This window comes from Pituophis catenifer, unplaced genomic scaffold, assembly GCF_029215685.1.
Source record: "Pituophis catenifer annectens isolate HBS135680 unplaced genomic scaffold, rPitCat1.0.hap2 SCAF_7, whole genome shotgun sequence".
Taxonomy (NCBI): domain Eukaryota; kingdom Metazoa; phylum Chordata; class Lepidosauria; order Squamata; family Colubridae; genus Pituophis; species Pituophis catenifer.
Window position 1 is genome coordinate 19,821,746 of NW_027256887.1, and position 72,089 is coordinate 19,893,834.

A 72,089-nucleotide genomic window follows, 5' to 3' on the forward strand; every position below is an offset into this window, starting at 1 on the left:
GTCTCTTTCACAGGATTGTGATAGACTAAGACCTACAGATGTTATGTTAACCTGCTTAGAACAAAAGGCAGACTATAAAGGGAAAACTCAATTCATTTGCATCAATTCATTTGCTAATTGACATTAATACTTAAACACAGTAATAAACATATCTTACTTCTGCTTGTGTGTGTTTAAAAAAGCTTATTTCCAATTGGATGCACAGTCTAATGTGAATATGTTTGCACAGGTAATTTCAATAGATTTATTTCCAAGCAAGTACAGAAAATTGGAGTTGCAATTAGAAGCCAGCCTCATTGATCAATGACATTTACACCTATATTATTACAAGTTAATAAGTGGAGATTCAATACTAAGCACCATAATTTTGAAAAGAATTCCATTAAATCTGTTAACCCCTATGCAGAATAAATTAGTTGCTTCTAAGGCTCATTAAAATCAACAGGACTATTTCATTAGAACTTTCTTTAATCCTATTCATTTCTATGAAATTTAAACAAAACTGCCATTTTTTGGATCAATCATGATGGCTTCAGGGTTAATAGGTTAGGACACAGATTTTACTCTGTGACAATAGCGATGGTTTTCTTTTTCACTTTCAAATACTAATTAACCTTTCACATTTTACTTTGAAATGACCATATTTTAATCTTGTATGGCCATTGAAGCATAAATTGTAGGCAGATTTTTTTTATTATTCTCATCAATCATTGTAGTGAATATAGAAGATGGCCTTGGGGGGATAGAAGGAAGATTCATTGCCAAGGCAATGATCAGATAGATGTGACTTGAGCCCAGGTCAAGAGAGTTTATGAAAACATCTCATACAGCATGCCCCCCCCCCCCATTCACATAAAGATAAGATGAGGAAAGTTGAAACATTCAAATTCAGATTTGCAGGATTCTGTTACTAGATAACTCTTCTAATAAAAAGAACTTTAGGTTTGCACTAGGACTGCCAAATTCGCAGGCTGCGGGCTGGATGCGTTACGAGCTGGCCATGCCCATGCCCGGTTTAGCAAAGGGGGGAAATATCACAATACGTCACATGACACCTCGAGTTTGACACCCCTGGTCTACACTGTCTGTTTCTTAGTCTGGTCTCCCTTATAGAGCTCAGTCATTTGCCTTATGTAAAACCAGAAGAACTTAATACTGCTTATCAATCTACCTGCAGATCTGTCAGCCCAACAAGGAAGACCAGACTAAGAAACCAAAGACATATATTTTATGATGTTTGTGTATCTATATTTTTCTTGACTGTACACCGCCTTGAGTCCTATGGGAGAAAGGCGGTATAGAAATAAAATAAAATAAATAAATAAATAAATAAATAAATAAATAAATAAATAAATAAATAAAGGTCAGAACTATTTTTATTAAAAGTAAAGGTAAAGGTTCCCCCTCCCACATATGTGCTAGTCATTCCCAAATCTAGGAGGCGGTGCTCATCTCCGTTTCAAAGCTGAAGAGCCAGCACTCTCCAAAGATGTCTCCGTGGTCATGTGGCTGGCATGACTAAACGCCAAAGGCACACGAAAAACTGTTACCTTCCCACCAAAGGTGGTCCCTATTTTTCTACTTGCATTTTTTACGTGCTTTCGAACTGCTAGGTTGGCAGAAGCTGGGACAAGTAACAGGAGCTCACCCCATTATGCGGCACTAGGGATTCGAACCGCTGAACTGCCACCCTTTCAATCGACAAGCTCAGCATCTTAGCCACTGAGCCACCGCATCCCCTATTTTTATTACAATAGCTATATTAACAGAGTCTAGTAAGTCCGAGTGTCCTTTCCCATCCATTTTATCTTCATGTAAAATATAGAGGGGTTTCGCCTACCCTATCCTCAAAATGACGCTATAGAGCACTGCACACCAGAACTAGACACAAGAACAGTTTTTTCCCGAACGCCATCACTCTGCTAAACAAATAATTCCCTCAACACTGTCAAACTATTTACTAAGTCTGCACTATTAATCATCTCATCATTCCTATCACCCATCTCCTCCCACTTATCAGTGTATGACTGTAACCTTTTTGCTTGTATCTTTACGATTTATTTTGACTGTTTCCTAATATGATTTGATTGCCTATGACTATCATTAAGTGTTGTACCTTATGATTCTTGATGAACGTATCTTTTCTTTTATGTACACTGAGAGCATATGCACCAAGACAAATTCCTTGTGTGTCCAATCACACTTGACCAATAAAAAATTCTATTCTATTCTATTCTATTCTATTCTATTCTATTCTATTCTATTCTATTCTATTCCATTCCATTCCATTCCATTCCATTCCATTCCATTCCATTCCCTGATACATTTTCTCAATTTAGTTTTTTGACCCATGGTTCAAGCCCCTTGTCTTGTCTTATAGCAGCTCTTCCTCCTCCTCTTCCAGGCCATTCCCTATGTCCTCTATAAGATAAGTCTAAAAGTTCCTGGGTGAGCCCAACTTTAGGCAGAGTAAGACACTTTAGGCAGAAGATAGTGGGTATCCTAAAAAAACAAATTAAGTGTTTGGGGAACAATTTAACGCATGCTTTATGACTTACTTGCTCCTTAATCCTGATAACCTAGCACTGCAAACAGCTTTCCTTGATTCCTAAAAAAAGTAAACATGTGCCATAGTTTATTATGCATCAAGGGGACTAGAGTTTTGATGAGATGTGATGCCTTCTTAAGTTTTTATTTGCAACAACCATTAAAAATGATCAGTCTAAACGCTTTTGGCACGTTTTCCCTCAATGTTTGGGTGTATAGCTATGTAAATTAATTGTAGAAATTTACCCTGCGTATTCCTAGAAAATAATTTTAACATCTCAAGTAAGATGGGTAAACCCCTCCCTACTCCAGAAGGGGAGCTCTTACCTTATGTAAAATTGGGAATCCACTAACAGAGTAGAGCTGAATTTAGATTTATTTATGAGTCTAGATGTACAGCTTAACATAGCATAGCTTTAGGGCGTATTTAGAAAGAGGACAAATTGTGCCCTTAGCAATATTCTGCTGAAAATAGGGACTTGGAATCCTATACACAGGTGTCCCCTCTTTCGTTGGTCAGATAAGGAAAAGGGTTTCCAGCACAAAAAGGTTTCTGGCACTGCTGCTCTCCTCCTCCTCTATGATGCTGTTGGTTTTGCTGTCCTGAGCTAGTTAGCATTGCTGACCAACACCTGCACTGGTCAATAATCCTGCATGTATTACCTTTTGGCATTTCTTCTTGAGTTCCAAGGGAGTTAGCTTCCTTTTGGTTAAATCTTTCTCCCTATCATGTCTCCTTAAATCTCCTCTTCCCTGTGGGACTCCAGGCAATCTCTAGCAGAGATGTTGCTTTGCCTCCCCCCCACCCAATAATTACAGCTGGGATTTGTGAAGAGACACTTAGCCAGGTAAGGAAGATAGACAGGAGAAGCCAAAGGATGGCTTATTGCACAGAATGCAATGATCAGGATGGCAGCATCAAGCGCTTAGACTGACTTGGATTTCAGGAAAGCTCTTCATTAATCTCATCTTCATTATTACTATTAGGGTATTACTAGGGTAAACAGAATCCTGAAATCCTGCCAAAGTAATTCTCCTGAACAACTTAAACCTAGTGCAATTAAGGTGGAGTTCGTATGTTTTTCATGCTGCTTCTTCCCCTAGACCCAAGAAATCTCTTCTGTAAGAGTCCATGTCCTATCTGAACAATCCTGGTGCCTCTTTTGGCTGGGTAGATTCTCCAATAGTGCAATACACAGATTGGGGATGAATTGTTTTCAGCCTTTTAGACACAGACAGGCAATTGTATGAGGCAACGGTAATCTTAAAAGAGAGGAAGGTCTACCAGAATATTTTAATGCCATGAAATTACTCCCCCAAGTTATTAATAAATTTAAATGTTACAATGATTTTAATGTTCTAGATTTTTTTAAAAAATGTAAAGCTTAATGCAAAATATAAAAAAGACCAGTGTTAGTGGCTGTTAAATGCTTAACAAAGTATTACTATTCTATGACTAATATTTGACAATTTATTTTTACCTATAATTTTATTCAAGAGTAGGTTTTATCATTGTTCTGTTTACATCAAAGCAACAGTTGCCTACATTATACTTACTACTTTAAGCTTGCAAAACAAAACATTGGGATGGGGAGATAGGAATTATTTATTGCTATTCCCTTTTCCTATAAGTGTCTTTAGGATAATCAGTGCATTCTTTTCATAAAAAACCTGGAGTTCAATTTTTCCTGTAGTCTGTTCAATAGGGATCTCCAGGAAGCTATCCTTAGCCATCAGATATTTCTAGTCTTATTTTCACAGATAAAGCAAGAGAGCTGAGGAAGGATCTGCAGATCTTAACATCCAGGTATTCCCCCAAGAAGTCCCAATAAATCTTATAAGAGGAGGGTGAATGGAGGAAGCAAATTAAAGATTCCTTTGGACCCCACTTCACAAGGGAGACATTTTCTTTTGAACCATTTTTTTTAAAATGGCCATAGTCCTGCAATTTCGATGTAACCATATTTTGCTAGCTAGTATCATGTGCTTGACTGCCCACTTGTATACTCAACATATTTTGATGAACAGTTATTTCTCCAGAAACTGTCTTTTCTTTCAGTCCATTCATAGTATTCCATATTCACTAGATTAAAATGCAACTTCCAAACAAAAGCTATAGGAATTTAGAAAAGGAAACAGTTTATTGACAAGAAGATGGAAAGAGAGGCACTGCAAAATTACAGGAAAAATTGTGTTAGCAGAGAGTTATCTTCCAAAGAGCTCAAGCATGTAAGATAAACTCTATTCCTCCAGACCTCATGCTGTGGATCTCTGTACTATAGTGCAAAATTCCCAATAAAACTTGTGTCCTGCACTTTTCTACAACTACAGGAGAAACAATGACAAACTTTAATACTATCAGGAAACAATAAATTTGACTGATTTGTAATTGTTGCTCACTCATGTTCTTGAAACTGCTAAAGGTAAAACTACAAGTATATTTTACTGTATGTCTAATTTACAACACTGGCTCCTTTTCCTAATGGCACTAACTATAAATTAAAAAGAAGAAAAACAATGCTTAAAAATAAGAAATTGTTTCTATGGATTTCTATTTGTCTCCACATACATTCATGCGTTAACTATACAATTTGAGAAAATAATCTCTTTTTTAAAAAAAAAGCCACAATTTTTGGCATTACACTGGGAACATGCAGAGAAGACAAAATTTAAAAAGACAAACTTCAGTGCATCATTTTTCAGAATGAAGCAGTACTTAATGTTCTGCAGTTATTACATTCGTAGTACAAGACAATTCCCTTCCCAATGTATGTTTCTTCAGACTGATTTGCTTGCATTGTTGTAGCTTTTCCAAGATCTTTGGATTGTAAAATCTATGCTTGTCATATAGGAAATTGAATTGCAGTGCTAGATCTTTTATAGTCTTCAGAGTAAAGCATAGCAAAAAGAGGAGTCTGGATTTATTGTTCAATTTCAAGGCTATCCATCTTCAAGTCAGGTGGTTTAAAGCTGATCACTTCTTCATATGTTAGTTCTTTAAAACAAAGAGCAAAGGTAAGAGAAAATGTGAAATATTTTAATATGATATATTTGCAGTTAAAAAGCTATAGGATGTGAAAACTATGAACAAAATCCACAAACTTGAAAAGATTACAGGTATATGAGAAATGCTAACTTCTTGCTATAGTACAAACATTTTGTTTGGCTTAATTTACTTAGTATAACAGCTTCAAATTTGTTATTTTCTATACAGATTCTTATTGTCTGTTCATAAACTTATACTGTCATAAATATAAGTTCATAAACTTATACTGTCATATAAGTTTATGAACACACTGTTGCTTTCACATAAAATTACTTCAAGGAATAGAAATACATGAAAACTGCAGGAAGTATGTTGGAAAGCTAATTGGAAGGATGTTAGGTTGGTGTCTGGCCTCCCCTTCATGTAATTGTCCATCCAAGAATGTCTTGGTGATGGTGCTTATGAGCCCAAAATACTGCTTTGGAATAGCTAGAAAAACTTCTATTATTGAGGATTTAATTCTACATGAAATTCTGATCTGGAATTAATCTCTCCAAGCCAGGTTTGTTTGGACACACTATGATGCAGCTAGGTCTGAAGGATATGTAATAATTAGTGAACCTTTTAAATAAGATTTCTACCTTGCTTTTCAAAAGCATTATTTGATAGTCTGCTGATTATGAGGGCTACTGCAAATGGGAGGCTGGGTTAATGTAGGGCAAGGGTATCAAACTCGATTTCATTGGGGGCCACGTCAGGGTTGTGTTTGAACTATGGGGGCTAGAGTGGGCATGGTCAGGGTGGGCATGGCCAGCTTGACATCACTCATGTCAGGGGCGCCTACTGTATGGTGGCCTGAGTGCCCTGTCAGCAAAAATGGGCTCCCGAGCTCAGTTTTTGGCTGGGATGGCCTCCTGCAACCCTCTGCCAGTGAAAACGGAGCTCAGGAGAGCCGCACATGGCCCCCATGAGCTCCGTTTTCACTGGCAGAGGCACTGCAGGCCGGTCCTTTGCTGTTTCCAGGGCAGCCCTGTGGGCCAGATCTAAGCACCCCGCAGGCCGGATCCAGCCCCTGGGCCTTGAGTTTGACACCCCTGATGTAGGAAAACTATCCAAGTATCATCCATTCCTCTACATGAGTTTGTTTTCCAGGGTATTAGTCACTAGTCAGGGTAACTCTGGAATAGCACTCAATTTACCATAGAAATCTTGACTTGGGATTAAATATACATATTGAAACTGCCTAGTCATGGGTGACTTGGAGTCTCACACCTGCCATGACAACCACAAACCTGGTACAACTACACATGTCTAGAAAGACGTATACTGGATCCCACCACCGGAACTTCAAATATCAACAAAACCAATGACCTTAAGGCAGGGATGAAATGCTCCCGGTTCGGACCAGATCGCCCGATCCGGTAGCGATGGAGGCAGGTGGTTGGGAGAACTGGTAGCAAAAATCCCTGCCCCCCCCATGCCCATCTGAGCCGCACAATCATCAGAGGCTTTTTTTTACTTTTAAAAGCATTTTTTCTACAACCTCTTTGGCCAAAAAATGCTTTTAAAAGTAAAAACAAAAAAGCTTCTGATGATCGCGTGGCTCAGCTGGGATCATCAAAGACTTTTAAAAGAAAAAAAACCCTGTTTTTCTTTTAAATGCCTCTGACGATCCCAGCCGAGTTGCCCGATCGACAGAGGCTTTTTAAAAAAGCCTCTGCCGATCAGGCAACTCGGCTGGGATCGTCAGAGCCTTTTGAAGGCAATTTTTTACAACCTCTTCGCTGAAGAGGTTGTAGAAAAAATGCTTTTAAAAGTAAAAAAAAAAACTGGCCACACCCACCCAGTCACATTACCCCCCACACCAAGCCACGCCCACAGAACCGGTAGTAACAAATTTTAGATTTCACCACTGCCTTAAGGAGATTTCACTGTTTCTTTGTCTAGGGCTTTAGTTCAAATAAGTAAAATGGAATCATAGAGGCTTTTAAAAAATAGTAATAATCCCTTACTTTTTTAAAGTCTGGCTTCTTAGAAGTTGACAAAGAAATACCCCTTAAAATTATTGAAAGAAAAGTTCCACGTGAGACTTCATGGACACTCATTTTTTTATAGCATTTAGAACCATGAAAGCATATGTATTTAATGATGCACTCAATAAATGTGCTTAAGATTAATGAAAAAATTGAACAGCCTAGTATCCTTTGGTTACCTATATTCACCAATTCTTAAAACAAGAATTTTTCACATAGTTCTAGCATTTTCCTGCATTTTTAAAGGAAGGAAAACATTACTGGAAAGTATTTCCTGAAGCTTGATAAAAGACACACCAGAAGTTATGAAACAAAGTACTGTAATTTCCTTAATCTATTTATATGCTCTTGCAACAGTTTTGATGAAAATTCAGTGGGGAATTACTGGAGACATAGTGTGCACTAGTAGTTGCCAGTACTAAACCATGGCTAAATGACACATGCTGATTTTGATTCTATGCTTTTGTTTATACAAACAAGGATTGTATTAGCTTTTTTTGGGCCGCCACTGCACACTGCTGGCTCATATTTAAGTGATCGTCCACTAGGATTCCAAGGTCCCTCTCACAGTTACTGTTTTTGAGCCAGGTTTCGCCTAATCTGTATTTGCACCTTTGGTTTTTTCCAATCCTGATGTAATTCTCTGGTGTTCCAGGATTTTTATAAGATATCAGATAACATCTGTCATCTCCTTTAGAATGCTGGGATGGAGTCCATCAGGTCCCAGTGATTTATATTCGTCAAGATCAGATAGGTGTTCTCTAAACATTTTCTTGCTTATTTTAATTGTTATTTCTAGTCTGTCTTTTACAGTTATGTTTTAGGTAGATTGAGTTACAGTTTCTTTTTTAGCGAAGACTGATGCAAAGACTGAGTTAAGCAGTTCTGCTTTATCTCTGCTGCCTGTTAATTCCTTGCCATCTTCTCTCTTTAGTGGACTGAACGTTTCCTTGACTTTTTGCTTGTTTATATATTGAAAGAAACTTTTTAAAAAATTATCTTTGACTTTTGTTGCAAGTCTTAGTTCATTCGGAGCCTTTGCTTTCCTCTTTGCAGTTTCAGGCTATCTGCTGATACTCTGCCTTAGTTATGTGTCCCTCTTTCCATTTTTTGTCCATTTTTTATCCACATGAATACTAGATGGCACCAAAGACATACATAGAACTATCAGATATTAGATATTCTAGGCTGTCATCAAGTTCTTGTCTTGAGTTTTGCACTCCAGATATGATAGTCCTAGCTGAAACCGTATTTGCACCCTGGCACTGAAAATTTCTTTTAACCTCAAATACGTTAACATCCAAATTATATTATAAAATTATATATATGAAAGATAGTCTGGTAAAGTGGTTCATGCGTTGACCTGGAACTCAGAGGACTCATGTTCTAGCCCACCCACATTCATGGAAGTTCATTTGGTAATTTTTGAGCTGGTTAGTCCAACCTATGGATTCTTATGGGGGAAACCAGAAGGATGGAGAACTATGTACATTTTCCTGACTTTCTGCACAAATATTTGCATCGATATTTGACTCTGCTACTTAGGCTGTATTCCTCACTTTCTGTAAATTTATCTTTGTGATACTTAATAATGCTTGATATGTTTTAAGCCTTCATAACATTCACGCCCCAAAGAAAATACTCTCTTACCTTTCCATTCATCTATAACCCTTTCTTTATTTTCTATTGATTCATCATACATCTCTGCTTCTGGTTCATCCTCAGGATCATGATACTGAGCAAAATAAGAATGTGCAAGTGCTTCCGAGGCTGTTATTCTTTTGTCACTGTCCAGGATGAGCATCTTCTCAAGAAGATCCACAGCTAGAGATCAAAAATTGAACTAATATAAAGCAGCTGATCAATTTTAAATTAACTAATGAGACCGTCTAGATATTTTCACTTCCACTGCCAAAATTTCCAACCTAATCTCAGGGCAGTAATGCTTGAGATACAAATTATGTATTTAACAATTTATTTCCAGTACAAAAGAATATATGTGGCTTAGGGATGAGACGTGGATCTTTGGCACTTTCTGCCTGCTGTTTGCTTCCTTTGCTTATTTGCTTACAGATATTTCATTATCTATGTAACCCAGTATTTATATTGTGAATGGACAACCCTTGCGGAGTACCTGTTTTGTGATATAGTCACAATATGCTCTCAAAATTCCAAAAGTACCTACATTTTAAAATATTTGTGAACCTTGACATAAATGATTCATTAACTATTTACATAATAATACTTGGCAAATTACTACCTATTTTTTTACTCCTATGCCTTCCTCTCTCTATATATATATTATTTCTTTTTTCTCAAAGATATCCCAGGCACCCTGCTCCACATCACAGAATATTTATATTAAAAGTAATCAATATAATGAAAAAGAAATAATGCTTAGTTTATTAAAAAAAATGGTCTGAAGGAGTAATTCATTTGGAGTTCGTCTGTACCCAATGCAATTTTTATAACCACTCTCAGTATTAAACGGAAGATATTTGGAGTTTTGCAGTAATGATTTGTTTTCCATTCAAAGTGACTATTCCTCCTAGAATAGTAGTGAATATTAAGTATTTACCTAATGGATTTGCTCCACGAAATACTACTTTCAGATCCTGTTGAGGCATGTATGGTAGAGATTCTATATATTTTCTGGCCTGCAAAACGTGAAATTGCATAAACAAGCATAAATTCAAAGTTTGAGATTAAATGGTTCATCCTTGAAAATATGTGACTGCACTCAATTATAATCAAATATCCCCAAATATTTATAAAATGTACAAATTATGTAGTCGAATGAGAAACAGAAGATGAAAATATTTTTCATCATTCTTTTCATTTATCTTGCTGCTCAATGTAGATTTTAATTAGACAGAATAAAATTCCTGAGCTTCATAATCTCCTTAATTATATGCACATCTGTAAAAAAAGAGCAAGGACAGATATGATTAGAGAAAAGATGCCATAATTTTCTACTCCAATAAGATCCACACGAGCTGCTCATTGTAATTATCATTTAATTGGACCACCAGTATAAAGGTCAAAGGAAATTTTGCAGGACTAGAAAGATCAAAATGCCATTCTTTCTAAAATGCAAAAAAATATAGAGGAGACTTTTGGGGGAGCATTTGTTAGGAAATGTTTGGCAGAATTCTGATGGAAAGAGATGTGGTAATAAGCAAATTACAAGTCCAGTGTAGCCTTATATTAGGCAAGTGGTCTGCTCTTCAACAGATATCTTCCAGCAAATTAGAAGCAAATAGATTAGATTTCTATGCAAATGAAACAATGGATGTAAATACTCTGTTTCCCCAAAAATAAGACATCTCCTGATAATAAGCCCAATCGGACTTTTGAGCACATGCGCTAAAATAAGCCCTCCCTGAAAATAAGCCTTCCCCATAAATATTTAACCACATGCGCAGCTGGTCCCCACCATTTCCTCGTTAGGGTTAGGGAGACAGAGCTGGAAATCAGGCAAGACAGCAAGAGGAGCCCCATCTTGCTCCACATACTCCAAAATAATAAGACCTCCCCAAAAATAAGGCCAAGTGCTTATTTTGGGGTTCAAAAAATATAAGACAGGGTCTTATTTTCGGGGAAACATGGTAGTGAGGCACTTTGGTCTGCCAAGAGACATTATTTCCAACCTTGAAATCACCATATTTTGCTACAAATTACATTAAAGGGAGATGACCACAAGAAATATAGGAAGTAACCTTTGCCAACAAAATGTCTCACTATTTAGATCCATTGTTTCACTTGATAGAAATCTAATATATTTGCTTATATGTTGTCTTTAAATATGTTTCAAATTTATATATTTCAAGTAAACAGAGATTCATATAATAAACAAAAACAAGATCCATATAATATGATGAAAATTAAAAAAAAAAAACAATAGAGACTTCCTGTAGAAATTACATCTTTCTGAAGATGTAAGGGTGCTAAGGGTGCTTCTCTGGAAATATTTGCTTCAACAATTGGTTAATTATGCTAACTAGAAATCAAATGTTTTTATTGGTTGTTTGATACTCAGAAACCCACAATGTGGTCATATTAAAAACACCAATTATTTGGAGGTGTATAAAATATATAAGATCACTCATATTTGAAAATCAACTTGATAAAAACATGCAACTGAAAAGAACTTTGTCAGGAAATCAGTGTCAGTCACATAACAGATGAAATGAAAAAATTAATGATAGTGCTATTAATAAATCATACTTACATGTTCTGATGATATTTTCTTGAGAAGTTCAGAACTAGGTGTACCAACTACTTCCATTATTCGTTTCAGCTGGTCAATATCTGTAACAGTTTAAGAAAACTACAAGAAAGATAGGAAAGATAGCAAAGGAGTTATATGCATATATAAACTGCCAAACACACACGTAATTCTTTGTTCTTCTATCTAAAATAGAAAGGAGAATAAAAGATGATGTACAGAGATGGACACTTCTATCAACATTGGCCAGGCTTTTGAATCAGCATTATCACCAGTCTCCAAATTCCTGTAGCCTAGAAATTAGGGTGGGAAGTGTGAAAATCACCAGGTCTTGTTATTTAAAAACTATTACATCATATTCCAAACAATTTGCCCAGTTCCTTAATTTGCTTCCTATAAGAGCCACCATTAGCCACCGGCTTTCAGGCTTGCCAAACAAATTATGAATTTCTCAGCAGCTTTGGCCTTCAACATCAACTTACAAAGTACTGGCTGTTTAAGCTGTGCTTGTTTGCTGGTCATTAGTTAAATGAGACACATAAGAATAAAATTTAGTCGGCCTACTGCAGCTTAAGGACACATTATGTTCTGAGCCTTAATGACTATTACCAGCTGTGAAAAACAGTCACTTTAGCTATTTGCTATGTGTTTGCTATAGCAATTTTGCTTAATGTCTAATAATGGCATAAAAGCTTTAAGTACAAAGCAAGATCTGCAGTCTGTTACCATGTGTGTGTATGTGTGGGTTGGGTCAAAGAGTGGGGTGGGGTTGCAAGAAGAAGGATACAGTCATTTCCTGGAAAAAGAGCCTTCCCTTTCAGCAGCTCTGCCATGATGCATCCAACTGACCAAATATCAACTGCCAAGACATAAATACACAAGTCAAGAGACTCTGTACAATCGAAGACCTACCTACCCCCCTCTCTTTCTCTTTCTCTGTGTGTATATATATATATATATGTATGTATACACACACACACACACCCCATAGTACGGGGGTGTAAAACTCGATTTCATTGAGGGCTGCATCAGGATTGTGTTTGACCTCGGGGGGGCGTGGCCAACTTGACGTCACTCGGGGGGGACAACTGTGGTTGCCTGAGTGCTCTTCCAGCGAAAATGGGCTCCCAAGCTCCGTTTTTGGCCGGGACACCTCCTGCACTCCTCTGCTAGCAAAAACAGAGCTCGGGGGGGTGGGGGTGGGGGTGTCGTGTGGCCCTCCCGGGCTCTATTTTCACTGGCAGAGGCCCCATGAGCCAGTCCTTCACTGTTTCCAGGGTGGTCCCGTGGGCCAGATCTAAGCAATTTGACACTCCTGCCACTGTACATATTAATAAGAAAGAATATTTACTTTACCTGTCTGGTTATAATGCATCCAGTTTAACATGATTTCTGGGGCTCTGTACCATCGGGTTGCCACATAGCCTGTCATTTCATCGTCAGTTTGCCGGGCTAAGCCAAAGTCTAAAATCTACAGAATAATGAATAAAGTTTCCTGTCATTTTAGTTATGTTAAATGTTCCCACTGCTTTTTATTCTGATTATCAGAACTCATTAAAAACTACATTGACAAGACACAGACATTGGAAGACAGGACAGCGCCTGGCACAGAGGGGTTAGTAGGCCAGAGGGGTTAGTAGGTTAGTTATGGGTAGGTGGGATCCACCCACTATTAGGGCCAAACCAACCAAAGTGGAGGTATTGGATTAGAAACCAGGAGACCATGAGTTCCAGTCCTCCCATAAGTATGAAGGCCAACTGGGTGACTCTTTTCCAGTCACTCCTCCTCAGCCCAACCCACAAATTTATAGGTTTGATGTTGGGGAAACTAGTAGTTACTTTTGTACACTCCTTGAATTATACAAAACAAAGAGAGGATATAATTATAATCTTCATCATCTCATGATTCAAATCCAGGGAAATTGTAAAAAAACAAACAGTAGTAGTTCCAACTAACAAAGCCCTTCTGCCTTTAAATTACATGACAGGTTATACCTCAATTTTCTGGTCTGCACAGTCCCTTGAGATAGAGCAGAACAAATTGAGGGGTGGTTTGAAGAAAAATAGCATGTAATTCTGTTGAACCATAACACAATGGGTTATCTCAGCTTATTCCAATCATCTCCTCACCATCTTTTCTTAAAGCCAGCACAGGCCCGAATATAAAACTGGCAGAAAAGCTGAATTTTGACAGAGGCTCCTGGTAAAGGGCACAAAGTGGAGGATAATATTTTTGAGATTGATTTCAGTGGAATGGTACTATTATCTTAAATATCTGGCTAAAACACCAGCATTTTAATTCACTGTACATTTCAAATCATAGAGAGGCTAGATTTTTAAGATAGTACCTTGATGCTAAAATCTAAATACTTGGCTGATTTATATCCCTGAAGAAAGACCTTTATGCCCACCAATACCAGGCTGCATGGCTTAGCACAGGGTTGAGGAACCTGTGGGTCTTGGGTATTGTTCAACTCAGTAGGTCTAGTTCAGCATGTCAACAGGCAGGAATGATAAAAGTGATAGTCCACCATTTCAGCCCTCATCTGAAGATCCCAACATAATTGTTTATAAGTCAATTCAATGGATCTGATATCAGGTTGTTATAGGGTCTGAGGCACTCTTGACACACTGCCTATTAATCACATAGGTGAACTTACACATACAATAGGGGTTCCAATTTCCAGAAATGGGAAAGTAATATAAATAGGGCATCAAGTCATCTGACCATGGGATGGGAGAATTATGTTCTACTACAAAAGAACATGTCAAGTTTGAGTGGAAGGGATAACTGTAATATAAAGATTTATGGACTTTATTCCAGATAATCAAATTAGGAATTAACAGAATATTTAATCGTGCAAATGGCATGAAACGTTATACTGAGTCAGCATGCTTTCAACTTCACCATATTCAAATATATAATTTACATTTATAAGACAGGACAATAACTTTTAAATGAAATAAGACCCAAAGATAAAATAGACTGCGATTATATGCATTTTAGGAATATATCCTTTCTTTCATAATCTATGACTGCTGCAAAGTTCTGTAGCAATGATGAACAAATGACAGCTAACTAGGGCCAGCCAGCATGATGACTGGGGAATTCTGGGAGTTGAAGTTCACTCATCTTAAAGTTGACACGGTTGAGAATCACTCAACCATGTAGTAGTTGTTGTTAACTGTTCTAGTGATGCCAAGGGTTTTTTCTCTCTCTTTCACCAAATCCATAATAATGTTATTTGAAGTTATTTGGCTTTTTATATATTCTCCTTCACTTATTTATTTATTTATTGGTTCGATTTATATGCCGCCCTTTTCTGGAGACTCAGGGCGGCTTACAATGCATTAAGCAATAGCCTTCATACTTTTGTATATACCTGCTTAGTAGAGCTTTCGGGGGCCCCCAAGCAGTGTTCTTTTTTATACAAAGTCAGCTTATTGCCCCCACAAACCGGGTCCTCATTTTACCTACCTCTAAAAGATGGAAGGCTAAGTCAACCATGAGCCTGATGAGATTTGAACTTGCAGTAATTGCAGGCAGCTGGTGTTACTTAACAGTGCTTTAGTCTGCTGCGCCACCAAGGCTCTTAATTATCAGGATCATTTTCTCTTGGACAGGGATTTTTTTTTTTAAATGTTACTGGTAAGTAGGAGGGGGATTATTTTATGATATTTTCTGGAGCACAGATCCATTCTGGGTCAAATGTAAATGGCACTTGTTCAGATTGTGTCTTTTGCCAGGGTTTCACATTTCATGAAACAGTATGCAAGTGATGAATAATTTTTAACTGATCTATATAATTGTATAATCACTTATATTATTACCAATGCCCATATTTATCTTGGAGAAAACATTATTGTGCATTAGTACCTAAATTGGGGTACAAACATTATTAAGTGAAACGTCCTAAAACAGAATTTCATATCTTGGTATAAAGATTCAGAAAAAAATCAATAGTAATTTTGTCATCTGTTCAGGAGGTTCCTATTTGTTGCTAATATATATAAATTAATCTTCTTTTCCAAATGTTAGGCTTTAATTCCAGCAATGTAGATACCGTATGTATCTATTCTTTCATTTATACTTGCAAGGTCTAGTATGCAATTATGAGCAGTTACTTTAGATGCAATTACCGTCATGAATGAAGATCCTAAACTTCCACAGCAGCCTATTTAATAATCAAGATGATTCCTATTACTTTTAAAATAATAATTCTATGAATATCACACTTTTTGTAAATGTTGTTTAGTTTAGGTAATAATGGACAATGATTTGCTTGCACATCTTGTTCCTTTCCCTCTCCATCTCTTACCATAATTTAAAATTTTATTATTACTCTGTGTGTGTGTGTGTGTGTGTGTGTGTGTGTGTGTGTGTGTGTTTGTATAGTTTTATTGCTTTTAACAGAGTTGTTTCATGGTGAGATTGGCAGCAAATTTAGATAGATGAGATGGGGAGGGAGGGAGGGAGGGAGGGGGAGAAAGAGACAGAGAGAGAGAGAGAGAGAGAGAGAGAGAGAGAGAGAGAGAGAGAGAGAGAGAGAGAGAGAGAGAGAATATCAAAATAGCATGAATCCTACCCTTAATTCACAGTCTTCATTTACAGCTAAATTACTGGGCTTCAGGTCCTGAATCAGAATGAAAAGACTATTAAAACAGGACTAAATTTAAGAAGATGAAACTAGTCAGTGCAGAAGTATACAAAGCATCCTATCAGTGATAGAAACTTACCCGGTGAATGATTCCAGCAGAATGAATATACTGCAACATGAAGAGAAAACGGGTAAGGTCAAAATCAGAAATCAGATACAGTTGAATGAATATGATTATCAGAAACCATTTTGCTTTGACTCATATTTTTCTACAAAGTAAAGTTTTAGTTAGGCTGCATTTATTTCCACACTACAAACTCACAATGATGAATCATACATGGACTTTGATTACATTTTAAATGGCATTTTAAAGTGCAAACTCCACCACTCTTTGCAATCCAATCTAGGAGCCTTGAGAATAAAGATTGCCAGTTAGAAATCCTTTCTTGGAAAAGAGTAATCAGAGAAAGAAAAAGAGAGTACAGTACCACAAAAGATCCTAAATTCTTGGCTGATAGGCTTGTTTTAATTCCTACTCCAAAATGCATGGAACTTCAAAGTCTCAAAAACTCTGCTACATATGAACCTGCATATTCTGTGTCTTGTAAAAAAAAATATTTTTTTCTGGAAAGCAAGAATATCACCATAGCATCACCATGGGAATGGATATTATTTATGTGGATATTTGTGGATATACATATAGAGGATTATATATGGATTTCCCAGGCATTTCAGAAAAGCAAAATCATATTTTGTTCTCAATTTGTTGGGGTCCTGCAAAAACATCCTCTTTGTTCACATATTACAAATTGCTTATTGCAGGGACTGGATTAGATTATACTTTGGGTCCTTTTCAAATACTGAGTTCTATGATTCTTAGTTCTACTGGAGAGCCATAACTAACCTCCAACTATCAGATTCAAAAAGATTTGATGTCTAAACATCAGAGTATTAATAATATTTAGTCAATACTATGCAACATAAATGCCATTGTACCAAAATAATATAATGTATGAGGTATGTTTAACAACAATATAATAAAGAAAGGGAAAATCAATTGATTTCCAAGTCAAAATATGACTCAATACATAACCACATACAATAGTACCTTCTCCGTCATGATACTTGCCTTATGAAGCAACTTTCCGTGATTCAAAATACAGAATTTTAATGCTGGTAAGAACACAGGGAAATCTCCAATCACAATCTCTCTGTCTCCATCATATCTCTCTCCCTCCTTTCCTCCCTCCTTCCCTCTCTTCTTTCTATAACTTATTTAGAAACTGCACAGAGTTGCTCTGTGAGGGAGACAGGAAATATGGAAGGCCCTGACCCTGTGGGCCTCCAGGAATGCAATGAAGTCTTGGCTTTTCTCAAGGCACCGGGGCCAGGACATTGATGGAGCTGGCATAGTGGTTGATAGATCAATGTGAGTTTTATTATATTAAATGGTCTTTTTATTTTTAGAGTATTGTATTTTCAGTCTGTTTGCTCCCCAGAATTTCTTCTGGTAGATGGACAGTTATGCAAGGTTGTTTAATTAATTAATTGATAAAGTAGTGTTGAAATGGCAGGCTTCACATTCAATATCTTTCCAAATCGGATCATTAACCCTGAAATCTGCAAGGAGAAGCACTTTAGTGTAATTAATTTTATGTTGTAAATCAAATAAGCAGCATCCCTTGAAATAAAAAGCATACAATATTTGATTCAACAGTTCTTGCTAGAAAGAGGATCTCAAGTAAACAAATGTGACTATTTATTCATTGGGTGTCAGCTTACACACTGGAGTTAAAATTTACCAACTGAAAGGATGTATTCTCAATTCCTTTAATATATATATATATATATATATATATATATATATATATATATATATATATATATATAAAAAACCTCGACTTATGATAATTGGGCTCCAAATTTCTCATGCTAAGTAAGGCAGTTGTTAAGTGAGTTTTGTCCCATTTTACGACGTTTCTTGCCAGAGTTTTATTACTGAAGTTGTTAAGTTAGTAACATAGTTGTTCAGTACATCTGGCTTCCCCATTGACTTCTACTTGTTAGAAAGTCACAAAAGATGACCCCAGGATATGGCAACCATCAGAAATACATGCCAGTTGCCAAGTGCAGAAATTTTGATCATATGACCATGAGGATGCTGCATAATTGTGAAAAATAGCCATGAGTCATTTTTTTCATTACCATAACTTCAGTCACTAAATGAATGGTTATAAGACTAGTGCTATTTGTAGCTGTAAACAAAAAGGACAGCACAATGAAAAAGAAGAAGAAAAAAGTTCCAGCATTATTGAGACAGTTACTTTTACTTCAGCTTTATGAAATATTCTCCCACCAGAGGTGCAGATGGCTCCTATTCTACAGGCATCTTCAAAAATCAGTCAGCAAGTATTTGGTCTTCAATTTAGTTTCTCTAAAAGGTACCTAAAATGTGTAAGATTTCAATTGCAGGATCCAATTTGGGTCAATCACCGGTACCAGAGGTTTTGTTTTCTGCAGTTTCAGCTCATTTTGGAGTCCATCTTGTTGGATTCCATGATGGAGTCCATAATGTTGGAGTCCCTCTTGGAGTCCCAGTGACCGAACCAGATTGGATCCTGCAGCATTATCATGGGACACGTATATTCGTCTTCATTCGTAGGATTTCAATTGATGATTGTTACTATTTGCACATGAACTTTATTGTCTTACTTTTGCTTTGAATGTATGGTGTGGTGGACTGCCTAAAATCATACTGGATTGTGATGGATGATAAATACTTTAAAATAAATAATTAAATGAAATGTCCCCGTGGCTTTTACCTTTAGTCCTCGAAGTAACTGATATATAAGAAACTGTATATGGTCATCTGTCAATTTTTGACACTTCACTATATTATTCAAGTCAGCACCCATTAAATTGGTGACAAGATACCTGCAAATCAAAACCAAGATTATGAAGACATTTACAGTGCAATTTCTTGTCAACTTGAAAGTAATCCTCAGTGAGTTCACAGTCTTAATAGGGTATTTTTTTAAATTACAGTCCTAATGGTTTTATAGATTCAATCATTTTTCAACCGTAATTGCTTTTAACGTTGCTTTGAAAACTTTATTATAACTGTATATATTTCACTAGCACAATTTAAATTTCCAGGCTGTGAATCTTGCGAGCATTTGATACAACTAGGGGCTGATTAATGGCCAAATCTGAAATCTTAATTGACAGAAGGAAATTAGGGATAATTAAACACAACCATGAAATCAGATTCAATGGTTCACTTCTGATGAAAAGATTTTCCCCTGTGAGAAGGAAACTTGTGGCTGCGGTGCACAGATTTTGGTGGAGTTTTAAGCCAATAGTATACAAGAAAAGGACAAAGACAAGGGATAAGGTAACCTCTCTCACCCACTAAGGAACTGCTTCAGAGGGGAACGGTTATCTCAAAGCAAAGGTTCCAATTCCAATTCCTCTCTAACCTAGTATTCAAAATAGTCATCAGATATTATGGGAATTAGATTCCAGAAATATGTATCTGAATAACCATACATTTCCCACTGCTCATACAGGGAAATATTGGAAAAGAAATGTTAGGTCATCTAAGATGGGGGTCCCCAATACCCAGGCCACAGACCAGTACTGGTCTATGGCCGGTTAGGGACAGCTGAAGGTGAGCAGCGGTCCAGCGAGCAAAACCAAAACCACCGTCCTGCCAATCTGTGGAAAAATTGTCCTCCTTGAACCCATCCCTGGTGCCAAAACGATTGTGGACCGCTGATCTAGGAGAATAAAATGTCAAGAATATTATTTATTTATTAATCCAGATAAGAGACTACTTATCAAAACTCTAGTTGTATAAAGTACCAGACTATGGATTTCCAATGATCCTTTCAAAACATATCCCAACCTTGGCTCAGAAAAGAAAATCATTATAGTATATATTACTGGAAGTAATTTACTGCTTGCATTAAGTATGTCCCACCAATGGAGATTCTGCTCTGAGACTCAAATGAACAGACTATTGATATTTCCATAGGTAAAGGTAAAGGTAAAGGTTCCCCTCACACATTATGTGCTAGTCGTTCCTGACTCTAGGGGTCAGGACTCTAGGTGCTCATCTCCGTTTCAAAGCCGAAGAGCCAGCGCTGTCTGAAGACATCTCCATGGTCATGTGGCCGGCATGACTAAATGCCAAAGGCACACAGAATGCTGTTACCTTCCCACCAAAGGTGGTCCCTATTTTTCTACTTGCATTTTTTATGTGCTTTCGAACTGCTAGGTTGGCAGAAGCTGGGACAAGTAACGGGAGCTCACCCCGTTACGTGGCACTAGGGATTTGAACTGCTGAATTGCCAACCTTTCGATCGACAAGCTCAGCATCTTAGCCACTGAGCCACCGTGTCCCTATATTTATGTATATTTATATAGTCTCCATATTTCCATGGAACTTCTCAATTCATACTTACGGGTCTTCCACAAATGGCAACTGCATGGATCCAACTTATCATCACACAAGTGTGTTAGGACAAAGTGTCCTCAAGCTGCCATCTGTATGTTGTACCAGCTCAGCTACAGCACCTCTTAAAAGTATATATTTTACAATTTGGAGTCTGTACTGCTGTAAGTCTACAGGTTTAGAATACGAACGTTTTCTCACTTATAGGAATTCTTGCCTTCCCCTATTCAACATTGGAGGTTAATAGTAGAGTTCACAAGGCACTCTTACGGGCAAGTCCCACCTTTTAGTCAATTTCACAATTCCAATACTGTGAAATAAATTGCCTAGGTTATTTGTTTCCTGCTTATGTAACTAGCATGCAGCAAACTCTTGCCTCAGACGACCCTAGCTTCTGGGTCAAACAAGCTGTTACTCTTTCTCCACTTCTAATGCAGTGGCTCTTCAATTCAATATACACCCATGGCTACCACTGCTGGGAAAATCTAGCAGTAAAACCATGGTATCATGCTCTAACTGTTGCTTAAGAGTGACAATTTGCTAGTCAGACAGCTTTTATTTCATACTAATGGCTCAGACATTTTCAAAATGGGCAAATGCATACTTTTTTTACTGAAAGCACTGAAGGTACAAGGATATTTCTTGGCAGCAACAATTCTTCTTCTTCTTCTTCTTCTTCTTCTTCTTCTTCTTCTTCTTCTTCTTCTTCTTCTTCTTCTTCTTCTTCTTCTTCTTCTTTCTTCTTCTTCTTCACACAGTCAGCCAGATGTTCACACTGGGTTTGGCAGTTTTGTTTACCTATTGAGTTCTTACCAAGGACCTGGGATAGGCAAAACTGGATGTTTGACGGTGTTACAGATATCATTGCAGGATGGAAGCTGTTCCAAGTAAAGCTGCCTTCTGCAATTGACTGATGGTAAATTTGTCAATGCCTATGGTGTTCAAATGGTGCTCCAGCTGTTTTGTGATTGCACCTAAGGCGCCTATTATTATTGGTACTATCCTTGCTTGCCTTTGCCATAGTCATTCTATTTCTACTTGTAGGTCTTTGTATTTTGTTGTTTTTTCCAATTTTTTCTCTTCTATTCTACTGTCTCCAGACACTGCCACATCCACTATCTTGACTTTTTTGTCTTTCTTATCAACAACTGTTAAATCCGGGGTGTTATGTGGCAGGTGCCTGTCCGTCTGAATTCTGAAGTTCCAAAGCATCATCATCATCATGATCTCTTTTATTCATTAAACATGAAATTCAGTCAACTGAACATTTAAAAACGTATCACAAATATAATTGACTGGCACTAATGGTTGATACGGATTGCTGCCAGGATCCTAGATATCAACCAAGTATCTTCTTAAGATGTATGATGTTCTGAATAGCACAGTTTTTTGCAGTTCCGCTGGTGTTATTGCAGGAAGCTGCAATTTCTTGATGTATTTTATAAAATTCTTGGACATGGTACCAAGTGCCCCGATGACAATGAATATCACTGTTACATGTTTCATCCATAATCGCGTAGTTTTGATGGCCAGGTCGCAATATTTTGTGATTTTTTCCAGTTCTTTTTCTTTGACTCTGGCGTCTCCTGGTACAGCGATATCAATAAATTGTACACTTCAGTTTTTGACAACTGTGATATCTGGCGTGTTGTGTTCCAAATGACAATCTGTCTGTATTTGAAAGTCCCATAAGATCACCACCTTCTCATTTTCTATTTTTTCCACTTTATGTTCCCATGACTTTTTGGATACAGATAAGTCATATTTTTTACATAATGACCAGTGGATGGATTAATTTAGTAACTCGATCATGCCTAGCTTTGTAACCAATTTGCGCAATTTTGCTGCACTCACATATTAAATGTGAAACTGTTTTAACTTTGTCATTGCAAAGTCAGCAGTTTGGATTGTCAGTGGTGTTTTGTATCTTCACTTTCATGGTATTAGTTTGTAGTGCTTGTTCTTAAGCAGCAAGTATTAAACCTTCTGTTTCTTTCTTGATGGTTCCCATCTTAAGCCATGCCCACGTCAAGTTGTTATCACATTTTCCTTCAATGTTTTTCAAGTGCTGTCCATGCAAAGCTTTGGTTTTCCATCGATTTAATCTGTTATCCAGCTGTTTTTCCTTATATTCTGCCTTTTATTTTTAACAAAAGTTTGTGTGTTTTCCGATCCATGTTTTCCAGTTCAGCCAAAGTCCAGATGATGATTCCAGCTGGGTAGCGTATTACTGGAAATGTCCATGTATTAATGGCTTTAATTATGTTTCCAGCATTCAGCTTTGATTTTAATATTTTGCGGACCCTCCTGAGGTATTCCTTTTGTGTTAACTCTTTGACTTTTCCATTCAAGATGTTATCTGCTTCCAATATGTCTAGATATCTGTAACCGTCATCCTTTGCTAATGCTTTTACTATGCTTACATTTCCCAGTTCTACTCCTCTTATTTTTTTCCATTTTTCCTCACTGCATGGATAATATAGCACATTTTTCAAGTCCAAAGTTCATTTTGATGTCGCTGCTGAACAGTTGAACTGTGTTGAGTATTGATTTAAGTTCAGGAGCTTTTCGCATACATTTTTAAGTCATCCATGTATAGTAGATGATTTATCTTGCCATGTTGGCTTGAGATTTGGTATCCCAGTTTTGTGTTTTGTAGAATTTTTGTCAGTGGAATTTATGTGATGTTGAACAGTAGTGGCAAAAGTAAGTCCCCTTGGAAGTTTTATGATGATGATGATGATGATGATGATGATGATGATGTTTGTTGTTGTTGTTGTTGATTTAATCTTCAATTCAATTCACAGTTCAAGTTTTAACCAAGGGCTTTTTGTTTTTGTTATTATTAAACTCTAAAGCTAAAAATTATCATTCCAAGGCCAGCAGGAATGAAGTCAATTGCAGAGCCAGCTTCAAAATGCTTTACGGGAATAGAGGAATACAAACAATACTACACAAACATGCCTTTTCCTTTTAGTTTACTATAGCATGTAAAATTTCTCAGAGGGATAACCAGGTTGGTTTTCTGGGGCAAAAACAAGAAATACCAAGTCCTGTAGCATGCCAAAAGCTAATCAACTTAACAAAAGATTTTGTGATAAGAAAGTGGTTAGTTACTAAAATGCTCTAAGTGAGTTGTTTTCTTAAGCATCTTAATCCATTTAACATTCCTTTAAAAACATTTTAAATTACTGCCCTTACAAAACAAAATTAAACAAAAAGATGATTCATCTTACAACATCCTACTTCAAGTAGTAAGCCAAAATCCCTTTTAACTTTCTTCATATCAGAAAACTGTATTCTGATAGGTGTACTTCATCACAATTAAATATTTTGAGATTTGACAGATGCAACAGAAAAAGTTAATCACATATTTCATTATATCACTGAAATTAATTCTACTTATAAACATTTGATTTTGGCTATTTAATGCCAGTGCTACACATCCCAGTAAGTTGCCAATTATCAATTTTATTTTAAACTTTACTTACACTTCGTTAAAATTTTCTATTGATGCTGCAGGTGTAAAAACATCTAGTAATCCTATAACCTGAAACAAAAAAAAAATCTATTTTACCTAATGAAATGCATAAGATACTACAGGATTTTACACTCTGTATTTGCAGGTCGCTAGACAAAGACAACCGGAGATAGAAACGGAGGTTTGGTATACTTCAGTCAACAATATCAGTTGTATATAACTGCTGAATTCTAATTGCTAAGAGTGCAATTGTACTTAATTAGGACTGATTTTTTTTCCTTCTTCTCATAGCTCAGATTCAGATTGCTCCCAACTCAGGAACAGGTTTTTAAGAAGTATCTGCCTGCTCATTACTATGTCTACCTACCTCCTATCATGCTTCAAATAAGTCACCATCTTTCATTTACCTTTTTTTAAAAAAAAAACATTTAACAATAGAGTAAAACATGAAAATATCGACTTATAGGGCAGGATAAAGATACTGATATTGTCACTGGTTTCTACACAACCAGCATTGTGGATACTTTTACTGTAAACATATATACTCCTGGTTTGGAGAAGATTCAACCTAGGGGAAAAAATGGCACTCTGTTCTACATCACAATCTATTCAGAAGTGGGATTCACTTACCTTCCCAAAGGAAGGCAAATGTGAGCGTGCACACACTTTGCTCGCACACGCCTCCCTGCGCATGCTCACGGCTTTCCACACATGCTCTTTGCTTGTGCATTACGCCCAGGCGGGTGGGAGGAGCCTCCCACAGTCGCAACTACCGGTTCACCCAAACTGGACAAACTGTCTGAATCCCACCACTGAATCTATGCCCAAATTAAGACTTATTCTGGTTTGTCATTCTAATTTGCAGTAAAACTATAATATGTATCACCATCCTGGCTTTTCAAGATTGGATGGACAGACAAATTTAATCTGGCCATCTGAAAAAATAGATGTGAAATGACCAAAAGAAAGAAGGGAATATATGAGACCCATCCTTTTTGAAATTATTAGGGCTATTATAACTGAACTAGTTCTGCACTCTTTAATTATTGCAATGCAAACTCAGCACTTTCTTAAGCAAGAAAAAAAACTTAATGAAATAAAACCTTTCAAGTGAATCCCTGTATATCAATTAGGCTATTTGATCTTATATTATAACTGCACTGATTTTTTTTGTGTGTGGTACAATTTGAATGGTTAGCAGTTGATGTTAATCATATATAAAAAAGTTCTACACTGCTGGTAAATGCATTTTTTCTGCATTTGTATCTCAAAATTCAGCCTTCACCAAAACACTAAAATAAATGCATTTTTACTGCATTTATTTTGCAGGAATAACTTTACAATATCTTTAATGCTATGACTGTGAACTGCCCAAAATAATTAAAGCTACAGTTCTGGGGGAAAGGGGGAGGGGGGAGAGATTGAAAACAAAATGTAGTACATCTTTATGCTTTGTTACTCTTCATTTACCAATATTCCAGTCCTCTTATAATGAACACTTAAAAGGTTACCTGAATCAAACTGCTCAGACCTGCTAAAGCCTGATTCTATTAGAAACACAAACCTGATCTTCACTTGAATGTAAGGTTAACTGAGGATACACAACAATATAACAAAGTGTTCAAGTGCTTCTGTTAAATTATCCTTCTATATGAATGTAGGATTTTCTGATTACTGCTTCAATAAAACCGAACAAAAGACAAATTGGCATTTCTATTGGAGGGTTTACATAACACAATCTTTCCACTCACATTTTCATGTTTCATGTGCTTGAGTAATCTAAGCTCCCGGTAAGTCCTTCTAGCATGAATAAGGGATTGGAAAGGTCTTGAAAGTTTTTTGACTGCCACCTTCTGCCTTGTTTTGGTATCATATGCTGAACTGAAACAAAATCAAAATATATTTTAAAATTCATCTCAAATGTTTCACTTTATTTTCAAACTCAATTTATTTATTATCAGCAATTTATTTTAGTTCTATTTTCAAACTGTTATGACTCTTCATTTCATGAAAAAAATGCAATTTTATTAGAACTTAACTTCATTTTGCACATCATTATCATTAAACATCCATATATAACTATGCTATTTAACTAACAACAAAGCTGCAATTCTACAATATGCCTTTCTATCAATCTGTCTCAAACACATGGAAAGGGAATTTCCCAAAATTCCTCTGGATCCCTTTCTAGCTTCTAGTCCTATGGAACAGCAATTAATTTGAGTAAGGTATTACACATTTTTATAAAGAGATCAGTGATTTCAGTTTAAAAGCAGATGTCATCAGAAACTGATGATTGGTTACAGTGCATTTGGTTGAGATATCATGAAATAGCTTGCCTTGTTACCTCAATTTCCTTTGTTTCTCTTTCCTCCATGAGAACAGAAAGAAATACCTATTATTCTGTATCCTCTGCAGTAAAGATAGAGACAAAGAACTCATTGAGGTTCCCTGCAATCTTCATAACCTCCTCAAACATCCATTTCACTTCTTTGTCCTCCAACAGCCCAGCTGTTCTGTTGCTCATTTTGTGTTTCAAATATATGTAGAGAAATTATTGTTTCCGTTAATAGTTTTTGCCATATGTTCTTCAAATATTATTTCTGCGTCGCTTAAATTTGGAGGGAAGGGTGTTGTTCAGAATTTGAGCTCCTTTTTTCCTTATAATTTTTCGTTATCTGGAAGGATGACTTCTTAACTGTTATAGCTTCCCAGATGCTACTAGGGAAGCCATGTTGGCCCTTTTCCTCCATTTGGTTAATCTGTTCTTCTAATGCAGAATACGGTCTAGCAGAGAATTAGTTAGTATGGTTTTAATTAACCTTCAGGCACTATGAAGTGATACAAGAGGATTTGGCAGACTTGGGGGTGGACTGGCAACAAAAAATAGTGGAGTTGGAAATAATGGCTGGGTTGAATATGAAAGATGTAGATACTGTAAGTATCCAAGGGAGGAGTATGGGAGGCGAGTTAAAAAGAGAAGAAGTGAAACTTCTAAAAGAGTGACAGACAATGGATAGAAAGGATCCCTTTTTTAAAAAAAAAAAAAAAACCAAGATTGGCTGTACTAAGAATTAGAGTAGACTAAGATATTAGGAATAGGGGGAATATTGTTATACATATTTTTGCATAACACATTCAAAATGAAAGGTAGAGGTTAAGATCAGATTTTGAAAAAGGGGGGTATCAGGTATGCTCAAGAATAATGCTATTAGAAGGGTGTAGCAAATATTGAATAATTGAAGAATGAAGGATATGTGCTGACATAAATATATATAATAACATTAGAACTGCGTAAGTTTGATTAATGTAGTAATTCTTATTTGTATCAATATTATTTGTGTATCAAAATAAATGAAACTCAGACGCCACACTGTTCTTGTAATAATGTTGATGTATATTTAAAAATAAAAAAAAACTTTATGCAAAAAAAGAAGTGATACGAGTCAATTCACTTTTCCTTTTTTTTCCACGAGTTCTCTCATTTCTGAAATGCTTCTCCTGCTGAGTCATCAGTGACAGTGTTGGACCTTACTAGCAGTTTTTCACTTGTGTGGTTGCTATATGTAAGAGCATTAGAGTCACTGTTTCTGTTAAGGATATTGTTGTGTTACCAATCAGCAGAGTAAGTGCACAGAGAAACAGTATTGAGAGCAATGAATACAATACATGCAAACTGGTTTAACAAAGCTTTTACTTTGTAGTGAAAAACAATTGCATAGTCTTTTAGTCAATCCAAGTCTTTAGCCATTCAAATCAGTCCGAAGTTACAGATATCTTCTTACCATACAAACAGCAGTTGATAATAAACAGCAATTCAACGCTGGTAACAAATCATGATGGTAGCAGATCCATCCACTTCTTCACACACGACAGTAACAGTTCCAACCGACAAGTCAAGGAATAAGTCAAGCAAGAAGTCAAGCAGCAATGACTATAGCTCGGCTCCCTCTTATATACAGTTTACACTAGTAATTATCCACTTAAGATAAGTGGAGTCAGCAGTGCAATGACTCAACAGTACAATTAGGATAATTGCAGTCAGCAGTCAGTCAGCAGTCAGTTACAATGACCAGGGTGGATTTGATTTAAATCGAGTTGATTTAAATCACAATTTAAATCATGATTTAAATCACTAGTAAAAAGGCTTGATTTAAATCAACTCGATTTAAATCATAATTTTTAAAGAGCAACTGTCATCCTTTGACCCACTTGTTGACTCACCGATAGTCCCAGTGTTGCAGAATATACAGCCTCATGCTACATAACTAAGCTCCATTTCATGCTGAATAAACTAAATTATTTATGTATCTTAAATAGAAAACTATCTTACGATAGATTTTTACCCCAAATAAATTAAAATATTATTAAAATAATTCAATAAAAATCAAAAAAATCCAATTTAAATTAAAAAAATCTGATTTTTTTGATTTAAAAAAAAGAATCATTGATTTTTATCCACCCTGACAATGACTCATCAGTACAATTACTCAGCATTACATCTTAAAGTTACAGAATACATTTAAAGTGATAGAACACATATATTGCCTGAACAATCTGTTAGGCTTACACCATATCCTAACAGGTTCTACTGCAGCTGCATCTCACAGCAGATCCTGGACATCACGTAGAATTAAGTGTAGAGTTGTTTCCCCTCTAACTGCTTCCAAGACTATTCTAAAGCACAATCACTTACAATTATTTAACAGTCTGGTTTCTTTGTCATGGTCCATGCTTGAATGCCCCCAATCTATGCACAGATAACTGAAGCCTCCCATTGTTACATAATTTCTCCTCTGCATGCATTCCTAATTTCTTGCATTCTCTCAGGATCAACTGTAATATTTTATCATAGGAATCTCATCTTCCAATGCTTTCTTAAGCAACATCTCTCCCATCTCACCCTTTCCTGTTTTGCATTTAGGACAAATCTGAATTCAGGAATGACTGCCTCTCCCTATTTCACTGGGTTTTGTATTATTGTTCACAACCATTATTACTGCTGCTGCTGCTGCTGATTTTATTCATTAAACATGAAACTCAGTCAACTGAACATTTAAAAATGTGTTACAAATACGAGTGACTGATGCTAATGGTTGATAAGGGTTGCTGCTAGCGTCCTAGGTATCAACCAAGTATCTTAAAATATGATGATGATGATGATGATGATGATGATGATGATGATGATGATGATGATGATGGTATGGACACCAGCTCCATCACTGACAAAATTATTGGCCAGCACCCACTGGATTTCTCCTACAGATCAATTTTAAAATTGCCCTTTCATGTTTTCCATTTTAGGACCAGCATCCTGGTTTCATCACAGTTCAAGGAGAACCCATCTCTGTTCTGCAGGTTCAACTTCTCCCAAAACATTCCCCGGTGTCTTGTGAATTTAAATCTCTCTGTAGCATTCCTTAAAAGTGTTATCTTATCAGTTCTATACTATGATCTGCTACTTAACTATCGAGATCAGGGCTGTCAATCTCGCATTGTCAAAGTGTTGTCATGTGATATATTGGGACTTTTTTCTTTTTCATTAAACCGGGCGGGGCCATGGTCAGTGCATGAGGCATCTCGCCCACAGGCCATGAGTTTGACAGTCATGATCTAGATCAGGGGTGGGCAACTGTGGCCCTTTTACACCCTGTGGACTTCAACTCCCAGAATTCCTGAGACAGCCAAGCTGGCCGGCTTGGCTGTCTCAGGAATTCTGGGAGTTGAAGTCCACAGGTTGTAAAAGGGCCACAGTTGCCCACCCCTGATCTAGACAGATAGACTGATAAGTAGATATTTATTTTTGTCAGTGATTAGACAAAACAAAACATATACAAACTAAAATCAAGTTATATTTTTCTGTTCTCAGGAAGGGAATGGACCACAAGCACTATCTCTTCCCCAGGACTATTTAAAGTTGATCAAGATAGCACAGAATACCTGCAAACTTTGTAAAAGGTAGACAAATCACCATATCACCTATCCTTCTGTCATGAACACTCATCATCTTTATGTAACTTGCCACTATGAGAAACTTATATAACATATCAGGAAACCACATTATGGAAAAAAACAAGGTAAAACAGATTAGCTCTAAGATGGCAAAAAAATATGACAAGGCTGTATACTCTGCCTTATTTATTCAACTTACATGCTGATTATATATTAAGGGAAGATGGACTGGAGGAAGCTGAGCATGGTTTTAACACTGAAAGAAAACAAATGTCAATTGTTTTCACTATGCTGATAACACTATCCTGATAGCAAAACCCCAAAGGATCTGCAGGCTCTAGCAATAAAAACTAAGGAACACAGTGAAAAAGAAATGGGATTAGAATTTAATATAAAGACGATAAAGAGGCAGACCCTCTGGGAAGGAAGGTCTGTAAATGGTTGATAACTTCTGCTGTTTAGGATCAACTATCAACAGTGAAAGAACAAGCAGTCAAGGGATATATTTCAGATTAGTACTTGGTAAAGCAGCCATGAAGCTCTTGGATTTATTGAGATTCTGTGATGTGCCTGTATCTACAAAGATCCCAACTGTGGTATTCCCCATGACATTCTATGGAAGCAAAAATTGGACTTTGAAGAAAGAGGGCAGAAAAGTATTGATGCTTTTGAACTTTGGTGTTGGAAAAGTCATGGTAATACCATGGCGGCTAATAAAACAAATGAATGGATCATGGAACAAATCAAGCCCGAGTTCTCACTTGGGGCACAAATGACTGGCTCAGACATCCTACTTCAGACATGACATGTGAAGATCTGGCTCTCTGGAAAAAGTTCTAATATTGGGAAAAGTGGAAGGAAAGAGATGTGGATGACCAGCAGGAAAGTAAGTGATGGACTCAGTTACAATGGAACTGAGTGCCCTGTTGGAAGACCTGAAAGATCAGGTTAGGGATTCATTGTCATGGAGAAACTCTTATGTGGCCACTGGGAACCAGAAGTGACTTGATGGCACATAACCACTCACTCAAAGTTGTAGAAGGTAAACATAAACTTAACTCCTTATGCAGGAAGGGACAATCACTTGAATGTACCCAGTGGATCCAGTTCAGAATCAGAGAAACCTTAATTCATATAGGGGCAACAGCAACTCTTTATAAATATTCCCCAGGTTAATCTTGCAGGAACAATATACCTAAAGAAAAAAATTGAACTGTTCCCAGATTCTCCTGTTCAGATTGCACTTTCTGAGGGTGGGGGCGCTCACAGAGCCTTCTCTGTGAGCGCCCCCACCCTTTGGAATCAACTTCCCTTGGGGCTCCGGTTGGCCCCTGACCTTCGTACCTTCCGCCATGAATTGAAAACCTGGCTATTTATGTCCCCCGGTCTGGACTGATGGGGTAGTATATTTTAATTTTTCAAAACACTTTTTTTGATATTTTTTATGTATATTTGTTGTTTTTAACAGTCGCTTGGTCAATTGTCGTTGTGAGACGCCCTGAGTCCTTGGAGATAGGGCGGCATACAAATTTTATAAAATAAAATAAATTTTCACAGAACAGTCCTGAGTATCTGAATTAAAGCTAAAACATTTCTGATATATAAACCTTAGTTATGCTTTCTTGTGGAACAGGGAAACTATCCCAAGTTTTGTCTTTAATTATTTTGTAACAACCACCTTTTGTGTTTTGTGTCCACCCAAGGATTATCCCCAAATGATACCTCTTTCCAATCTACCTTGACAAATACACAGAGAATCAGTCTCTTTAATTTGGCTCCCTATCTTCAATAACTTCAAGGCAAGGTTGCCTTGGGAGCATCAAGATCTGAATTCTGGGCCCCTGGTGAGCAGATTGGAGCCTCTATTCATTAGAGAGTCTGCCACCCTGTCTAGATATATCAAATGCTAATTATGCCTGCCAAATATTGATATGCTGTTATGTAATCCTCTAATGTACATCATTAATTAAAATCTACCAATTTACAATGCTATAAAAGATTGCTCCAGGCGCCACTGGCAGTAAACAAGCTTTCACAATAAATGCACAAGGCTTTGATCATTTAAGTTAACCTTGGGTGATTCAGAATCTTTTTTCTTTGCAAACAATAATAGCCACTGTCATCACCCAATGCAATCCAGAAGCAAAACAATCAAGACCACGAATATTGGTCCTGTGCAGATTTACGCCATTTAAGCAATATTGGTCCTGTACATATTTGCTCCATTTAAACATCACAGGTCATTTAAGTAACCTGTCATGCTTAGAACTCAACTACATATGCTATACCAAATGTTACGTATCTTGGCAGAGACTGATATTTCACAATTTGAACATTTAAGGTTCTTTTTCTAAAATATATGTCGCTAACCCACCTAGTAAAGGGTTTGTAAGTGTTGGACATTGAGATTTAATGAAGCATTGCATTGAGTAATTTATCCTACTGTAGAAATCTAGGAATTCTATGCTGGAAAGTATATAGCCGTGATGGTGAACCTATGGCATGCATGCCACAGATGGCACGCGTAGCCATATCAGTGGGCATGCCAGCTCAGCTGTGGCACGCATGTGCGTGCCGGCCAACTGATTTTTCGGGCCTTCTGGTCTCACCAGAAGTAGGGAAACAGGTTGTTTCCTGCCTCCGGAGTGCCTGGGGGTGGGTGGGGAAGACCCGTTTTTCTTTCTCACCTGGCTCCAGATGCTCTCTATGCATCTGGGGAGGGCGAAAACTGCCTTCCCCACTCCCCTCCGGAGAGTCCTAGAGAGGCTCTGGAGGCTGGGGACAACAAAAAATGTCACTTCCTGTCCCACTGGGAGTTGGAAAATGGACCATTTCAGGCCTCCGGAGGGCCTCCGAGGAAGTGGGGAAGGCTGTTTTCGCCTTCCCCAGATGCATAGAGAGCATCTGGAGCCAGGTGAGAAAGAAAAACAGGCCTACCAGGCAATCGTGTGCCAGGAGGGGGGGGAGGGAAGGTTGCGCACACATATGCAGGGTGGGGCGCATATAATTATGGGTGTGGGCATGCGCACATGCAAACCTCCCCTGCCCCCCCCGCATGCGATGGCAAAAAGGTTAGCCATCACTGGTATATAGGATTGCATGCAGGCAAGTGAGTGTGCTTCCAAAAAAAAAAAAAAAAGAATAAGAAATAGGTAGTTCCTTTTGTATCAGCCTGTTCAGATTCCCAGTAGATGCAAAGTGTTGTGGCCCCGCCCTCTGAGCCTGTCCCATCGGAGGAAGAAAGCTCCGAGCATGAGGAAGAGGAGTCAGCCAGGCCTCCCTCTCCAGGCCCCTCCCCTCTGGCATTGTCTCAAGTGCCGGTCGAGGGAGAGGAGACAGCTGATTCCAATCAAAGTGATAATGAAACATCATTCCTGGACGCACGCCTCCGAAGGCGTGATAAACGTTTGCAGCAGCTGGGGAGGCATGCTAGGGATTAGAACTGAGTCACTGGACCACACCCCAGAGACCACACCCCAGAGACTATATAATAGAGGGTGGTGGTCAAGGATCTTTTGTGACGAACAAAGCAAAACCTTGGACAGTCACTAAAGCCTCGTCCGGAACTGCTGGGAGGAATATTATTTCTGTTTGGACTTTCTTGAACGTTCGTATCTTATCTGTCTGTTTGTGAAAATAAAGACCCTTGGCAGACGGTGTGTCTATCGCTGCCAAGTCGGAGATAAGAACTGGGTGCGTTCCAAAGTGTTTCCTTAACCCTCGACTGGCTGTGTGTGTGTGTGTGGGGACGGGGACAGATCATCTTGTTCGTCACCCCATACTCCATCATTAACCCACGATGGACCAACAGCTGCAGCAGCAGTTACAGCAGATACTGCAGGCCAATCAGCTTCTGCAACAGCAAGTAGCACAGCTAACTGCCCAACTTGCTTTGGGAAATGCTCCTGCAGCTCCACCTCCTCCCCCTCCCCGTCCGAGATGCCCAGTGAACATGCCAGATAGGTTTTCTGAGCAGCAGGAGATGTTCCCGGCCTTCTTGGGACAATGCCAACTGTTTATGGCAATGAGGCCGGAGGATTTTCCGGATGACCGGGCTCGGGTGGCATTTGTTATCAGCTCCCTCTCTGGCACTGCCGCCCGATGGGCCACGCCCCTGTTGTTGCAAGATAGCCCCTTGCTCCTGGACTTTCAGGGCTTTTTACAACACCTGCGTACCATGTTTGAGGACCCCCTCCGGGTGCAGACAGCAGCGAGGCGCATCAAGGACCTCCGCCAAGGCAAGCGCCCCCTGCAGGACTATATTGCAGAGTTCCGACTGCTAGGCCAGGATTCGGCTTGGAATGAGGTGGCGCTGATGGACGCCTTCCAGGACGGCCTTTCCGACGAGATGCAGGACGAGCTGGTTCGTGTGGAGGCGCCACCGACCCTCGATGCGCTGGTGACCCAATGCCTGCGTATCGACGCCCGCTTGCAACGGCGACGGCCCCGTCGGGCCCTTCCGGAACCATCGACAGCGTCGGCACCCCCGCGTTTCGCACCGACAGCGCTCCGGACCGCACAGCGATTTGTGGCAACGGCTGAGGAGCCTATGGAGCTCGGAGCAGCCAGACCTCAACTGACGGCCCAGGAGCGGATGCGGAGACGTCAAGGGGGGTTGTGCCTCTATTGCGGCGAGGCGGGACATTTTGCCGCCTCGTGTCCCCGGAAGCGGAGTGGACCGCTCAAGCCTGTTCCGGAGTCTCGGCGTGACCTGCCGGGAAACGGGCCAGGCCTGGCCTAGGGGAAACTCTGGGTCAGGCACGTGACCAGGCCCCGCCGGAGTCGGCGGCTGTGGACTGTGAGCCCCCTCGGCACCTGATTTTGAACACCCGGGTGTTGTTGGCTAACCGGTCGGAGGGGCTCCAAGCGCACGCACTGGTGGACTCGGGGGCCACCACGAACTTTATGGACCAGGCCTTTGTGGCCCATTACAAAGTCCCCTTGGTTCCAGTGGACCCTCCGTTGAGGGTTGAAACTATAGATGGGCGGGAACTCATGGCGGGGCCCATCAAAACCGCTACCCAGCCCTTGCGCCTCGCCATTGGAAACCACGGAGGAGATCCAGTTTTACGTAACGGCGGATCTGCACTTTCCCTTGGTCCTGGGGATGGCCTGGCTTCGGGCGCACGACCCTCAGGTGGCGTGGTCGAGAAACGCCATCTCGTTCCCGAGCCTGCAGTGTGTCGACCACCTTCGCCACACCTGCGCCGGCCAGGATGTCTCTGCCCCAAACGTCTCCTTGCCTCCGGAGCTGACGCCCTTCGCCGACGTGTTCAGCGAGAAGGAGGCGGACCGCTTGCCCCCGCACCGACCCTACGACTGTGCGGTGGACCTAATGCCCAACGCGCCCCTGCCATCGGGACGCCTGTACTCCATGTCGGAGCCCGAGCTGGCCGCCTTACGGGACTTTCTGGAAAAGAACCTGGCCCGTGGGTTCATCCGGCCTTCGACCTCCCCGCACTCAGCCCCGGTCCTCTTCGTTAAAAAGACGGGGGACTTGCGCCTGTGTTGTGACTACCGGCGCTTGAATGCCATCACAGTACGAAATCGCTACCCCCTGCCGCTGATCCCGGAGCTGATGGAGAGGTTGCGGGAGGCCTCGATCTTCACTAAGCTCGATCTCCGAGGGGCTTACAACCTGGTGCGCGTGAGAGAGGGGAACGAGTGGAAGACGGCGTTCGGCACGCGGTACGGACACTTCGAGTATACCGTCATGCCGTTCGGGTTGACCAACGCCCCCGCGGTCTTCCAGCACTTGATGAACGATGTGTTCCGGGACATGCTGGATCGGTTCGTGGTGATCTACTTGGATGACATTTTGATCTATTCCCGGACCCCGGAAAGTCACCTCCAGCATGTCCGCCAGGTCCTGCAGCGCCTGCGGGAGCACCAGCTCTATGCGAAGTTGGAGAAATGCTACTTCTTCCAGACTTCCATAGAGTTCCTCGGGCACATCATCACCCCCGAGGGCATCGTGATGGACCCGCGCAAGGTGGAGGCCTTGCGCAGTTGGGAACCCCCGCGTCGGGTGAAGGACGTCCAGCGTCTGTTGGGATTTGCCAACTACTATCGGACCTTCATCCTGGGCTTCGCCACCCTGACCTTGCCGTTGACCCAGCTCCTTCGGAAGAAGGTCCCGTTCCAGTGGGGGCCCCCGCAGCAGCAGGCCTTCGAGATCCTCAAGCAGGCCTTCCTCACGGAGCCAGTCCTGAGGCACCCCAATCCACACCGTCCGTTCGTGGTGGAGACGGACGCGTCCAACATGGCGATTGGGGCGGTGCTGCTACAGGCTCCGGTGGATGGCGGCACTCTTTTTCCCTGCGCATACTACTCCCGGAAACTCAACCCTTCCGAGCGCAACTACACCATCTGGGAAAAGGAGTTGCTGGCCATCAAAGCCACGTTCGAGGCTTGGCGACATCACCTCGAGGGGGCCCGACACCAGGTGGAGGTGCGGACGGACCATCGGAACCTGGAGCACCTCACCACGGCACGGAAGTTGAACCAGCGGCAGATCCGGTGGTCGTTGTTTTTCGCCCGGTTCAACTTCCACGTCACCTACATTCCGAGCAACCTCAACCAGAGGGCGGACGCGCTATCCCGTAAGCCGGAATACTTTTGCCCCAAGGACTCCCTTCCCCCCCGGACGGTGCTGCCAGCGGACTCCTTGGCCGCGGTCCAGGAACCGGTGGACCTGCGGGCTCAGGTGCTGGAAGCGCAGCGACGGGACGACTGGTCGCAGCAGCGGAGAGCGGACGTCGGCCCCGCGTCCCCATGGACCGTGGAGGAGGGCTTGCTCAGACATCGGGGTCGGCTGTACGTGCCCACGAGTCCGCTCCGAGCCCTCGTCATGAACCAGTGTCATGACAACCTCGCGGCGGGGCACTTCGGCTTCTTTAAGACTTTGAACCTGGTGACACGGACTTTTTGGTGGCCTCGGGTACGGCACGACGTGCACGCCTACGTGACGTCCTGTGTGACGTGCCGACAGGCCAAAGCCGCGTCCGGCCCCCCCTCCCGGACTCCTCCAGCCGCTGCCGACACCGGAGAGACCGTGGGGAGCCATCTCCATGGACTTCCTGACAGACCTGCCCCTGTCCGCTATGTACACGACCGTCCTCGTGGTGGTGGATGCGCTCACGAAGATGGCACATTTCATCCCGTGCCGCGGCCTGCCCTCGGCCCGCACCACGGCTCGCCTGTTCCTGCAACATATCTTCCGCCTCCACGGCCTGCCGGACCGGGTGGTTTCGGACCGCGGGGCCCAGTTCACGGCCCGCTTCTGGAAAAGCCTGATGGCCGCGCTGGAGGTGCAGGTGTGCCTGTCGTCGTCGCACCATCCGGAGACTGACGGGGGCACGGAGAAGGTCATCGGCATACTGGAGCAGTACCTCCGCTGTTTTGTCAACCAGCAGCAGGACAACTGGGCCGAGTACCTTCCCCTGGCGGAGTTCGCCTTTAATAACTCCCAACACACCTCCACCCAGATGACCCCGTTCCATGCCAACGTCGGATACCATCCACGGCTTTTCCCGTTGACCATAATGGACTCCCCTGTTCCCGAGACCCGGGACTTCCTCTCGGAGCTGCAGGCGGTGCAGCAACTGGTGCGGCGGCAGCTGATCCGGGCGAAAGAGGATTATAAACGGTTTGCCGATCGCGCCCGCCGGGCGACGCCACCGCTGGAAGTAGGAGATCGGGTGTGGTTGTCCACGAAACACCTCCCCACGGACCGGCCGGTGAGGAAACTGGCCCAACGCTTTATTGGTCCCTTCCCTATCGAGGCGGTCATCAATCCGGTGGCCTACCGGTTGACTCTACCCTGCTCCATGCGGCTCCACCCTGTTTTTCATCAGTCCCTCTTGGTCCCTGAGGCCCCCGCGAGCCATCTCCGCCGCCCGCCGACGCCTGCCCCCCCAGCCGCAGCCGACGAGGATGATGCCTCGACGTACGAGGTGGACAGTATCCGGGACTCCCGTTGGCTGAAGGGGCGCTTCCAATACCTCATCGCCTGGAAGGGGTACGGGCCCGAGGATTTCACCTGGGTGGACGCGTCTGCCGTTCAGGCCCCTGACCTGGTGCGGGCTTTCCACGAACAGTTCCCGTCCCGACCCCATCCCGACCGTCAGACCCGGGGGAAGGGCCCTGCGGTGGGGGATAGTGTTGTGGCCCCGCCCTCTGAGCCTGTCCCATTGGAGGAAGAAAGCTCCGAGCATGAGGAAGAGGAGTCAGCCAGGCCTCCCTCTCCAGGCCCCTCCCCTCTGGCATTGTCTCAAGTGCCGGTCGAGGGAGAGGAGACAGCTGATTCCAATCAAAGTGATAATGAAACATCATTCCTGGACGCACGCCTCCGAAGGCGTGATAAACGTTTGCAGCAGCTGGGGAGGCATGCTAGGGATTAGAACTGAGTCACTGGACCACACCCCAGAGACCACACCCCAGAGACTATATAATAGAGGGTGGTGGTCAAGGATCTTTTGTGACGAACAAAGCAAAACCTTGGACAGTCACTAAAGCCTCGTCCGGAACTGCTGGGAGGAATATTATTTCTGTTTGGACTTTCTTGAACGTTCGTATTTTATCTGTCTGTTTGTGAAAATAAAGACCCTTGGCAGACGGTGTGACTATCGCTGCCAGGTCGGAGATAAGAACTGGGTGCGTTCCAAAGTGTTTCCTTAACCCTCGACTGGCTGTGTGTGTGTGTGTGGGGACGGGGACAGATCACAAAGTTACAACTTTTCTTAACAAACAGGAGAGAAACATAGTAAGCTGACGAATCTTTTAATATTTGTTTTAGGCGAGATAGAACACACACGCATGCATGCATGCGTGTGTGTGCGCACACACAGAGGGAGGGGGAGGGAAGAAGGGAGAGGAGAGAAAGAGAGGTTAGCATGGTATAAAATGGGAAACAAAGCATTTCAAATCCAAAATGTTGGCACTCAAGCATAATCCCAAGCATCCTGAAAGTCTTTGAAAAAGTCATTTTGATTGTTCATTACAAACATCTGGAAATCTCTCCCACTGTCTTACTCTAGATTTTGTAAGGCTAAGTGCTTCCTGGTCAAACCCTTTTGAGTTCAATTAGAACAAAAGAGACGAAAGGTAAGAAGCTTCGGTTTAGAGCACACTCAAAGAATTATGTCAGTAACAAGTTTTAAGAAAACTTTACAGGCTATTTGTAAATTGCCTTTCAACTGTTTTTTAAAAATAATACTGCAAGCAGATCTCTCTCTTGCTTGCTATGGTTTGACATTGCTATCTTGAATTTTTATGACATTCCCAAGTATATCCCATAAAGCAGAGTTCTCCAATCTTTCCGGCTTTGTGGACTGGTGGGGGAGGGGAGAGAAGAAATGGTTTGGCGTGAATGATGGACACACGTGTGCGTGTGCAGCTCCATTTGTGCAAGCAGCAGGCACGCGTACCCACCACTTGCAAAAATGGAGCAGGTACACATGTGCTCACATGCTGCTCACGCAAGTGGGAATGTGCATGCCTCCTTGCCCACCACTTCCGTGGCCCGGTTCTGAACAGCTCAAGGCCCAGTAGTGGGCTGCAGCCCGAGGCTTGGTATCCCTGACATAAAGAAATGTAATAAAATTCAGGTTAGTTTATTGTTATATGGAAAGCCTTTGCTATATTTTTGTACTGGCAACCCCTTCTCTAGTTTGATTTTCAGAAGCACTGAAATTCTTTGAATTGAAAGCATGTGAGAGAATGGACGTTGTCTTACCTGAACGTCCCTTTTCTGGGCGCTGCGTACACTATCCAGGAATGGGTTAATGCTTCAGCCTTTGGCAAACAACTGAGTGTTAAAAGTATTAAAAACAAAGGACTTCCCCTTTCCCCTCTGCCTAGCCACACCCCCACTCCCATGATACCCCCGTCTGAGCGAAGGTGTGGCAGAAGGAACCATCCGTGACAAGATCATAATGAAAAAATAACCATAACTTTATTAATAACAAGATTCAACGTGTTCAAACTGAGAAACGGTAAAAAATTCCCACCGGGCAGGAAGCCCAACAAATTCGGGCGGGACTGGATAGTGTACGCAGCGCCCAGAAAAGGGACGTTCAGGTAAGATAACGTCCATTTTCCTGAGCGCTGCTCCCACTATCCAGGAATGGGATATACCCAAGCTTAAATCTCCTGGGCGGGGGGCTGACTGCCCGTTTGGTCCACTCCCGTCACGACCTGCTGGAGCACCCGGCGACCGAACGCCGCTTCGGCTGACTCATAAGTGTCAATCTTGTAGTGCCGGATGAAGGGCGACACGGAGGACCAGGTCGCTGCTCTGCAGATATCGGCAACAGAGGCCTGGGTAGCCCAGGCTGCCGACGTGGCCGCGCTCCTAGTGGAGTGAGGGAGGATGTTGCCCGGTAGTGGTCTGGAGTTCAGGTCATAAGCTAACTCAATGCAGGCTCTGATCCATCTGCTGACCGTGGGAGCCGAGATCTTCAGGCCCATGGATGCCGGGTTGAAAGAGACCAGGAGGGCTTCTGTGCGACGGATGGACGCTGTTCTGTGTATGTACATCTGAATCGCCCGACGGACATCCAGGGTGTGCCAGCGTTTTTCCCTGTGGTCCTTTGGTGACGGGCAGAAGTCCGGCAGAATGAGTTCCTGGGCTCGGTGGAACCAGGAGTTCACTTTTGGGATGAAGGTCGGGTCCAGTCGGAGGACCACCGAGGAAGCTTTGAAAATGCAGAGGTCTTTACGTACGGAAAGAGCTGCTAATTCTGAAACTCGCCTTGCTGAGGTGATCGCTAGGAGGAAAGTCACCTTGAGAGTCAGGTGCTTGAGACTGGCTAGGTCTAGTGGTTCGAAAGGGGGGCCTGTCAGGGCCTGTAAGACTAGCGGCAGATCCCAAGATGGGTAGCGGTGCACTGTTGGTGGATGTAAGTTTGTTGCCCCGTGAAGGAACTCTCTGATACGCGGGTGATGTGATAGGGTCCGGTATGGTGCGCAGGAAACGACCGTCGATAGGGCTGCGGTCTGACGCCTTAGGGTCGCTGGGGCCAGCCCCTTGTCTAACCCTGACTGCAGGAACAATAAGATGTCTTGGATCGTAGCCGTGGTGGGATCCACATGGTGCCCGGCACTCCAAGTGCAGAAGGCCCTCCAGGAAGCCTCGTAGATACGAGTTGTTGATGGGCGTCTGGCCGCCTGGATCGTGCTGACGACGCTATCCGGCAGATTGTCCTTCTTTAAGATGACCCGCTCAAGTGCCAGACGGCTAATTGGAGCCACTGAGGCTCTGGGTGGTTGACCTCGCCCTGGCGTAGTACAAGCTGATGTGGTGGGATCACCCATGGTTGTTCTACCGACAGGGCCACCAGGTCGGCGAACCACGGCCTTCGAGGCCAGTTTGGAGCCACCAGGAGCAGGTCGGCCTTTTCCGCCAGTAACTTTCGAACCAGGCGAGGGATCAACGGGACTGGTGGGAAGGCATACAGGAGGCCTGCCGGCCACTTGCAGTGGAGGGCATCGTGATCCTCTGCTTGTGGTGTCGGGTAACGCGTCACGAACCGAGGGAGTTGGGCGTTGATTGGAGACGCAAACAGGTCCACCACTGGTCTCCCGAACCTGGAGGTGAGTTTCCTGAAGAGGCGGGGGTGGAGCTGCCATTCCGCCTGGTCTATCGTTGTTCGGCTTAGCCAATCTGCTCTCACATTGGCTGACCCTGAAATGTGGTCTGCCTTGATCGAGCGTAGATGCCTTTCCACCCAGTGGAAAAGCGCCTCGGATTCTAGCATCAGGCTGCGAGATCTCGTGCCTCCCTCTCTGTTTATGTGGGCCTTGGCTGAGATGTTGTCTGTCAGGACCAGTACGTGCTGGTCCTGAACCGTGGTCTGGAAGTGGCGCAGGGCTAATCTGATCGCCCGTAGCTCCAGCAGGTTGATGCTGCTGTGTTGCTCGCCCATGGACCACTGACCTTGTGCCACCCCCGTTGAGCAGGTGGGCTCCCCACCCCCGAAGACTTGCGTCCGTGGTGAGGACCAGTCTGTCCGGTTCCAGGAACTCTGAGCCCTTGAGGAGTGCGGTGGATGTCCACCATCTGAGGGAGAGGCGCACCTTGGGGGAGAGGCGAACCCTGCCTTTGGAGTTGGACCTCCCCGAGCGTTGGAAGGGGAGGAGAAACCATTGGAGGGGCCTCGAGTGTTTGCGTGCCCACGGAACGATGCCGAAGCAGGAGACCATCTTCCCCAGTAGGCACGATAGTTGCAGAAGGGAGGCCTTCCTTCCTGACAGAATCTGGAGGGCCAGGTGCTGGAGGCTCTGGACCCTGTCCGGGGATAGGAAGACCTGACCCCTGGCGGAGTCTATCACTGCGCCTAGGTGGAGAATCCGTGTGGACGGTTGAAGGTGACTTTTCTCGAGGTTGATTGTAAAACCGTGGTTTCGAAAGGCTTCGAGGACTAGGCAAGCGTCTCTGGCCGCTTGGTCGTGAGTCGATGAGAGAATCAAGATGTCGTCTAAATAGCAGAGGATTCGAACCGGAGTGGCTCGAAGCTTGGCTGCCACCACCGCCACCAGTTTGGTGAAGGTGCGGGGTGCTGACGACAGACCGAAGGGCATGGCTCGGTACTGGAGATGCTGGCCCCCATATTCGAACCTCAGGAACTGTCTGTGGTCCTGGTGAATGGGGACGTGGAGGTAGGCCTCCCGAAGGTCGACTGACTGGAGAAAGTCCCCCTTTCTCACTCCCGCTAGAATCGATTGAAGCGAGTGCATTTTGAACCTGCGATAACGCACAGATAGGTTCAGCTTCTTTAGGTTCAGAATGGCCCTCCAGCCCCCCGAGTTCTTGGGGACTAGGAACAGGCTTGAGTAGAACCCTGAGCCCTGTTGGCCTGGTGGTACTGTCTCTATGGCTCTGATCTCTCGAAGGTGGATCAGTTCCTGGGTCATTAGGGCCTGTAGTTCGGAGGACTGTGGGACCGGGCACCTCACGAAGCGCTGAGGCTGCCCTGCAAATTCTATAGATAGTCCAAATGAGATGGTGCGCCTTACCCACGAGTCCGATGTCGACCGGGCCCATTGCTGGTGAAAGAGGCGCAGTCTTCCCCCTATGGGTCCCTCGGTCTTGGAGTCACTTCCCTCTTCTGGCGTGTTTGGCGCCTGCCCCCCGGAAGGGCCTTCTGGATTGTTGGTTTCTGCCCCGGTCTCGAAACTGATGCCGGTCGTGTGGTCTGTCGCCTCCCATGTAATTGGAGCGGTGTGGGAAGGACCCCCTGGGCCCTGGGCCCGGCCGAAAGGGCTGTTGAACTGGGTATGGGGAATACCTCCGTTCTTGGCGGCGGTAGGCCAATGGCAGCACCTTCCTCTTATCCTTGTCCTCCACAAGGACTGGGTCCAGGGCTGCTCCGAACAGATTCGGTGCTTTGTAGGGAGCTGCGGCCAGCTTCCATTTAGCCTTTAGGTCCGCTTTCCAGGGACGGAGCCAGAACAGCCTCCTAGTCGTGACCGTGGAGGCTAGGGCCCTTGACGCGAACTTTGCCGAGTTCAAGGAGGCATCAGAGGCGTACTCGGTGGCTGCAATGATCTTGTTGATATCTTGTTGCAGCCTGGTGTCCTCTGGAGGGAGTCTCTCTTGCATCTGGCGTAGCCAAATGAGGGCCGCTCTATTGAAAAAGGATGTAGCTGTGGATGTCCTGATCGCCAGGCTACTGCCTGGTGTGTTTTACGAAAAGCCAGCTCCGTTCTCTTCTCCTCGGCTTTGAGGCCATCCAGAGCCTCTGTGGAGACTAACGATGGAGATGAGAGCGCTGCGACCGGCTGGTCCACAGTCGGGAGGAGTAGCAGGTCCTCCAGTTCCTGAGCCGAACAGTAGAGTTTCTTGTCCAGGCTGCTCGGTGTGGTTTGTGATGCTGGTTGCCCCCAGGCGTTTTGAATGACATCGGAGAACAGTTGTGGACAGGGGATGCTGTCCTTTTCCTGTTTAGTCGATTTGAAGAGGGCATCGTGTGGCCCCGCTGTGGAAGGTGGGGCTGGGTTTACGTCCCCCGGAACACCCAGGTTAGTTGTGAGTCGCGCCTTGTGAAGGAGCAACCTAAAGAGCGCTGGTCGGAAAAGTCCAGTAAAGGCAGGTGTGTCCGGGTTTAGCCCTTCATCCTCTGAGAATTCGATGTCTTCTGGGGCGTCCTCTGCTTGGTCTGACTCCTCGGAGGAGGATTCTTGTGCTAAGGGGGCCGTTGTCTTGTTCCGGACTTGTTGGTGAGACCCCTGGACCTGTGCTGGCTGAGGTGGTAGTGCCTGCTGCCAGCTGGCATGCAAGAAGGATGATAGAGCCGTTGAGAACATGGCTTGAAAATCCAATTGTGATGATGGTAGGGGCCCCCCCTGCGCTCCTGCGGCTGGGCCTGGGCTGTGTGATGAGCCCGCAGGTGGGAGGGGTGCCGTCTCACTCTGGGCCGGGGCGGGAGTTCCGTCCCTCTGAGGGCCCCTCTCTGAAAAGACTGGAGTCGCCGGGGTCTGTGTTAACTCTGTCGGGCTAGCCATTGCTGAGACTGACCCCCTAGGCGTGGGCGGAGCAGCGCCTTCTGGCCTTAGCCCCCTGGTGGGTGACATAGCCAGCGCCATTTGGGCCTTGGCGCACTGCCTCTCTAGCGCCTGATGGCGTCTTTGCGCGTCCTTGTCTTGAAAGATCAGCCCCGTCCCCGATTTGGACCTGTGGCCAGATGTATCAGACCTCTTCCTGGTACTCTTTTTGGACGCTTTAGCCCCCTTGCGAGGTGGGCTCAACTCTAGTTCAGGGTCTGATGAGAAGGGAGAGTCAGACATGGTGGCTGTGTGAGTCAGGCCGCCCCTCTCCTCTTGAATGCTTCTGCAGAGACTTGCCCAATCAGCTCCGCAGGATGAGATAAGAGCCGCTGGGAGCCCGAAGGTCTCACCAGGTAACCCCTATCACAAAAGGCACCGCACTAGAGATGGCTCCGCTGAGCGTCTGGGAGCTGGGAGCAAATTCTGGCCCAAGATGGCGGCCCACGTGGTCGGCAAGATGGTGGGCGCCACGTGGTGCGGGGCCGGGTGCCTTTTGTTGGCTACGGTCTTATGCTGGAGGCCCGAGGGTCCAGCCAGCTGCCGTGCCTCGTCGCTGCTTGGGGGGATCGTTTTCTGTAGTGCAGCGGCTGTTGGCAGGGCTAGCCGGGCGAACCGCGGCTGCACGCTGCTTCCCGGCACGATCGGCGCAATTCCGGGCCGATCGCTCTCCTCTTCGCCCCACGCGGCAGCTGCTGCTTCTTCCTGGGGCTTGGAGCAAGTTTGAAATTGGCGCCGCTGCTGGGGACGAAAAAACAAAGCACTGCGTGGGCGGCTCGGCTTTCCGAATCCGATGCCCAGCTGATCAGCGCTGCCGCTGCTAGCGGCGGTAAAAAGAAAGGCAGAGACTTAAAGAAAACCCCGGGAAAGGAAATATTCAAAAATAAAATAAAGTCCTAAGCGTCCCTGAGCAGGGAAAAGGAAGAAAAGACAGAAAAAACCAAGGAATCAGGAGAACAAAATACCTTAGAACCAGGAGCTCCTGAGAAACACTTCAGCGTTTGCCAAACAACTGAGCGAAGACTGGGGTATCATGGGAGTGGGGGTGTGGCTAGGCAGAGGGGAAAGGGGAAGTCCTTTGTTTTTAATACTTTTAACACTCAGTTGTTTGCCAAAGGCTGAAGCATTAACCCATTCCTGGATAGTGGGAGCAGCGCTCAGGAAAAAGAAAAATTAAGAAAGAATCTGAAGCAATTGAGAGGAACTAGTTAAAAGTGAGTGTTTTATTTGCTGAAGTTGTTTCCATGAAAGTCTTTTTGCACAGTTCTACATTCCAAACACTATTTTCAAATTTTCTCCTTCCAAACCCTGTTCTTCTTTTTATGCCCCTGGGGGATTATAAAACATTTTGCTGATTCCAATATGAATTATGTTACTGAGCATAATAAAACTCCTTGTGCATAGCCCTGGGAATGAAACCAACGAATGGGGCTTTACTATGGAAAGTCTTATCAGGCATCATGTAGCTTGATCATGGCAAGCTAGAAAACTCAAAAAGTTTTACTAAGTTCTGTGGAATTCATCTCCTAAACACAGAGCTACCCTTAATAAAGTTTTAATGATAAAAAGCCAACTATTCAGTTTGTTAATTAATAATCGCATCTATCTTTTGTTTTTGAAAATATCAGCATGTAATAGCACTAAAATGACCCTGTCTTAGTTCAGATGTTGAGCCATGTTGTACCTACTCAGTACTTGTAAGGGAGACTTATCAAGATGCTGAAGTAGCAATAGCACTTAGACTTATATACTGCTTCACAGTGCTTTACAGCCCTCTCTAAGCGGTTTACAGGGTCAGCATATTGCCCCCAACAATCTGGGTCCTCATTTTACTGACCTTGGAAGGATGGAAGGCTGAGTCAACCTTGTAGACTGGGAAATTGAAAAAAAAGACACTTTGTGGAAAAAGACAAAAGCAAGCCACTTCCCAGAAAAACTATGTGGATACATCCATGACTTCAGCTCTGTGTTTGAGAGATGAACTTCACAGAATTTAGTGAAACTTTGAGTTTTCCAGCTGGCCATGATCAAGCTGCCTGATAAGACTTTCCATAGTAAAGCCCCATTCATTGGTTTCATCCCCAATGAGCTGTGCACAAGGAGTTTTATTATGCTCAATAACGTAATTCACATTGGAGTCAAGTTGACTAAATCAAAACAAATTTATTTTGGAAACTACTTCTTCATCTACTTTCATTAGAGAAGCCTGAGCACATGCTCCAGTTCAAAAGGTTACTAGCACATCCTCACAACTAAACATCTAAGGAAATATTAGTTCAGTGATTGCATATAAGTTTACCAGCAGAATTTTAAGGACTGGGCACTAGAGGTGGTATTCAGCAGTTCTGACCAGTTCTGGAGAATTGGTAGTGGAAATTTTGAGTAGTTCGGAGAACTGGTAAATACCACCTCTGAGCGGCCCCACTTCCATCTATTCTCTGCCTCCCGAGTCCCGGCTGATCAGGAAGAAATGGGGATTCTGCAGTAATCTTCCCCTGGATTGGGGAGGGAATGGCGATTTTACAGTATCCTTCTCGTGCTACCACCAAGCCACGCCCACCAAGCCTTGCCCACAGAACCGGTAGTAAAAATTTTTGAATCCCACTACTGCTGGGCACATAATATATACCTATCAAGAAAGTCAAATGAATATGAAAACAAAACAACTTTCCTGTATGACAAGCTAAATAGGAAAAAAAGCCTGGTGAAAACTTACAAGTCTATCTCTCTGTATTGCAAACTCCCCTGATTCTTCCCATATGTCATTACCATGGCCTGATTCCTTGGCTTAATAAGGGCTTGGGTGTGATATGCCTCTAGACAGAGGTCATCTCCTATTATTTTGCTCTTGTCCTAGTTGTAAGAGGAAAAACAAGGCAAGATTGGGAATATCACTATAGTTTCTTCGGAAAGATTCCTCTTTTCTTGGAAAATAAATTGTAGCTACACCCATTCTCCATGAGGCATACTCAATTGTGCAGAACAAAAGGGAGAAAAGGTTAGGTTAGCAAAATCTGTCCTATCCAGAAGGATCTCTGTGATATTCTTCAATTCATTCTCTCCAATTAGGGGGGGTTGTGGCCCAGGATCTAGAGAATACAATGTCATAGAAGGCAGCTACAAAGAAGTAACAGATTTGCTCAACTGCAATTTGTAAACATGTGATTGTAATGCTACGATTCATCTGTTTAAAGCCACACATACACATACACATCAGACCTTAGAATTGGTTTTATGGCTTGACAGTTGTTACATTTAGGCAATTCTTTGTTTCACAGAAACTTGCAGTATCTAACAACAGTTTTTAGTTCACAAGGAACCCTTGCAAGAAAAGCTTTGGTTGCTAACAAGAAAGTAAGTAAATTTTTTGTGCATCCCAAGAATTCTGTAAAATGAAAACAGAGAATTTGCTGACGTGAAGGACAGATAACAAACACATTCTTTGTACTGAAGGAAACTCGAGCTAAAATACAACGCTATTCAAGCTCTATGCTGGAATTCACAAATATGTTTCTATATCTTAAGAAATGCAAAGTTTCAATGTCACATTAGGACACTTGTTTATCTGATATGGATTGTAAGGAAGTGGTATTTTCCTATAATACCAATGTAGCATACTAGATTTTGTCAAAGATAAATGTGAAAATATAGGGGTTTTTTTTAATAAAAAAAATGATTTGATGTTTTGTTACTGTGTGTGGGAAATGTGTGGGGAATTAAATAATTCTTATGTTCTGAACATGAAAATCAGAAATAGGTTGTTAGCTGAAACCAGCAATATTTCATCTTTGTTTCTGAATGTGGTCATTCCTCCTTGGACTGCACAAGTTCATAACAAGTTCTTGGACTAACAGCTCCTATTCAAAATAATGTAGCAGATCTTGTGTACCTATTGAAATGATTACTGGATTATAGCAAGCCTGCTCTTGTCACTCATGCCTTGGTCATCTCTCAACTGGATTATTGCAATCCACTGTACAGGAACGTGCTACTGAAGACCATCAAGGTACAGCTGCTTCAGAATACAGCAATTCAATCGGGTTTTGGGTGTCCATTATTGCAAGAATGTACTGGCTGTTAGGTTGGCTTTCAGCTGCAATTCAAGATGCCAGTTATAAACCCCTCCATGGCTCAGAATCTGGGTACCTTCAACACCAAAGGTCTCTGCCTACCCATTAAATTTAGGAAGGAGAACACTTTTTCAATCCCATTTCTGAAGGAGCAATATATTTAGGGGTCACAAGGAAGCTTTCTGCATTGCCTCTCCTCTTCTTTGGAGCAAACTCCATCCCAGGTTAGACAAGCACCAATCCTGGAACCATTTAGAGAAGCTGCTAAAACCTGGCTATCTCAGAAAGCCTTTAGGATTGCTACAATTAAGAGTTCCCACCCTGCAATATGTGATTGTTTTGTTATGAAGAATGATATTCCTCAGTGTGAAGATTATTATAATACTGTCATTTATTTTCTTTTCCCACTATTATGAAGTTTTCATAGAGGGTTATTCACAACAAAGTGAATGATAATCAAGGATCTTTTATACTCAATCATTAGTCCCTTCCAAGGTAGTTAACACATACACAGCACAACACACTATCCCCCACTTGAAAACATGACAACAAAGTCTGGAGATGAGTTTAGACTTCCTAGGTAATTATAGAATCCCTAATTACAAAAAGGATTCTATCTGAGTTCAAACTGTATCCAAAAATATAACCAAGGGTAGTCACTAATCATATCTGAACCACATATAAGCCATAAACTTGTTACACTAATTAGCAACATTTTTTTAAAAAAATTTGATTTATATGCCGCCCTTCTCCGGAGACTCAGGGCGGCTTACAATGCATTAAGCAATAGCCTTCATACTTTTGTATATTTATACAAAGTCAGCTTATTGCCCCCACAACTGGGTCCTCAATTTACCTACCTTAGAAAGGATGGAAGGCTGAGTCAACCTTGAGCCTGGTGAGATTCGAACTTACAGTAATTGCAGACAGCTGGTGTTAATCACAATGCTATCAGTCTGCTGAGCCACCAGGTTTGAGGTTGTATTAACCTCAAACAAACACTGCATACGTGCTGTTCAGAAACTGCATGAACTTGTATTAAAAATTATTATAGCTGGGAACAAATTATTATTGATGGGAACAATTTTTTTTTATTGATGAATGAATTTTATCACTCAAAGAAGTTGCCTGAGCTACCAGAACCTTTAATCTGAAATTAAATGACAGAGAAGTGAGGGACTAGAAATCTGATGGACTGCCAATGATAGAGAATATGATTTTTTGTCATCTTTCAGGGGGCTGAGAGCGATACAAGTTACCATTCATTTAGTGACTATTCAAAGTTACAATGGCACTGAAAAATATGACTTCCAACCAGTCCTTGCACTTATTAGTTTCAGTCATATGATTGTGATCTAGGCACTTGGCAAGAACTCATTGCAGTGTTCTGTTAATACTTGATTTCCATTTCCAGCTGGCTTCCGATGAGCAAAATCAATAAGGAAGTCTGAATTGAAGTTTGCAAATTGCAGTCATGTGACATCTCACTGAACAACCCACAGCAAAAGCAGGTCATAAAATTGGGTGTTTTCATATGATGCCTCATTTAATGACCATACATTTAACAATATAACTTCAGGACCCGAATGTGGCTGTAAGTGAAGTAAGTGGCTGTAAGTGAATTCATAAATCTCCCTGCATCCTTGCAGAAAAAAACAAGAAGCCCGAACTTTAGACATGTAAAGAAAGACATGAATCCAACTTCTTTAGACATGTAAAGAAAGTTATGAATCCAGTTTCTAACACAGTATTTTCAGTCTGTCTTCTTCACTTTGGTTTTGTCCATATCTGGATTGTAACCACTAATACTGATTTTACATGAATATATTTGGATTTTAAGATCACTACACAAATCCATTTTAATTTATTGAATATAAGAGTTTCAATTTCATTTCAAAAACAGCCTGTTAAGATGATTATGGTGCTGGACTAGGAGCAGGGAGATGTTGATTCTAGTCCTCTCTTAAGTATGAAAATTGCCCTTGAGCTAGTCATTCCTTTTCAGCCCAAATCAGTATCAACTGATAAACAAGCCAACCCCCCTCATCATGCATTGATTAGCTTCACTACAAAAACTAAGTTAAGTGCACTGCAAAAATAAATGGACCCTGTAAGTGTGCAGGATAGATGCAAAGAAAAATGATAACATTCCATCTTCCGCCGTGCCCTTAAAACCCACTTTTTCCAGCAAGCCGGGCTGGCTTAAGAAGAAATTTTTAAATGTTTTAATTGGTTTGTGATTTTTAATTTTTGGGCCAAATTTATATATATATTGTTTTTTTTAATATTTGTATTTCATGTTCTTAATTCTGGCTGTACACCGCCCTGAGTCCTCAGGGAGAAGGGCGGTATATAAATTGGAAATGAAATAAAATAAAATAAATAAATAAATAAATAAAAATAAGTGATGTGCATTAGGCATAAAATGGCAGAATAAACATGAATTAGCAATATGGAAATTAGAAGGGAAACCTTTCCAAGCAATAATTGCTCCAAGAACAAAGGTCATGCGAAGATGAAATTTACGCGAAGAAACACAGTACAACAATACATGATTTTGATAAAAGTCTGAATCTCTAATTAGCTGCATCCAACAGCAATCCTTTTATATGCAACTGAGAATCAAATACATTCAAAATCATTTGATGAAGAGTTGAATGTAAGTAGAAAGTCTGCATAATTTCCGAGCAGCGTAGTTCAAAAGAAAGTATTTTCCTACAGCATGAAGAGTTTCCTCAGGAAGAATGGAAAAACAATAGAAAAACAATAGAGACCAATCAATTAAGAGACCAAAAATAATTTATTGTTGCAAGGAAGGCTTCAGTTTTGCAAAAGTTTGTAGCGTAATTTATAGCTTACGGGTTCTGCATTTTATTTCAAAGGTAGTTCTTCATTTACAATCACAATGTAAATTTATGTTGCTAAGTGAAACATTTGTTAAATAAATTTTGCCCCATTTTACCATCTTTTTTGCCACAGTTGTTAAGTGAATCATTGCAGTTGTTAAGTCAGTAGCAACTGTTGTCGAGTGAATCTGGCTTCCCCATTGACTTTGCTTGCCAGGTCATTAAAGGTGATCACATAACTTCGGGACACTGCAACCGTCATAAAAATGAGTCACTTACCAAGTGTCCGAATTTTGATCACATGACCATGGGGATGCTGCAATGGTCGTAAGTCACTTTATGCAGTTCTGTTTTAACTTTGAACAGTTACTAAATGAATTGTTGTAAATTGAGGATTACCTGCATTGTTTCAAGTGACAGTTTTGCCTGTTTTTGTATGAGTCATCTCTTTTATAAATCACTTTTGCCACGATCGGCATGTTGTACAAACATTACTAAGTTAGCAATATGAGATAAGCAAACTAACCTAAAGTAGCCAATCTAGGACAGAAAGCAGTAATTCTTCTTACCACTTTTACCGGTAGAATCTAAAACAGTTGTTGGAATAATTCTCCATATTGATACTTCTCAGAAATTAAACTGTGCAATGACTCTGCAAAAGCACCGGCAAAAGTGGAAAGCAAGAAAAAAAAATCAATGTTTGGACAGTCTACCTGCAAATACACTTTATTTTCTTATGATTGTACAGAATTTCTTCTAACACTGTCCAAAGTGATTTTAAAAACTGCCCAAAGCTGCAGATCACTCAATAGCATTGGATGTGAATAAATGTGCTTAAGAAATTTGTGATCACAATGAGATCATTTTCTAAGTTGCTGACATGTAAACAAAGGGGACCATACCTCATTAACACTGTTTTGTGGGGTTCAAAGGTTCCGTTGGTATGAAGAAGACATACAAATGCCTTTTCTAGTGAGCTAGTCTCAGATAAGGTGAACTCAACTGAGTTAAATCTAAATATGGAGTATCAAGACGAAGAGAAGATACTCTTCTTCTCTAGTCCAGACTGCAGTTAGAATATCATGTCCAGTTCTGGATATGCCATTTTGAGAAAGCCATGGACAAACTGGAGCATGTCCAGAAAAGAGCATTCAAGATGATAAAAAGAGGCTCTGGTATGTTCAGTCTGGAGGGGGAAAAAACTGCACTTTCACCTTTGAGGAAGAGGTGTCTCCCCCGCACTTTGTGATCCTGCACTACTATTAATCTTCTCATTGTTCCCACCACCCATCTCCTTCCACTTATGACTGTATGACTGTAACTTTGTTGCTTATATCCTTAAGATTTATATTGATATTGTTTCCTAATTGCTTATTTGTACCCTATGACTATCATTAAGTGTTGTATCTTATGATTCTTGATGAATGTATCTTTTCTTTTATGTATACTGAAAGCATATGCACCAAGACAAATTCCTGTGTGTTCAATCACACTTGGCCAATAAAAAATTCTATTCTATTCTATTCTCACCCTGAATATGTTCTTGTATTCTTCCAAGTTTCTCACCTCTAACCTAGGTTAAAGCTCAATATTCAGGCATTATTTGCACAATTTTAAAAATGGCCAAGCTGGCTTTGGAATGACTTTTATGGATTATTTAATTTGCCAAGGCCCAAAGAGAGGATTCTCTGACATAGAATGGCTTTATGATTCATCTTCATAGTAAGAATATGCCTGGTTATTTCTTTATACATCCTACCTCTTAAGAGCGATGAGCTCGGTGTGGACCTCAAGCAGAGCCTTTTGTATAGTCATACTTACTAATGGACTTTTATCTTGGATAGTTCAGGATCTCTCTCTTTCTCCCCACAGGCCTTGAAACAGCCAGTAAAGTTCTTTTTTATTGTGTGTGTGTATCAATTATTTTTACTATTACATAATTACATTTCTCAGAAATAATTTATCTCTAGTTTCACACCTCCATTGATTAATCAATTAAGGCACAAGCTGTTCATTGCTAAATGTCTGATTTTTTGTCTGAAAGACAGAAAATGCAGATGCCATTTGAATGAATAATGGCATTTACTATCACATACTATCAGACAGACAGACCTTTCAGCTTTCATCATCTTCCTATTCATGTGATCAAATTATTCTTTTACTTGAAGCTCCTTGAAAATCACTCTGATTTAATTCATTAGATGCATATCCTTCCTTCCCTCTAAGAGTGCACAAAGACCATTCTCTCCTTCATTCTTCCTCACAATCATAGTCACTCAAGGAAATCTGAAAAGTAATGGTTGGTCCAAAGTTTCCCAGTGAGCTTCAAAAACTATAGGTGGATTTGAACCTGCTTTTCTCAGGTCTAGTCCAACTCCTTAACTTTACACCATACTGACTCTCAGTGATTGGCCATGTTGCATACTAGAACGTAGTATAGAGGAAGCATTTACAAGAGTATTTAACACACAAAAGATCCCATTAACCCCCAAGTGAAAAAGTTAGCCTGACTGAATGAATAATGGCTAAAGAGCTCCTTGCACTCATCTCAGTTCTTGGTGACCACACAGATACATCCTAGCAGGTTCCTTAAAAAGAATGCAGAAGTTTGCTCTTGCCTTCTCAGCAAATATACCAACACAGTGACTTGAATAATTTCAGCAACAGTTATATCAAAATCAACACTTGGCAGTTATGGAATACACTTCAATCCTCAGTAAAGTTAATCAAAGCTTAATAAACGTAAGAGAGCGCTAAATGTTTGTGGAGATACTCAGTCATCCAGGTCATGGTTGTCCCAAAGGTGCTTTTTCAAAAGGCAACTGGACTTTGTTTTTCCTTGAAGAAGTTTCGTTTCTCATCCAAGAATGGGAAGTGAAATGTCTTCAAGAAAAAACAAAATCCAATTGCCTTTTGAAAAAAGCATCTTTGGGTAAAAGAGAGCTACTGCATCTCTTACAGTCTGACCTGTCCAGTCCATAATTCCAAAATGGTCAGCCAAATTCTCTGGGAATTTTTGAGGCAAGACATAAATATACCTATCCCTGGTCATTTTATGTCCATAGGACTTGGTTTCCTGCCTTTGAACATGAAAGATCCATTTCATTGTTTAAGCAAACACCAATAAGCCAATTTTTCAACAATGTTCTATTTGTCTTCTAAAACGAACTTAGCTCATAGCAATCAATACATCCTGTGACAAGTTCCAAATATTTGTAATAAAATCTTGTGAACTAATGATCTGTCTTTACATTGCTGCTGCCCAATTCATATGAGACAAAATTCTGCCTAGTCAGGTCATTCATCATATTTATGTTTTCATCATATTTATAAATCACTATATAAACTATACATATTAAACAAAGTGAACTTTTACCACAATCCACTAAAAATAACTCTTCTGGATAATTACAGAATTTCATTAGGGTAAATCTAAAAGTACTTTTTTCTCTTTGGCACCCATATCTCTCCTTGTACTTTATTGCACTGAATCTTGTTTGCTGTTCTGCTAGTCATACATCCAACTTAAAGAGATTAAATGTCTGCAGTTTTTGGCCAGCTGCTTTAAACTTCACTTTAGAATTATTTGGTGACATTCAGAAACTTGGCTACCTTACTGCTCAGGACAACTACAAACATATTTTTAAAAAGTTAAATAGCACCACCAGCTCTAATATAAATTCCTTTCACATTGAAAACTTGTCCCATTAATTCCCAAACTCCACTTACTTCTGACTGCACAAAAGAAAACAAACAAAGCTAAGGTTATGTCTTTTTCTTACATTACATGTATATTCTTTCTTTCTTTCTTCTATCAGCCACCCCTAGTCACATGCCTTGGTTTACTTTCCCCCAATTGATTTCTCATCTAGAGATTTGTTTAACCATGGCCTTTTAGCCTGAGGTCTAATTATACAAACACTAATAACATAAGCCTGATGCATAATTTTTAATTACTTGAATAACAGTTAACCCAAAGGAACACCACATGATATGTAGCAATCATGTGATATATAAAAGGGAAAGGCAACAATTCTTTGAAATATGATCTAGAGAAATGGGGTTGCTCAATTCTCTACACGGTGTATTTCATTAAAGCTGGTGCATCACCCCAAAATATTGCTAGCAGGTTCTAAAACAGCACTTCAGATTTGATCTTAATAGCTGCAGGAAGAAAAGCACCCCCCAACTGAAGTCCCATTCCCAGTTGTAGCTCAGTGCAGAAAGAGGGAAGGTCTTTAAAAATAGCCTGGGGAAACCTCTTTCAGTAGCTGGCATGGTCTGGGGTTACCCTTAGCAACCTGGGAAGAATTCCAGGCTGAATTGCATTGTGAGAGCCCTGTCTCTGCTCCAAAGCCCAGCGGGGGCAGGGAAGAGACAGGAATCTGAACACAAACCCACTGGGTTGCACAATTCAGAGCAACAAGCAAGACAAACAAAGCCCATTACACCGCACACCACCCCATGCACACTCAGGCTCTGCCTACACCTGCTCCAAACAAAAGATAGTCAACTCTGTTGTCTGCCTGAAAAAGGTCCCAAGACTTTATTAAAAAGCCCTGCTCCATCTGTCTCAATTACTTGCAATTCTTTTTCAAGAGCATTTTCGAGCGCCTCTTTTGATTCCCCCCCAAATAATTATTTTCATATACACTAAGTAGGATCAAGTCCTATGCATTGACACCCACCTACTCTCCCCTTCCCAAATATTCCCCCCCCACTTTTTGGCCTATTGCTTCCTGCAAACTATAAACAATAAAAACACCTATTGTTAAGTCAAACACTCCACCAAGCAAATCAGCCTATCCAGGCACATTATCTAGGCCTGTAATTCAGGATGCTGCACCGCTCCTTCTCTCCACCCCAAAACTCCCCGCCTGCCTTAACTGTGACCCACTTGCTTTGGTCTGTACAAGTCGGTGAACCATACGACTAACCGAAGGGCTGGGGGGGGGGTTGTCGCAAACGAAACGAAGCCCCCTCCCACTCTCCCCAAACGCACCATCTCCCTCGCACGTACACACACACACCCTCAAAACACAAGACAGCCCAGACAAAAATTAAAACTGAAGCTTGCTTGGCCTATTGTGTGAACTTAAGCACCAGGTTCTAAGTGACCTCCTTTCCCCACCCCACCCCCAAGGTGTGGGGGGGGGGATCGCGGATTTTTTATTTATTTTTTAACACAAGTCGGCCTTGTTACCTGCCGGTGGCGCCGGCCTCCCCCAGCCCTCCCCCCCCCCCAACCCCCGTCAATTATTCCATGCCGGCAACCGGGGTCTCTTCAGATGCCACCGGAGCCTTGCGCGGCTGTGGGTGTTCCCATTGTGCGCGTCCTCGATTTCCACACACGCCCAACACAAGACAGGCCGTGTGTGTGTGTGTGTGTGTGTGTTTCCAGCGAGTTAAGCTGTTCCGCATTGTAAGTTCCTAAATGGAGGGGTGGGGGGGGTTTGTTACTCTAAGCCTTCACTTGGGGATCCTCCTCCCTCCGCCTCCCGCTCCCGCATCCCGGCACCTGCCCCGCTGCCTTTGCCCCCCTCCGGCACCTACCACACGGAGCCGTAAGCCCCCGAGCCCACCGGGGTCAAGTGCTGATAGCGCTGGGGAACCTCCCACACCGTTTTATTCAAATCCTGCTTATAGAAGCCGCCTCGCTCAGACATTTTCCGGAGCCGGCGACGGCAGCAGTAGCAGCGGCAGCGGCGGCGGCGGCGACTGAGTTACAGCTGGAAGTGGAAGAGCAAAACTGAGCCGGCGGGGAGGAGACCGGGGGAGGGGAAGGGAGGGGAAGGGAGGAGGCCAGCAGACGTCGCTGAGGAGATGGAGGAGGAGGAGGAGGAGGAGGGAGCGAAAGGAGATGAATGGAGCGGTTGAGCAGCAGAGTAAGAAGAGGAGAAACCGGGAGATAGATTGCCCGTTTCCGATCGGAATCCTGGCCATTGGTCGAGCAGCCTCACCGCCCGGCTTTAGTCGTTTGAAAGAAAAAGGGTTGCTCCATGCAATACTACTTTGTTTCCCCCAAGCTAGGTCTTCCTTCCACGTGTTTCCGACTCCCAATTCCATCGTTCTCTCCAGAGGTGGATTTCAGCAGGTTCCGACCAGTTCTAGAGAACCGGTAGCGGAAATTTTGAGTAGTTCGGAGAACCGGTGGTAAAAATTCTGGCTGACCTCCCCCCCCCCTATCTATTCTCTGCCTCCCAAGTCCCAGATGTTCGGGAGGAAATGGGGATTTTGGAGTGACCTTCCCCTGGAGTGGGGTGGGAATGGAGATTTTGCAGTATCCTCCCCTTGAACTCCCACCAAGCCACACCCACTGAACCAGTAGTAAAAAATTTTGAAACCCACCACTGGTTCTCTCCCCCAGCAGGTCCAAGACTCAAGAGATCATGGGAATGACACATCAGATCGAATGGAAGATCCTATGCAAATCTAAAGGTTAGACAGATGGAGATGTCACAAGAAGAGGAATAGGTATGCGTGGGCTCTCGCCAAACTAGTTTTTCCTACGTTTAGTTTCCCTGGGAGTAGGACTAAAAATGAATTCATTCTTGAAATAAAGAAAGAAATCCCAAGAGGGAGACTTTGGTTTTTTTAAATATCTCGGTGCAGGGAAAGTCACTTGGATGCTTCAGTGGTGGCCATCCTAAGTGCTACTGTAAAAAAAAAAAAAATATGAAGATGAGATGTAATATTCAGGGAGGCAAGAGAGATTGGCATGAGGAAACCACAACTAAATTTGGGGCCCTCGTGGTTAACTACTTCGGTAAGTGGAGACACACCTTCTTCCACTCCTTATGCTTGTTCATTTATTTGTCTCTGTAGGCCCTGCATTCTTTCTGTAGCACACTTAAACAATTATTAAAATAGAACATTAAATAGAATAATTTAACCCACTGCAGTAAACTGATCACACAACTGTAGTAAGTGACTTTGAGAAAGCAGACTAAGCTTTCAGCAGATGTAGCTGAATTACCCTTTGGAAAACAGAAAGAAAAACAACCCCAAGGAACATCTTAAAACTGTGGAGTCCTTGGTCTGCTCTGAACTTAGTTGTTTGCTTACAGATGTTTCACGATTCAAGTAGGTAACATCATCAGTGTTTTAAGTGTGGGGATTGCTCTCTGTTTATATACAGTAGCTTGCCCTGGCAGCTGCTGATGGAGATGTGGTAGTTTCTTGATCAGAGTATTGTGCTGGAATAGAAGAGAATAACAGAGTTGGAAGGGAGGTCTTCTTAGTCCAACCCCCTGCTTAGGCTCTATACCCATGATGGAGAACCTATGGCACGCGTGCCACAGGTGGCACACGAGCCATAGGGCATGCGAGCATTGCCCTAGCTCAGCTCTGGTGCGTGCAGCTGATTTCCCTGAAGTCGGGAAACAGGCTGTTTCCGGCTTCCAGAGGGCCTCTGGGGCAGTGGGGAAGGCCGTTTTTGCCCTTAGAAGGGTTCTGGAGCCTGGGGAGGGTGAAAAATAGGCCTTCCAGTCCCACCGGAAGTCAGGAAACAAGCTGTTTCCAGCCTCTAGACGACCTCTGGCTGGGTGGGGAAGGCCGTTTTCGCCCTCCCCAGGCTCTAGAGCCTCGGGAGGGCGAAAAACGGGCCTACCGGGCCCACCATGCCATCTCATGCCAAAAGCAGGGGGAGCGCGGGGGGGGGTCACATGCGCGGGGGTGGGGCACATTGAATTATGGGTGTGGGCACATGCACACTTCCCCGCTTTTACAACGCGATGGCAAAAAGGTTAGCCATCACTGCTCTATACCATTTCAAATAAATGGTTGTCCACTCTCTTCTTTAAAACTTCCAGTATTGGAGCATTCACAACTTCTGGAGGCAAGTTGTTCCACTGGTTAATTGTTCTGTCAGGAAATTTCTCCTTAGTTCTAAGTTGCTGTGTTCTGCTTGATTGTTTACTTGCTGTTAATCCCCATTTAACTGGCATTGACTGCTAGGGAGGATATGTTCTGGTCTTTTTGTTTACTTCTTAGCTTTCTTATTGTGTCTTTTGGATGGTGTATAAGTACAGTTTATTTCTCTGTTTCTGTTGATGGCTGATTTGTCTGAATGCCAAGCTTCCAGGAATTCCCCAGTGTTTTGCATTTAGCTTGGCCTAGAATGCTCACAGTTTCCCAGCTGAAACTATGGTTGAGCCTGTCCATGTGTCCATGAGATCAAGGAGTTCAGGACTATCTTCTGACTGCTACTTGGTGTTCATGGATGCACTTTGCTAATCTTCTGCTTATCTGCCCTATATAGTGGCTGTTACAGTCCTTACACCGTATATTGTAGATGACATCTGATTTTTTCTTCTTCTTGAACGACTAGGTGCTTTGGTTTATTTAAGATCTTTTGGAGAGCTTTAGTTGGCTGGTGTGCTATAGTAACACCATGTGGTTCTAATAGTCTGTTGATTGTTTCTGAGATGTTTTTGATGTATGGCGGTATCATTTCCATACAGTGGTGGGTTGCCCCCAGTTCGGACCGGTTCTATAGAACCGGTAGTAAAACTGGAGGGACGCTCTGCCCACTGACCCTGATGTCATCAGAAGCTTCTGCGATCCCGTTGCGAACCGGTAGTAAAGCTAAGTAAAACCCACCCCTGTTTCCATAGCTTGGGTTGGTTATGTTGTAGTGGGTTGAATGGTCAGGGAATTTTGATAAAGTTGCATGGGTATCCATTTTGTTGAAAGATGTTGCATGGGCAGTCGGTTCCTTTTACTGGTGTTCCAGCTTGCTGCACTGCAGTACATTTGTGGATATCTGCATAATGTTCTTAGACAGCTTCTCTTGTGGGAGGTTGGGTTGTTACTTTAATAGTGGAGCACTTGGATAGTCTGGGTTGTTTTTCAAAAGACTCGCATTTCTAATTTGCCAACATTTCTTTTGCTGATGAGGATATCCAAGAAGGGCAATGTGTTGGTTTTTTTCCCCTTGTGAATTTTGTTCCTTTGAAGATCTTGATTGTTTCACTTTGTAAGGCAGGGGCCCCCAAACTTGGCAGCTTTAAGACTTGTGGACTTCAACTCCCAGAATTCTCCAGCCAGAATTCTGGGAGTTGAAGTCCACAAGTCTTAAAGCTGCCAAGTTTGAAGAACTCTGTTGTAGGGGATAGGGTTGCCAGGTGTCCACTATTTGAGTGGACAGTCCGCTTTTTTCACATTATGTTCACTATTTTTTTTCACAAAATAGTGGACATTTTTTTTATTCAAAAGCTTTATGATGAAATGGTACGTAATCTAAAGCTGTACAGTCTAAGAGAATAAGGATAGGAGAATCGCGTTTTGTCTTTTTTTTCATAAGTTAGAATGAGACAAAGATCGAATATCCATTGAACTCGATTCTCCGAAAAAATTAATGATGAGATTAAAATAAAAATATATTATAAAATTATGTACAGTTCACATTTTTAAAATGTATTGTAACTTGTGTCGACTGACCTAAAATGGCATGTTAAAATGTTTGTAGGAAAATATATAATTTAATTGTAATGTTTTTTTTATTTTTTTACTACTTAAACCCCCCCCCCCGCTTGTCCGCTATTTTTTGGAAGCAGACCTGGCAACCCTAGTAGGGGAAGCGTTGCTGCCTAGGACAGTGGTCTCCAACCTTTCTGGCTTCATCACCCAGCAACGGTGATGGTGGCGGCAGGGGAGAGGAGGAAATGGTGTTACATGCACAACCTAATCCTGCGCATGCACAAATGAAACTTCATGCTCTTGCCTCTGCGCCTTGCATGGCCTGGTTTTCAATGGCCGTGGACTGGTGGTACCGGTCTGCGGCCCAGGCGTTGGGATCTAGCGAACAGTCAGACAGACAGAAGGTGCAAGTCCCCATAGTCAGTTAACAGTCAGAGAAAGAAACTTGGAAGGAACAGCGCTAATGGATCAAACAGTTACAAGTGGAAGCCAGAAATTTGTATCTTCAGACTTGCAAGATTATGTTAACGTAGCTTTACATTAAGTAGAATTAGTTCATCTTGTCATGTTTCCTGTCTTGTTTTCCTGTCAGGGCTTGCACCAATCTTGCAAATCTGAAGGCACAAATTTTCTGCCTCTCTAACTGTTCGACATAGTAAGACGGATCCTTCCTAAACTTTTTTCTCTGGCTGGTAAATGACTGAGGGCTGCTATCTTTCCTGTCAGATTGTTTCCTACGTCTCTTCTTCTTATTCTCCAAGATCATCCATACATAGGTGACTTCTTTTTTTCATTATAAATAGATCTGTACCAGTGGTGAAATCCAAATTTTTTTACTACCGGTTCTATGGGTGTGGCTTGGTGGGCATGGTGTGAGTTAGTGGGTGGGGCTTGGCATGGCAGGGGAAGGATACTGCAAAATCTCCATTCCCACCCCACTCCAGGGGAAAGATACTGCAAAATCCCCATTCCCTCCCCCCTCCTGGGGGAAGGATATTGCAAAATCTCCATTCCCACCCCACTCTGGGGCCAGCCTGAGATGGCATTTGCCGGTTCTCCAAACTACTCAACATTTCTGCTGCTGGTTGTCCAGATCCTGTCAGAACCAGCTGGATTTCACCCCTGACCTGTACTTTTGGTTGTATGTGTGGGGATGCTATAGTTTCTAGACACTGCATTAGATCTCTCCTGTGAATCCTGGGAGGGGTGATTGCATGGCTGTTCCTCTGAAGTGAGTTCCAAGGAGTTGATTTCCTTATCCTGGTCTATTTAGTGGGGCTAAAATCCTGCTAAACATTTGGCCAGCAGTGCTGGTACAATGTGATCATCTCTATTTCTTGCAAAATTCTCAGATGTGTAGTACGTAGGAAAACAACTTGCCCAACACAAGGCTACCTTCTTTTAAAATTTAACAAAACCTTTACCTTGTCTTGTTCAGGATTGGTGGTTTTATTGTGGATTTTAACTGTTGAATTTTTTTCCCTTTAATATAATACAATTTACTAGACTCCTTTGGGAGTAAGAACAGTATCAAAATAAAATGAATTCACCTTATCATTGTCTTTCTCTTAACAGTGAAATGTTTGCAGTTCTGTTTTGCATGGATAAAGCACCTTATTACACTTTTATATTGCGTTATATTGTTTTCAGGCTACACTTCAGATTTCAATAAAATTCACCTGGGACCAGTGGTGAAATGCTACTGGTTCTTACTGGTTCGGGCGAACCGGTAGTGATAAAAACTACCAGTTCAGGTGAACCTGTAGTAAAAGAAAGCTATCGGTTCTTCCGAACCATTATTTCCAACGATCAGCTGTGCCGTGCAATTTAAAATCCCTAGAAAGCAGGAAATCCTGCTTTCTAGTGAATCTAAATTGCACGGCACAGCTGATCCCCCCCCTCGCTGTTCTACTTACCTTCCCAAGCCTCATTTTGGTGTGTACTGCACATACCCGTGCAGCGCACATTTGGCACACTGCATGTTTGGCGAACTGTGTGCATGCGCTCACATACAGTTTGGTGTGCACTGTGCATGCATGGCCAGAGAACCGGTGGCAAACCTGTTCAGATTTCTCCACTGCCTGGGACACACATCAATGGCAAATATAACCCAGTGGTGGGACTCAGCCGGTTCTCTCTGGATTGGGCAAACTGGTAGCGGTGACTGCAGGAGGCTCCACCCACCCGCTCGGATGTAATGCGTGAGCACTGAGCATTTGCAGAAGGCCATGCGCATGCGCAGATGAGGCACAAGCGAGTGAAGTGAGCATGCACACATGCGCGCTCACATTTGTGAACCGGTAGAGAAGGTAAGTGAATCCCACTGCTGAAGTAAGCTATATGAAGATATTTCCTTTTTTTTTTTAATTTTTTTTATTTATTTAAAACAATACATAAAAAAAAAGAAATAGTCAAACAAATGATCGCAACAGGAACTTTGCATGATATTTACACTTTCTACGGTATGTAGGCTTCAGTCAGATTTAACATATATTAAACATAATCCTGGTTATACTTGACTTTTTGGGCGTCTGTTGTTCAACCAAACGTACCATTTGTCCCAACATTGGAAATATACGGAGTCCTTTTGATCTCTCAATGCTTTAGTCAGTCTGTCGGCTTCCGCATAATCCAAAATTTTCTCCAAAATCAAATCTTCAGCCGGCAGGTCTTTCCCCTTCCAATGTTGGGCAAAACATATTCTTGCTGACGTGGTGATAAATACACACAGACACCATATATTTGTGCCTATGTCTGGCCTGATGTTCAGTAGATAGTACTCTGGTTTCAGAATTAGGTTATAACCTGTGATTTCCATGACCCATGCCTGTATAATTTTCCAGAATTCAGTCGTCCTGGAGCAGGTCCACCACATGTGGAAATAGGTGCCAATCTCCCCACACTTCCAACAGTTTGGTGAGAGATTTGAATACATTTTAGAAAGACGAGCAGGTGGAAGGTGCCATCTATACAGCATCTTGTACACATTTTCTTTGTATGATGTTGCCCACAGGAATTTCATATGTTTAAGCCAGATTTCTTCCCATTTTGTCAAATCAATTGGATAGCCAATATTTCTCCCCCAGGCAATCATAGAGTCTTTAACTATTTCATCCCCTATCCAATAGTCTATTAAAAGTTTATATATCCTTGATAACATTTTGTCCTCTTTTCCTAGAATGATATTGTCCAGTTCATGCTGATTCAAATTAATACCATCTTGTTCCCTATCTTTTTTAAATTTCGAGCAAATTTGGGCATAAGCCCACCAATCCAGTTGTCTTCCCTGCAACTCCAACTCATTTCTTGATTTCAGACTACCATGGGGGTCCAAAAGTTCCTGGTAAGAGAGATGATTTTCTTTGTTATATAGAGGCCTATACGTTATAGCTTCGAGTGGGACCAGCCAAGAGGGGATTGAAGAGTAAAATTTACCCTTAATTTTCCTCCAGGACTCAATTAGAATATTCCTCACATAATGTCCTGCAAGGCACCTGTGCTTTGGGGTTCTGTTTTGCCAAAGAAAATAATGCCAACCTTGATGTAGCCCCTCCCCTTCCAAAATCAACAACCTCCTTCTTCTCAACAATATCCAATCCCTGATCCAGACTAAATTTGCGGCCTGATAGTAGTATTCCCATTTTGGAACACCAAATCCTCCTCTTTCTTTAAGCTCTTGAAGCATTTTAAGTTTGATTCGGGTTTTTTATTTTTCCAGATGAATTTAAGGACATAGTAATTTAGTTTTTTTAAAAAAATTATTATCCAATCTAGCTGGTGCTGTATAGAATAGGTATATCCATTTCGGGAGTATGTAAGTTTTTATAATTGCTATTCTACCTAGTAGGGATATCTGCATGTTCTTCCACTTCTCTAGATCCTGACCTGTTCTCTTAAGAAGGTTCAGATAGTTGTCTTCTTTGATCATGGAGCATTTGGCTGATATAATAATACCTAGATATTTTAGTTTATTTACAATTTGGAACCCCAAATTCGCTTCTAATTCTTTCCCTTGCTTTACTGTCAGATTTTTGGCAATAATTTTAGTTTTTTCCCTATTGACTTTTAATCCCGCCACTTTACCATATTTTTCTATTTCCTGGGTCCCGATATCAACGGATCTTCTAATATAAATACTAAGTCATCAGCGTAAGCCTGCACCTTATATTGTTGAGAGTTCCAGAGAGAACTCAGCCGGTTCTCTCTGGATTGGGCGAACTGGTAGCGGTGACTGCAGGAGGCTCCACCCACCCGCTCGGATGTAATGCGTGAGCACTGTGCATTTGCAGAAGGCCATGCGCATGCGCAGATGAGGCGCAAGCGAGTGAAGTGAGCATGCACACATGCGCGCTCACATTTGCGAACCGGTAGGGAAGGTAAGTGAATCCCACTGCTGAAGTAAGCTATATGAAGATATTTCCATTTGGAACTAAACTTACTATTGACCATTAGCAGTTTTTCAATGCTATCCCATGAAATGCCCCATTTAACTTTAAAAGCTTGCTGACATTAATATTCTCTCCTTTGAACTTGTGCCAATGAAAGATGACTCTGCCACTGTTGTATCTTCTGAAAAGTCAGCTCAATTCCTTCCCACCAATTTTGGCTCAGGGAGAGAAAATCATATTCTCATTTTTTATTAAAAGGAGGGAAACAGGACCCTGGTCTTAACAGCAATCTCCAGGTTATTGTTCCACTGAGTTTAATTCCATAAATAAGATGGTACGAGCTCCTAGCTGGTTTCTATCACATTCACAAGATGAAAATGTACCAGGAAAGAATTCCACAGTGAAAATTGGTTGTTAATGGACTGATACTGCAAAAACAAGTAAGGCCTATCTAATAAGGACTGAATCTGGGAGAACCTGGTTTTAAACTTTTAACACATGACAGAATAAATGGGTTTTTCCTGCTTGCAATAAATCCAGGCCACATCCATCCATCCATCCGTCTGTGCATCCATCCATCCATCCATCCAATCTTTATTTTGATCATAGACAATGATAAAATAAAGTCAAGAATTACAGACATTTCAATGATCATTCTGGAGTTTATAAGAGATTAAAAACACTTAAAAACTAGTATTGATGACATAATATTATATACAGTGTATTAAAACCTTGAAATCTTCCTACAAAATTCTTTAACAAAGTTATTAATTAGAATGAAGAGGGCTCTGTAGTTATAAAAAGGATATATATATAGATAAAGAATGGGTTTCAGTGAGTTTACTCATGCTGTGTATCCTTGTTTAGGGATCTTAATTGCTACCAGGTAGAATCTACCAGCATAATAAGATGATCCTCATTTAACAACCACTTGTCCAGCAACTGTTCAAATTTGCAGTGGTGCTGAACGAATTACACTTATGACTGGTCCTTGAAGTTCTGGCTGTTGTAGTGCCCTCACAGTCAAGTGATCACAATCAAAACACTCAGCTACTAGCCTGGATTTCCGACTGTTGAAGTGATCCACGGTTAGATAATTGCAATTTGCCCTCTTCCCTGCTGGCTTCCCACAAACAAAATCAATGGAGAATCTGGAGAAAGGCAGAAGTCATGTTCATCACTGCACAACCTGTGCAGTCCTTGTTCAAGTGATAACCGGAGCCTGTTGGAACTGCTGTCACTAACTAGAATGCTCACATTATGCATTATCACTTAGTGAAGGAAATTCAATTATTGTCATTAAGTGAGGATTACCTTTATATAATAAATGGTTCCTTATCTGAGGGGAAAAGAAAATTTTTTTAATAAACTATAAAACAAGTCAACAAAGGAAGAATAAAAGTTTTTCAACAGAAGTGCTAATATGACCATGAATTATCTGGCTGCATCATTTTTGCCATATACCCATGATACTATCTTTATTTTTCTTCCAACTCATAAGTGCGAAAGCCTAAATTATCCTGAACTATAATGGGGCAAAAAGAGCATTTTCCTATTATTTATTCATGTATGTTCCTGTTTACGTTCCAGTTCATCCAGAGATTTAGGGGTGCTTACATTTCATACGAGTCTTAAAACATACTGTAAAAATAACAGCAATGGATGTTTTCCTACAGGTCGCTTTAAAGCCAATCTTTGCACCCTGTGTGATAAAGTTTCTCAACCTTAGCAACTTTAAGATGTCTGGACTTCAACTCCCAGAATTCCCCAGTCAGACTGCTGTACACTCTAATCCAGGGGTGTCAAACTCAAGGCCGGCCCACGGCGGGGTGCTTAAATCCGTCCCACAGGACTGGCCTGGAAATATGAAAGGACCGTCCTGCAGTGCCTCTGGTGGCTAAAACGGGCTGTGTGCATTCCCCCACACCTTGTTTTCACCCTCCATGGCCTCCTGCAGCACTCTGCCAGCCGTTTTCGGGCCAATAATGACAAGCAGAGTGCTGCAGGAGGCCATGGAGGGTGAAAACGAGGCGCAGGGGGCCGTATGTGGATCCCCCCCCCCGCTCAGTGATGAAATGTAAAATTTGTTACTACTGGTTCTGTGGGCGTGGCTTGGTGGTGGGGTAATATGACGGAGTGGGTGTGACCAACTTCTTTTTTTCTTTTTAAAAACATTTTTTCTATAACCTCTTCGGCTGAAGAGGTTGTAGAAAAAATGCTTTTAAAAGCCTCTGATGATCCCAGCTGAGCCACGCAATCATCAGAGGCTTTTTTTTAACTTTTAAAAGCACTTTTTCGGCCAAAGCGGTTGTAGAAAAAATGCTTTTAAAAATTAAAAAAAAAAGCCTCTGATGATTGCGCGGCTCAGCTGGGCAATGGGGGGGGGCAGGGATTTTTGCTACCGGTTCTCCGAACTACCCGCCTCCATCGCTACCGGATTGGGTGATCCGGTCCAAACTGGGAGCATTTCACCCCTGCCCCTGCCCTGTTTTGGCCGGCAGGGTGCTGCAGGAGGCATCCATCCCGTCCCCACCGCTGGCCCGCGGAGGAGAACTACAATGCTGATCTGGCCCTCAAAAAAATCCAGTTTGACACCCTTGCTCTAATCCTTTCAGGGGTATCTAAAAAAAATATATCAAGAGATAGCTTTGTCATCAAAACTGCCTCCCATTTTTATGTGCATCCTGTAGACAACTCCTATAAGAAAAGGCCGAGCTTTGATTATGCAGTCACCATCTTGACTTTTTTGACACTCCTGTCTATGTTTGTACTAATCCAGACAACCCTCCCCATAACAATTGCATATAAGATCAGATTAAATAAATGCTCCCTTAAAATATGTTTTTACTGTTTTATCTTTTTTCTGCTAGAAAAATTGACATGATATTTAACACAAATTGATACAATTCCCTAAAGAACATTTCCAAATTAATTACCTCATGATTATCTTGGGGGTTTTGGTTTTTTTTTTTTTTTTTTTTTGTGATGCTTCATCAAATTTTCAGATAAGAAACACAAAGCTGTAAAAAGAACTTTAGTTAATTTTGCCGATAAAATTCAACTAAAATAGTCATACTAAACCCTAAATATGCCACAAAATAAGAGCCAGCTTCTATTTATTGGAGAATCTGAATCTGTTCGCATTAACTTTGCAATACAGTTTGCATATGATTTGTATTAAAGCTGAAAGTAAATATAGTTTGGCATAGTGATTAAAATAAAATTTAAAAATGGTAAAGGATATTACAGAAAAAAAGTATTTAAATAGCCCCCTCTTTTATTTCTCTCTTTTTTCCCTACTGATTGCTAACTAAAATAACTAAAAACTAAAATATTTTTATACTGTGCTTTAAACATCTATGATTATTCTAATTTCTATTTTAGCAACTTTAATTTTTTTTTAAAAGAAATTTTTCTTCAAAAACTGCATTCTAAATGTCTTAGCTTCTTCTGTAATATGTTATATACAGTACTATGAATTTGGTTAAACTTCTGTTATGAAGTTATGTAGTGTTTTTTTCTTCTTTGCTGCATACATACTTTAAATTCAGTACGCTGATGACACCCAGCTGTACATCTCCACCCCAGGCCACTCCAACGATGCCCTTGAAGTGATGTCCCAGTGCCTGGAGGCTGTGCGGATCTGGATGGGGAGGAACAGGCTCAAGCTCAACCCTTCCAAGACGGAGTGGCTGTGGTTCCCGGCATCCCGATATAGTCAGTTGACTCCATCACTGACTATCGGGAGCGAGTCTTTAGCCCCCGCGGAGAGGGCACGCAATCTGGGAGTCCTCCTGGATACGCATCTGTCCTTGGAGGAACATCTGACCGCTGTAGCCAGGGGGACCTTTTGTGAGGTTCGTCTGATTCGCCAGTTGCGGCCCTATCTTGATCGGGATTCCCTGTGCACAGTCACTCACGCCCTCGTCACCTTGTGCCTGGACTACTGCAACGCTCTCTACATGGGGCTCCCCTTGAGGAGTACCCGGAGGCTCCAACTGGTCCAGAATGCGGCCGCGCGGGTAATCACGGGAGCCGCCTGGCACTCCCATATAACACCGCTCCTGCGTGAGCTGCACTGGCTCCCAGTGGTCTTCCAGGTGCGCTTCAAGATGTTGGTTACCACCTTTAAAGCGCTCCATGGCATAGGACCTAGTTATCTTCGAGACCGCCTGCTACTACCGATGACCTCCCACCTCCTACACTCCCACAGAGAGGGCCTCCTCGGGGTGCCATCAGCCAAACAATGTAGGCTGGTGACCCTCAGGGGGAGGGCCTTCTCTGTGGGGGCACCTACCCTCTGGAATCAGCTGCCCCCAGAGATAAGGAGAATCCGAGACCTCGGTGCCTTCCGCCGTGGCCTTAAAACTTTCTTTTTTCAGCAAGCTGGGCTGGCTTAACATATTTTTTAACATATTTTTAATTTTTAATTGGTTTGTTATCTTAAATCTGGGGCCAAATTAATATATATCCTTTTAATTGTTTTTTAATGTTTGTATTGTATGTTTTTATCTGGCTGTACACCGCCCTGAGTCTTTCGAGAGAAGGTGCGGTATATAAATTTGAAATAAAATAAAAATAAAAAATAAAAAATAAATTTAGCCTCCCAATCTGTATTGGTTTATCTTTTTCAAAGCTTCTCTTTCTCAATGCTTTGTTACCTAGTCTGGTAATGAACTGTCTGTAAGTAAACAATCAAAGCTTAGAGAGCACCAAGGACTCCAAAGTTCAATCCTGAACCACAGATTCTCTTTTCCATTAGACACTGACTCTTGTCATTGCCAGCATGTAACTTAATATAGACTTTTTACTCTTATGATATTTATTAAAACCAGTAGACGATTGATAGCAAAGCATGAGTGATGGGAATATACAAGAGTGCACATTTTTAAGTACTAAAGCTGAATTGTGTGTGTGTTTGTGTGTATGTTTGTGTATATATATAAAGTTTGTCGTGAAAGTGGCTGCCTGAGGGCTCCTGGATTGGAGCTGAAAGGCGAAAGGGAAGCAGTATGCTCCCTCCCATATTGGAGGTGCTTCGACAGAAAAACACTTAATACACACACACACACACACACACACACACACACACACACAGAGGGTATGGCACGTGTTAGACAGAGATCACCAAAGTGGCTTGGCTGCCTCTGTGAAAGGGATTTTTTCGGCCAGTGTTATGTTACCTGCGGGACGCCTGAATGCCAGTAGGATACTGCAATATATATACATATATGTATATGTGTGTGTGTGTGTGTGTGTGTGTGTGTGTAATATATATATATATATATATATATATATATATATATATATATATATATATATATATATATATATTCTGAGGTTTTCGCGGGTATTTGTATGTAGGTCTTCGGTTATTCGGGTTTTGTCCTGTGTAAAATTGGAAGTACCTTGGCGATGTTTCGATGAAGTCTCATTCGTCATCTTCAGGCTGGTGTCTTTGGCCTTGTGCTTCTAGGAGCAATGTGTGATCGTGGTTGTTTCTTCTTTTCAACTGCCAGTGGGGGTATGAACTGATTGGGTGGGAGCATGGCTGGGTTCTGATTGGGTGGAGGTGTGTTCCGATTGGGAGGGGGCTTGGCTGTGCTCTGATTGGGTGGGGGGTTGGCTGTGCTCTGATTGGCTGGAGGTGTGTTCTGATAGGGTAGGGGCTTGGCTGTGCTCAGGTTGGTCTGAGTTGCAGGGGGATTTGAACGCAACGCAGGTCACGAGTGACAAGCAAAGTCAATGGGGAAGCCAGATGTACTTAACAACCATGCTACCAGCTTAATAACTGCATTGATTCACTTAACAACCATAGCAAGAAGCTCATAAAATGGGGCAAAACTCACTTAACTGCTGTCTTGCTCAGCAATGGAAATTTCTCAGCTCAACTGAGATCATAAGTCGAGGACTATCTGCATATACATGTACATATATACAATATAGTAGGTTAGTTTTGACAAGTTAATATATTTCTTACATAGCAGATGCTGACACTGTCATTAGTAATAAGTCTTGAATAAAGTGAACTTTATATTTTGCGCTATATTTGGCTCAGGTGACAAAATCGAAATGTTAACCCAACGCCTTCCTAAACTGATAGATGAATGACCTCGAATAGACTAAAACCCATTGTACCTTGGAATAGGGTTCTCTGAGGTCAAGAAAACGCATTAACATTGCTTCCAAGTAAATATCTATAGAACGTGTGTTAGGAATTTTAATGTTCTTATCAAGATATTAAAGGCCAAGGAATCTTAAGGGGAACAAAGGATGACTGACTTAGTACTATGTGAATCTAAAATTTCCCTTTCACAACCTGCAGCTAGCATTTATGCCTTGTTCTCTTCCATCTGCATGGTGAGTTATCAACTTTGTTAGGTACAATATCTACAATATCTCATAAAGTAGTGGGTCTGTAACAGTGGTGGGTTTCAAATTTTTTTACTACCGGTACTATAAAATCTCCATTCCCTCCCCAATCCAGGGGAAGGTTACTGCAAAATCCCCATTTCCTCCCGATCAGCTGGGACTCCGGAG

At 42.0% G+C, this 72,089-nt stretch overlaps 1 protein-coding gene across 1 annotated transcript; it reads right to left on the minus strand.

The window, feature by feature from the left end:
- Positions 1-4,701: 4,701 nt before the first annotated feature.
- MAPK11 (mitogen-activated protein kinase 11) lies at positions 4,702-57,412 on the minus strand. Its single transcript, XM_070946664.1, has 12 exons — positions 57,295-57,412; positions 26,081-26,210; positions 24,340-24,398; positions 19,215-19,326; positions 16,532-16,561; positions 16,381-16,428; positions 13,151-13,265; positions 12,582-12,653; positions 11,798-11,877; positions 10,145-10,223; positions 9,217-9,390; positions 4,702-5,542 (listed from the first exon to the last, which is right to left on the minus strand). Exons 1-12 carry the CDS (start codon positions 57,405-57,407, stop codon positions 5,469-5,471), a joined length of 1,086 nt encoding a protein of 361 aa, XP_070802765.1. The 5' UTR covers positions 57,408-57,412; the 3' UTR covers positions 4,702-5,468.
- Positions 57,413-72,089: the final 14,677 nt, after the last annotated feature.

Bases quoted from the DNA above. Each gene is read 5' to 3' on its own strand.
- MAPK11 (XM_070946664.1), bottom strand. From the start codon at position 57,407: ATGTCTGAGCGAGGCGGCTTCTATAAGCAGGATTTGAATAAAACGGTG. The intron at 19,327-24,339 runs GTAAGTAAAGTT...TTTGATTTGCAG, and splicing joins ATAGAAAATTTTAACGAAGT to GTATCTTGTCACCAATTTAA. The intron at 16,562-19,214 runs GTAAAAGCCACG...TTCATGTTGCAG, and splicing joins AGTTACTTCGAGGACTAAAG to TATATTCATTCTGCTGGAAT.